The 60,948-nt window shown below is 41.2% G+C and overlaps 3 protein-coding genes across 3 annotated transcripts; all 3 read left to right on the forward strand.

Moving 5' to 3' along the window:
* The first annotated feature begins 12,475 nt into the window (after nucleotides 1-12,475).
* Nucleotides 12,476-22,633, forward strand: GDF10 (growth differentiation factor 10). Its single transcript, XM_082765283.1, has 3 exons — nucleotides 12,476-13,162; nucleotides 17,163-18,070; nucleotides 21,646-22,633. The coding sequence occupies exons 1-3, from the start codon at nucleotides 12,895-12,897 to the stop codon at nucleotides 21,835-21,837; spliced, it is 1,368 nt and encodes a 455-aa protein (XP_082621409.1). The 5' UTR covers nucleotides 12,476-12,894; the 3' UTR covers nucleotides 21,838-22,633.
* Nucleotides 22,634-27,641: 5,008 nt separating this feature from the next.
* On the forward strand, nucleotides 27,642-30,983 carry GDF2 (growth differentiation factor 2). Its single transcript, XM_082765418.1, has 2 exons — nucleotides 27,642-28,084; nucleotides 29,823-30,983. The coding sequence occupies exons 1-2, from the start codon at nucleotides 27,739-27,741 to the stop codon at nucleotides 30,761-30,763; spliced, it is 1,287 nt and encodes a 428-aa protein (XP_082621544.1). The 5' UTR covers nucleotides 27,642-27,738; the 3' UTR covers nucleotides 30,764-30,983.
* A 10,991-nt stretch (nucleotides 30,984-41,974) lies between these two features.
* Nucleotides 41,975-58,075, forward strand: RBP3 (retinol binding protein 3; the record flags this gene model as incomplete). The annotated part of the gene is made up of 4 exons (XM_082765271.1): nucleotides 41,975-45,022; nucleotides 52,601-52,791; nucleotides 55,785-55,927; nucleotides 57,747-58,075. 4 exons carry the CDS (start codon nucleotides 41,975-41,977, stop codon nucleotides 58,073-58,075), a joined length of 3,711 nt encoding a protein of 1,236 aa, XP_082621397.1.
* Between the last annotated feature and the right edge of the window lie 2,873 nt (nucleotides 58,076-60,948).

The raw sequence follows: 60,948 nt of genomic DNA on the forward strand, positions 1-60,948 counted from the left end.
TGGGCTACCCATATTTTGCAGCATGACTGCAGTTTGATTTATGGAGCCAAAGTAAATGATATGCTTCGCCAATAAAAATTCCTTGCAAAGGCAGCTTTTTCCATTTCATTTTAAAGTGAATATGAAAAGAAACACAGACTTTTTAACAAACATTGCTACATGAAATGTATGATACAGGTATGAAAGTATGTTTGTATATGTATACAGAGGCATTTTCTGTACTGAGACTATTTTTGATACAGGAAAGATGGCAAATCATTTTGTCTCTATCCAGACAGCACCAACAGAACTTCCTGTCTGAGGGGTGGAAACAGTCAACGAATAATTCACTGGATTGTCTCACAAGTAAATGAAGTCTCCTTAGTAATTGTGTTATGCTTTGTGTTAGCAGAGGGCGCAGTTAGATGGAGGTACCGATGTGCTAGCTGCTTGGCAAATGATAGGAGAGCGTAGGCAGCTGATGGATGTAATACACAACAAACCACACATTACGTATTATGGGAAGACTACAGTACCCAACGCATTGGTGGTACTGGCTTTGTTAGTATACAAATTTCATCATGTTTAGCCTCTGTTTCACTTTCAGTGCTGCCATTCATCTGATGAAGACAGAAGTGGAACAGTCACTAACCCATTAAGTGCAGGCAGCTAAACTCCCCCACCCCACAGGGTGATTCACAGGATCCAGTTTTATTCACCTCTCCCTGTACTGCACTTATCTTATTGCATCATTCTATTGTCTTTCAGTCCCGTAGCACTCTGTCCACTTGTTCCTACCTCTCTTATTGTTCATGGAACATACCTGCACTGACAAATCCACTTCTGGTGACATTAGAAAGGCCAAAATCACATTTTTCCTATTCACACCTCACCTACTGCCACATAAAGGCTCCCCATATAAAGAAACAGTCAAATTGGAATTACTTTCTACATTTCTTAATAAAACAGTTGATATTGACAGCAGCCAACAACACTTTCTATCTACAAAGGGGAGAAAAGACTGTGCTATTCAGGTACAATGAATGAGCTAAGCGAACAGACAACGTTTACATAAGATTTTCCTTTATCTTGTGTTACGTATTCAGTTTCGCCACTTGACCTACAGGCAGAATTAAGCATACCATAACTCCTACAATGGATAATAAAGTATTACAGTTGCTCTGGCGTGAGATCTCAGAATCAATCTTTAATTTGCTGTCAAAAGAATGAGCAACTTTCTACTCCTTCCCATCAAAGAGGGACACCTTTCTTTAAGAAAACCATTTTCTAGCAAACTGTTTCACAATAGGTCCCTCTTCTGCTTTCCCATGCTAGAAGCTTCTTAAAATCTGTCAGCTGGGATCCCTGTCACCTGTGCTTATTTGTCTTCCCCAAGAAGTCTAGCTACCATTCCAGAACCCTAAAAAGGCATATGCCCTGCTATTAGGAGGATTTTCTTCCCTGTTCATCATTCTACTGTTGAATCACTTCACTGTAATAAAGCAGGGATTATTTTACAGTGATCTGTAATATGTTTTCAGTGACATTTGTTATAACTACCTTCTGCTATAAAAGATCCTGTAACATGTGGGTCATGATGCAGAATCCCTAAGTTTAGCAGTTCCCTTTCAAGTAGCTTGCTAGAATCCTGATTTCTTGGAAATAAGAAATCAGAAAAAAAAAGACTGAGTGAAGTCTTTTTGGCAATAGCAAATAACCCCATGATGAACTTGTGTTCTGAGTCATGAGCGGGACTGGTATTAAATGCAGACTGCTAGCAGGAAGATGAATGTAGTAACAAACCATCTTTGGGGATCAAGCACTACTGACAAGCACTGGAATGCACTGTGGTAAATACATCCCTTCTGAATGCATCATCCATGGGTTTATTCCATGTCTGGATCATGTTGCCATAACTCCGCAATGGCTTTCAAGAGCTTATAAAACATATGAGCAAATTAAGTAAAGGCAGTAAATAATAAAATACTTTACATTTCCAAAGGACTTTGATCCCAAAGCTCACAGGGAACCCAATTATAATCATATTTAGGCATGAAACAATGTCAATTAGCACCTAGTAACATTTTCTAAAATTCCCAATATAAATACCAGCTTTCTTCTGAAAATGTCATTAGGTGCATGTACATCTGCATCTTTAGACACCTAGATAACTTCTTAAAAAAATGAATACAAGTACATAAGTGCTCCACTACATTTAAGTTGCCTTATAGGCTTCAGTTTAACAGTAACTTTAAGATTTTATTTTGCAAAGATCCTATTGAAATAGCAAACCAAAAAATCAAACAAAGCTTTAAGTACTCTGTTCATTCATTTCATGAAACTGCTGGTTGGAATTAAGACTTAAAGTTCTCCCTTGTACAAGATTTTTCAGTGAATTATCATACTTTCTACACTGCAAATGCAGAAAAAGACAAAGAAATCTAACCCCAAGGCACTTGTTACATTCACAAGCATCAGAAGGTTAATGCTCTCTCACCCACTCTAAAGAACTGCTCCTCATTCTGCATCATTCCCCATCCTTGTTTCCCTGTGGAGCTCCAGTAATGGAGTACCTGGCAGTCAGAGTACCTCAGTGCCTGCCCACGTTCTCTGCAACACTGACATCCATGGGAGCAGTGTCCAGTCTCAATTTAATAGCATTTAGCATCTACAGATCTCTCTTCTGCTAGAGTGAATTCTGAATTGCTGCTACACCGCTTGCCTTGGATTACAACCTGGCTCTACGTCTGTGTTCCTGTAGCTGAAGATGACAGCATCATTGTTGAAAACACATCCTTCTCCGTTCTGTCAAACTTCCAGGTGTTGGCAATTAGTCGTAGTTCTTTTCTTTACTTCTTTATGGAAGCTCATCACCCTATTTGTCAATTCAGGGCTCTTTAGTTTCTAAGGAAGTGTCTCTTAAAACACATTTCTAGTTATCTCCAGCTCATCTGGGGTCTTTATGCAAACTACCGTTGCTTTAGAAACAAGTCAACTGATAGGTGTGAATTCCAGACCAGCCACTGTGCAGAGCACTTTGAAGCTGAGTAAAACACATCCCAAATCAACACCATTTTTAAATAGAAAGGGACCAAAATGATTAAAGTGGGTAAGGAAGATGTGAAAAGCACTGTATTAAGCTGGCCTTTGTTATTTAGTATTTCCTAGGGACCCTCACTGCACGTAGCAAGGAGTTGCTACTGAGTGCGGAAATGAGCCATGGCAAGTTTTTAACGTGCTTTGTTATGCTTTAATAGTCAAAGCCATTAAACTATAAAAACATAACGATGCTCATAAAAACTTGACACTCCTCACTAAAGACAGGGCCATTGGAAGCTGCCTCTGCTCCAGCACAGCCCTGCTGAGCCACTTTACTAGCTGTCTGACTCCCAGCTCTGGGACTCGGCGGCACCGCGGCTGCTTTCAGCTCCTATGGAAGGAGTCTGACCCACCAAAAACAAAGTAGAGGCTTAGAGCTTTGTTTGGCTACAAACTTTTACTGCCTGCTGCAGCCCTTTTCAATTTCAGAACACATTGCTTCATGACTTCACAGCTGCCTCACTGAGCAGAACCAAGGAGGTTAGACGTTGGTGGAGCCAGTAGTCTCCTAAGTGACCTTTGCTCACCTGACTTGGACTACTTCATTGGAGCACACCTACTTCTCTACCTGGGTTCTGGGAGACACTAAGATGCTGGCAACAAAGGTTAGCATGTTTGTCCTAACACATGCAAGTTGTTCTACATCCGAGCATCAGAATGCCATCCAAAGATTTCTGAGTGTGGAAGTTTCTTATTTGCCTGTAGCTTATAAACAAACACAACAAGCCAATACCTGTGGTCTTTTATGAAAAAAATACACTATGTCTTGGAAATGCACCTTGAACGTAGAGGAAAACCAGGTACGGGTTTCAGTAGCCCTTAGTTACTCAGAAAGGGTTTCTACTGTTTCAAAGAGAGTCTTCAAGAAGCTTCCATCTCCTGAAATCCCCAGAAGATTATGTGCTACCAAAGAACTGCAGCAGCTGAATACTTCATTAACCAGGCAAGTCAGATAACCACCTGCTGGGAAGGTGTGAAGGACATGTCTGTAAGACTATCACTAACAATCAGCAATTACCAATTTACTTGGGAATTCACTTAATTTACCATTACTTCTCCAATATGTGAAGCAAATTACTAATTTACCTTACAGTTTTGAGATCCCTCCTTTCCACGCAAGCCACAGCCGACTTGTTCTGCACCCCAGAACCTTTCTAAGGAAGGTCATGATGACAGATCAAGCTAGTTGAGGAACTGCAATCAGATTTAACATTTTTATTGGATCTGCACAGATGCTGAGATATTTCTTAAACTAAGATGCTGCTAACGCTTCAATTCAAAGTAGAGATCTTCCTGAAGATGTGGATTTCACAAAGAATTTAATGCAGCTCTTTAGGAGATCTGTAGGACAAAACTACATCACACATTTAGGGTCTCCACTTGCTACTGCAACCATCTTATATTAAGAAATGATGAAATAAGAATTGAGTTTGCAAATTTACAACTTTTGTGCACAGCTTTTTCAAGTTCACTACCCAGATTGCTCTATTCCTTTATAAATGCAGGCTGGATTAGACTCATTTTTTCCATCTGCAAAACGATGCATAGGAAATCAGGCTGGGAAGAACATCAGAAGGTCACTCATTCCATTCTCCTGTCCCATGGCAGGTTCAATTCCACCTAACCATTCATCACAGATGTTTGTCTTTCACATCTATAAAAAGCTCCAGCCTCTAAGAGTTCACATTTATTCTAGTGCTTCAGGGTCTTTCAGTAAAAAAAGTTCTGTTAGCCTTTTCAATGACAGGAAATCTAGCAAATTTAACACAGCCCTTCCTTGCTGCTTCTGCAAATGGTATATTTATGAAATCACACGTGCATTCTTTTGAACATAAGACTTTTAATATTGGACAAGAAGAAATAAAAATAATGCTGATTATTAATGCATGCAAGTAGTCTCAACCTAGCTTTCCATTCCAAGAAGCAGAGATTTAAAGTAATATCATTTGTTCCCTGCATTTCTGCTTTTCTTATGTTAGGGATGAAGAAATGTTTTCATGTCTGCATGCCATTGGAATGTAAATTTTACACCTGATGGTCAGTGTGATAATTTACTGCATTCTAATTACAAGTTGATTACCCATATTTCTGAACTTCCATGTCCTACCCATCCCCACCAGAAATGTGAAACAGCTGGGCCAAGGGAGTCAAGTTGGCTTGCAGACCCTTACCAGTGCTGTGCAAAAAGGGGAGACAGCTATTTGCAGAAATCACTAGTATATAAAAATACAAATGTACAATGCCATGATTAGTGCATAAACAGACTGCCATGACATTAGATCAATGGTCCTTTTAATACAATACCAACTAATCCATGAGTTAATGATAGATTTTTTTAGTATCTGTTCCTTTTGTCCACTGACTTATTGATAGTCTGAAAAATTACATTGGAAGAACAGACTTTCAGAATAGAACTTTAAGACGCATGCAATTCTGCCTCTAACTATTGGAAAAAACTAGTGTTAACTCCAGAATTCATAATATTTATCTACCATCTTTTTTTCATTCATTTGCTATAAAGCAATTCCAAGTAAACCTTATGGAATTTCTAGGGGGGTTTGTTGTGGAAAAAAGTTCCTTTGCAGAGAGTTTGGGAAGAAGAGCTGGAAAAGCGTTGGTTATGCATCATTCCTACACATGAAAGATGTTTTTGAATTCATAGCATATCCATGAACAGGCCTTATTTTACTTAAGTGTACATCTGATTAATGGGGACAGGGCAACCTGAAATTTATAACTGAAAATATCAGAGATAAGATACCAAGACCTAGTGTCATATCTCACTTGGAATCATGTTTCCCTTTCTCCGCTCACACTTCAACCCATTCCGTGCTGCAGCTGAAATACCTACATTCCAACTGGAATCCCCCTAACAGCCTCAGTTATATAACATTAATGAAAAGGTAATGCAAGATTGCAAAATAAAGCATGCTATTTCAAAGCTTAATTTTTAATATACACGGAATGAGAACTTCGGTGGCGTTTCAGCTGATGATTTCTGTGGTTGCTGTTCTGGCACAAGCCCTTTCTGAGATCATAGCAAGAATTTCATAATGACAAGACCAAATTCATCTTGGGTGCAACTCTGAAGTTGATGTAGTGACATTACATTTTGGCCTACAACTCAGTGTGACAGAAAAACAGAATATCCCCTTTTATGCTTTCTTTTACAAGAAGCAAAACACCCACATGAAGCCAAGCTACACACCAGTGATCCGTAAAGTCAGTTCATACATGTGTGAATCCTGCTTACTACCTGGAATTCTGTTTATAGAAATCAGAAACAAACTCCACTTTGATATTTCATTGCTTCTTTTTTTTTAAAAAAAGAAATCAGTATTGAATTTGCAGTAGGAATGATAACCTGAATGACTTTCAAATGGACTAGCTGAATGGTGAATGCCTCAAATTTCCTCAGAGAGGAGAGATAGGTTGGCACCTCCCTGCAGGAGTGTTGGATCTGAGAAGATGAAAAACATATGGATTGAGGAAATATGGAAAAAAGAATAGCTAGATAAATAAAGTCTGCCTAATCATTTAAATGCCTGAATAGAATTCCTCCTCTAGGGGAGGAAATGCCCTAGTATATCTGCCATACCTGGTATGGATAAGTCATAAGGCAGGCTTTAGTACATCCCTAACTGCCTGCATTCGTTTCTGCAATTCTGCCCCTGCTGGAAGGGCACAAGAACCACTCATTCTTGCAGTGACTCGATACTGCAGCTCTGAATCTCTAGAGGAAAAAACACCCAGGAAGTCTGAAATATAAACATGTAAATTTCAAACGTTAATGATAATATAATTCTTGTTGCAAGTTCTCTACCACTTGCAATAAAGATTGCATGGATCCTTAACACAGCTGTTACAGCTCAAGGGAGATCCAGGAGCACCAGGCGTACCTCACTGAGCCAGGGTCACCCAAAAGCTGAGATCAGCCAAAGCTATTACAATGGCCCTCTCTGGTCTTAGAAAGCAATGAACAGGCAGGCTGGAAACACTGAGGCTACCTGACACAGTGCTACTCACTAAAAAAATGCTACAGGATCTTAAGTCATCTTAACTGTCATCCTAAGGACACAGCCGTGTCCCATGCACAGGAGAGCAATGGGTGAGCCTTGACTTAGGGGCACGCTTGCCATCTACTGGTCAGGAGCCGCTCCTCGTACTTCTAAGATACTTCCCCAGAATTTGTCTTCTACCATGTGCAGAAACCCTTCTGCACTATCAATTCAGTACATCTTCTCATCTGCAGCATTACCCAGACTAAGAACATCCTGCAGAGATCCCAACCCAATTTGCAAGATCTGTGCAAAAACAGCTGTGGCCACAGGTTGTTCCCAACCACTGCTGCCTCTTCCCACCCCTACCTCCCCACTCCCCCCGGCATTTCCACACATTTCTTCAAGTTGCACTCACAAACAGGAGCCTGGAGATGCGCATTACCGCTGGCCACATGAGCACTGAAGCAGTGTGTAAGGGCACGCCGCAGCCTCACCAAGCCTACCCAGCCCATCTCCCGTTCCCCTAGCTCTGCTGGAAAGCCCTGCTGTTTACTCTGGCAGCTGCAGCCCAGCAGGTATCGATCTTGCCTGTTAAGCACACCAGGCTGAGCTCTGAACTTGGACTGAACACTGACCTCAGCGAGAGTCTTTGCTGCCTAGGAAACAATCTGAGTAAAAGGACAGGGAATTCAGAGCCCTATAGGTTGCTGGCTGGAACATGAAGACTGCTGCCTTGGGCTGCTTGAAATATTTCCTTAAAATTGCTTTTTGAACAGGAAATTGGATTTAAGCCCCCCCCCTTCCCTCCCTAAAGCTGTATTTTTGCTACAGCCACAGTCTGAGTGTTTGGATTGCCTTGTGCTCTCCTCCTGCTTGGTCTGTGGCTTTCCATCCCACAGAAGGAGAGGGTACATACCGCAGAAAGTACAGGAGCCAACACAGCATCTCACAATAAGATGCCTCTCAGACAATGACAGGAGCTACTGCAGTTTGCACAAGTCCCAAGGCAGCATTACCAACCTGCTCTGCAACTCATATGAGTTACCACTGGAATTTCCACTGGGAAAGTTCATTTCCCTTTCTTAATGGAAAGAAACATCTATCCTTTTTCTCCCTAAATGACTCTATGTGGCGGTGAACGGGTCACTGAAAAGTTGAAAGTGCCTGCCATAAAATAAAATAAAACATCACCTATATTTCAGGCCAGCGCCTACTAACATCACAGAATTTCTACTTTTGCTGATACCTGCTGACATCTCTGCTAGATTAAACTGCCAAGATGAAAGGATTGCATTTAGTAACCTAAAAATGGAGAAAATTCTCCAACAGAGCCTGGCAGATTGGGGATAGCAACAAAATGAGAGGTGTTTGTCTAATGATTGCCTAGGCTATCCTAATTAGGGGCACAAACAGCAAACCTCAAGGCAGAAACACAACTCTGTGACTCCAGATAGACAGCCTCATTGTAAACAAAGCAGTTTCTGAAATCCTTCAAATATGGAAAAATATATCCCAACCTCCCAGTGGGACAGCGTTGGAAAAGAGAAACCTGGGACACCTTCATTACTCATGGGGTAAGACATGAGTATGCCAATACCCGTTAAATGCAAATTACGTGATGAGAAACTGCAGTTAAATCCAGTTGTACAAAATGTTAATCCTGAGGCTAAGGTGCCACTTGCTATCATACTCTAGTGAAACTAATGAAAGAGGAAGGTGCTCTCCACCTCACGCAGCCAGTCCTGTACAGTGAAATTCATGTCCCATACATCTTAGCTAGATGACTTCTTTTATAACCAAGGAGGAGCTACAGGCACTCCAAGAGAACAGACCTTATGTACATACACCTTTGGACACCTACTATAGGATGCAACAAATTACACTGAATCCATCATTGTTTCTCCCCCACTGACTACAAAGGCAGCCCAACACAAGCAGTTCAGATATGCTGCCTGGAACATAGACATTGTAATGAAAATGTATGAATGCTGCTTCTTGTGACTAAGTATAAGCTCCCTGGTATATGGACTTTTCCAGGTTTCTCTCAGTTTACAGGGTCTGCAAGTAGCACTGTTAGTGTTTTAGGACAATATAGGGATTGTTAGGAGCACAGTGGGGTTGCAGAGGTACAGGTTAACTACTCAGGGACTAGAGAAAGCCCCCCTTCCCCAAGAAAAAGCAAGCCTAGAGGAGGCAGGCAGGAGCCTCCCCACCAAACACAGCCCCACAGTACCTGAGCTGGGTACTGATGAGACAGTAAAAGCAGTAAGTCCACAGATTACCCAAGAAATCCAAACCCAAACAGCATCTCATGAGCAAGACTAGAAATAGACACACTCAGGAACACCTCATAAACAGGGGGTAAAGCCTTCAGTCTGGGCTTAAATAGTGCTCCAGGGCCATAAGCTCAGGTGAGGCTGCTCAGGACAGTTAGGGCTTATTGGTGCTCTCCAGGCCTGATAAAACTAACTACAGAGCTGATCATTACTGCTGTTAATGATCATTCATCTTGTTTAGTGTATGTATGAACATCTAGCATTTAGGAAAACACTCAGAAACTACACTACGATGACAATCCTTAGGTATATACCTGACTAGAGCCATCAGTACCTCTTACACTTCATGCATCTGTCCTCACATCACATATCTGAGATAAAGTTTACCATTTCACAGATGTGAAGGCACAGCATATTTTCTTTCATCTCCCAAAGGGACCACTGTAAAACTTGTTCTGATGTCCTAGCAGCAATTAAAGAGTGTCAGCAAATGATGGGAACTGAGTCTATGCCTCTTGGTTCCTAGTTCCTTACTTTTTGTAGTTATACACTGTAGACAGTGTGGTAGCAGGTGAAGAGAGGCAATTCTTGTTTCTCAACAAGACAAACAAAATAAACTGTTGTCACTAAGATGAAGGATGGAAAGCCTAGCAGGGGTTGTGCTTGCAACAGTTTGGAAGATGAAAGTGTAGATCCAGAGTGGAAATCCAAGGTGGGAGCTTGTTCTTGAGCTGATGGGATGGACTGTGACAGTGAGTGCTGCTCCTTGAGAGGCAAAGCTTTCCCTGCCCACAATGGGCACTGCCTGATATGTCCAAACTTCTCCTCTCAACATTGGGAGCCTTCCAGGGCTTTGGATCAGCTCTGACCATTCCACCTGCTGGAACACCTAAACAGCACTGTGCTGCTTTGTTTCTGTTTTGGGCATGAAGAGAATTTCACTACTGTTCAGAAAAACTGAACACACGGAAGCGTTTTTTTTACTGACCATATATCATTCTTGCCACACCGTGTGATTTTGGAAGGTATGTGATGAGATTTTTAGAATTCTGCCACCAGTTTCCAGGAGAACCTGCAGCCCACTGCATTCCATCCAGTTTATTTCCAATTAACATGTAATATATTTAAGGAACGGTACTGTACGGTCCTAGCAAATTGCACAGCATTATACGTAGCATGGTATTTTTGTGAGTGAAAACTGAATGAGACGTCCTACCATAAGTAATAACCAGAAATTTGGACTGAAGCCCAAATTCGGTAATAATTTGTTTCATCAACTTCCCTGGAGTTTTAACCATCATTATCCCTGCCACTGACTTTACAATTAAAAGGGTCAGGCAAAACTATTTTAATACAGATTTGAAAGTTTTAACATTAAAGGGAGTTAGTAAGCAATTTTACCATAGAACAAAGGGAATAGATTCTCTTCCTAGTGATGTATCTCCCCTCCTATATAATTTGTATATATTTCCTACATCTGTGTTCTACAACAAAAGAGGCACGGATCGCAACAATTCCTTTGGATAGATGTCTCTAATTCTAATGAAAGAAAATGTTATTTGGGTTGTTTTTGTTTTTGTATATAAGATGTTATTAACTGTGTGTAATGCTATTTATATCTTGATGGTTTTAGCAGGAAGCTTAGATCTGCAATTTAAAATCTTGAATGCATTGCTCTAACTACAGGGAAACTTTCTCCAAGTCCTGGCTTGCAAAGCTTTGACTTGAGCTATTTAAGAAGAAAAAAAAAAAAAAAAAAAAGAAAGAAAGAAAAAAAGAAAAAAAGAAAAAGACTCTACTTGGCAAGAGCTTTAATTAGCAGAAATTTCCACGCTAGGAATATTATTCTGCATGAGCAGAAATTGCATAGCTCTTGCCTCTAGATGCCTTAGAGATGCCATTGATTGGCCATATTCAGAACAGGGGAATTATGTGACCCAGTGCTAATTTGAATTCCTTTACCAAACACATTTTTATTTCATCATCCCAGCTGCATAAAAGAGTCAAAGTACCAGAGCTTTAAAGACTTAGAATTCCTGCTGTTCTGCAATAAAATAAGGCAAGAAATATTAGCCATCCCTGGTTGATTCTTTAATTCTTTCCCAACAATGTCAAAGTATCAGTGTCCTACAGGTTTTAGTGCAGGTTAAAGACTGATACAAAGTGTATGCCTGAATAGGAGTTTGGAGTGAGTTAAGGAGAGAGAGAACGTTTTAATGGGACATTGGTCCAAAATAGCCCAGCTTGTTCCTACCTCCTGCTGCCTCTTCCTCCTTTTCACAGGACCTTGATTGTATAGAAACAGTACAGACAAAAACTACAAACAACAAAAGGTTCGCTCACACCCCCAGTGGAGGTCATGAGCATGCTACCATGGAGAAAAAAAAGAAAAAAAAAAAAAAAAAAAGGCATCAAAGGATGGTTTGGCTTATTTATAAGCAAAGAGTAATTAATGGGAAGTTTGATATTTTAGCAACGTACATTTGGACAAATTTGTATTTGCAAATTGGTCATTTCAGACGTTCAAGGGGCACAGAGAGATGTGGCCTGGTGCTAATTTTAAAAATGAATCGAACCTTTCTTTGCAATGATCCAAAAGCTACAAACTTGTGGTTCAGAGGCTTTCAATAGTATCTGCTCAGATTTGACACTCCAAGGTTAAAAAAAAAAAATCACAAAAGAGTTGTGTTATACACAGCAACAGTAGCTTTTTCCAACAATTTTTCAATTATTGCATTGTATACTCTCCAAGAAAAGTAACTGTCTTGGCTACCGGAGGACAAGACTTAAAAAGAGGCGGAATGAACGAACTCCCTAGGAATACAGCCCTCTCCCTCGGAGGCTGCCTGCCCGAGGACGGCTGCTGCGCCCGCTGGGTGACTCTAAGCCTGGCTCCGAGCTGCTGTCACCTGATGGATGAGCACACCGCGCACCATCCACTCCTGAATCGCCGCCCTCCGACCTAAGCCGTGGCAGCCCTACAGAACTTCGCCCGGGTGCTCTCCTCCTTCACATCCCCCGTGGAAACGGCCCAGCGAGGAAAGTTTGCCCAGGCACAGCCCCCTGCGCCCAACTGCGTGAGCGCCCGCCCGGAGCGAGCAGTACCCCGCTGCGCTCCGGCTGCTTCGCGCTGGCTCTTGCTGGGGATTTGCCTTTTTCCCCGGCCCCCGGGAAGCGATCGCGGTTCCAGCGGGGCCCTTCCTCCCTTCTCCTCTTCTCCCTTCCTCCTTTCCACCCACCGCCGCCCGCTCTCCGCCTCGGGGCGCGATTTCCCCGCCGCTCGCCGTGCCCCCGGCGGGCCGCGCGTCTCCAATCAGCGCCCGGCCGCTAATTGCGGGGGGCCTCGCCCCGCTCCGCTTAAAAGAGCGGGGCCGAGCCGCTCGCCAGGATCGCGGCGGCCCCTCCCGAGGGCTCCCCGGCCCCCCCCCAGCCCCAAGCCCCGGGGATTGGCCCGGCAGCGGCTTTAACAGCGGGGGGCCGCCCCCCCCGCCCCGGGACACAGCGGCTCGGTCCCCGCCGGCCCGCAGCAGCAGCCCCCGATGGCCGGCCGCCTGACCTGCTGCTGCCTCCTGCTCTGGGCCCTGCGCCTTCCCCCCGCCGCCGGGGGAAGCGCCGCCGGCCGGCCCCCCGCCTGCCCCGCCGGCAGAGCCCCCCGCGGGGGCTCCCCGCCGCCGCCGCCCCCCGCGCTGGGCGGCCTCGCCCAGGACATGGTCGCTGTCCACATGCTTAAGCTCTACGAGAAGTACAACCGGCACAGGAGCCGGCCCGGGGACGGCAACACGGTGCGCAGCTTCAAAGCCAAGCCAGGTAAGAGGGGCTTGGTGGGAGCCTGCCCGGGGGCTGCCGGGGGCTTCACGGGGCCGCCTGCACGAGTCCCGGGGTCCCTCGGTGCCCCCCAGCCGGGTGTCGCCGCTCCCTGCCCTCCACCGAAAGCATCTGCCCCGAGGGGGTCGCCCCGGCGAGCCCCCGCTGCTAGGGGCGAGCACACCGCTGGTGCCCGGGGCACCGCGGGGAGGACCTGCGCTAACCCCGGGGGGGACAAAACCTCTCCCGGGGCCCAAAACCTTCCCCGCGGCTCCTGTGCAGGAGCGGTGCCGCCCGCGGGACCTCTGGCAGCTGGGGCACTGAGCTCGCTGCGCTGCCGGGCCCCGAGAAACCGAGGAGCTCTCTCCCGTTTTGCCTCCCGCTCCCCAGCTCTGCTCGGCTTCGTTACGAGGGCGCAGCAGCGCGTACCGGGGTGGAACTATGCTTACGGTGTCACTGTCTCTCTTTAAAATCAGTTGTTTGCTCAGTTAATGCTCTTTACGTTTGTTATCCTTTGCCAAGGATACTTAAAATAACGTTTCTGGAAAATGTCTCTTCCTTCTTTGGTTAGCTCTAACAGGTTATAGCTAGCATTGTACTTCTGAAACAAGAATTAGACCAGCTTCCAGAACAGCACTTGTTACGCTTAAGTGCTGATTTTATAGGCACCTCTGAATTATTAGTGAGCAATTACTAGAATATCGCACAGTAACTCTTATCTGTAATGCACAAATTAAATCTTTCCTATGTCAGATGCAACATTACAAGTCCTCCTGCTAGGAAGAGATCCCACAGAGGGCTGTGGCTGTTAAAACACACAGCCCCCTAGGAGTTAGGATGTAAGCAACTGCAGCCATTTGGGAGGGAAATCTCTGTGCACTAGACCAGTAGGAAGCCACTAACTAATGGGGTTAGGAAGGAGCTGCCTTGTGGATGGTTGCTCTGTGACTGCCTACTACTGCTCTTCCTTCTCAGTGAACTGAGCAGCTGATGCTGCCTGCTACCCAAATAAGGCCCTGGGCCACAAGCCCCATTTGGTGGCACAACTCTTGCACTTCCATGTTCTTCTTATTTAGCTATTCTGCTCAACAAGCAAGTTGCATCCAAGTGGTTAAATTCAGTTTTAAAACACCAGAATAGCGTCCTACTTATACTGCACACTAGTATTTTGCTCATCTGTCAGATCACAAAACTAAGGCAGAGAGAGATGCTTGCATGGTAACTTGCCCAGGGTCATGCACAACTGTATCCAAACCTCCCGTCTCCTGTAGTCCATCCGTATCCCTTCTCTGTGGGATCTCCTCTCTCCCCAGTAATGTGCCATGAAAGCCAAAGCTCCCCTGCAACGCTTTTCATGACAATAAATGTTATTTCTTTGTGATTCATCAACCTAGTGATGAGCAGTCTGAAATCAACCATGGAATGACACAAGACCAAGGGTGGGGAGAAGCTCACTTTGCAGAGTGTTTTCTTTATCTCCTCAAAGAAATTCTAGTATTCTTCTGAGAGAAGAAATCAGCAGTCTTCTAATGTGATATGGGGGACATCTGTTCTCTATGAAATACAGATGACACTTCTGATCTTATCTAGACAAGCAAAAGACTACACCTACAATAACTTTCCTCTTGTTATCCCAAGCAATAGATTTACTTCATTTGAAAAAGGAACCCTTCAGAAAACCTGTAACCCTCTATTCCTGCACTGCAGCTTAAAGCTTGTTGGGCACATTCTAGCATCAGTGTTCAAGATAGGGTTGTCAAGACAGCTCTCACTGGATTTTGGGTTGACATTGCTCCTTTATCAGATGTGCTACTGCAGTCTCCTCAATTACACAGTTGTATTACCACAGCCCTGAGAAACCACACATCTCTTACAGGGTATGGGTGATGTTGACTGGGGTTGCTGAATATGGAAAAGCATTAGATATTAATGTGAAGTAATTGCTATATAGCATACGAATTTTGCATGTGTTCCAAATATAACTTAATGTTTCTCTAGCAGTACCAATAACTCCAGGAAGAATGCTTCCCAAACATCTGATTGCCTCTCACCTCCACCTGTTTTCCAAGGAGCTGGTTATTCCTCTGGGAAGGAGCTGAGAGATGGGCACACAGTTCAAGTTTTCCCTTAGTTCAATGCAAATTAGTTCATAGACTTTTTCTTGTTTTCAGGGAACTTTGTAGCTTTAGAAAATGGCAGCAATTGACCAAAGCTAGCTGCACAGTCAAGTCATAAGTGGTTTTGGAGTGCAGTTTGTGACCAAATGTGAAGTAACAAGTTATTGTCCAACTTCATCTAGATACCTGAGATAAGGGAATTGGTCTTCATGGCAGCAAGCAGCTTTCTAAGCCATGAAACCCTCCTGCAAAAACTGCCTCTTACAGCTCAGGCTCTTTCACTGAATGCCACCCATCCTCCAAATGAAGCCCAGGCCTCAGTGAAGAGTGGAAAATAGCAGCGGTTTAATTAAGACAGTATCATAATGCTTATGGGCAAGAAAAGCGAATTAAGATTTCTCAGGAACTGTAATTCTGGCCTCTAGAGGCTTTCAGTTGTTTTAACATAATTTCATAGCTTAAAATATTTTAAACTAGGTTTTTTGCATATTGGTATTCACACAAGTGTGTTATCAGTAAATCTGCATTGCTAATCTTCACTTACTGCAATCAATATTCTCCTAGTAGGTGGCTTGCCTACTAACAGCAAATGTTCTTTCTTTGGCCACTTGTCTGTTTTTTCTATACCCATCTCTTGCATGCACCCTCCATACATCTTGCCTGTACTCTGAACTTGAAGCTGCCTAGAGTGATCAGAGGTAGATACAGTCAGTAAAATATTCATAGCTTTAATGCATGCAGCTAGTACAGCTCAATTCAGAGTAGGCCTGGAAAACATAACAATTCTTGGCTGACAGGTTGGTAAAAGCATGAGCAATCTGTTGAATTAAAATAAATATGGCTGCGCTCCATCCAAAACTCAAGCTTCCTCAAATCCTAAAAAGCCCACACTTCCAGGGTTCTGGATCTTCAGTAGCTATTGATTCACTCTTTCTACAAAGAATGTTGACTTTGAAGGATTTCTTTCACTTTGGAATGCAAAAATTAGCAATTCAGAAAAACTAAAATTCCCTTTCTTTGAGGTCTCATTCCAAATTCGCTTCTCATCAGAAACCCTGGGACCTCTGGTGTTTGAAACACTTCTATCCAAGTGATGCATACATTCAAGTTCTCAGTATAGAACTGATAGTGCTGGCAGTGTACTACTCCAAAGATTTTAGTAGAATTTGAACTCAACTTTTTTTGTAGTCTGAGCACCTGTGAATCCAACTACCATTGACTGAAAAGTTTACTGATAGGAATCCTGTCCTGAACTGACTGAAACAAACAGGCTGTCATCACAGAACATTGTCAGCTGCTCTGCCACCTATGGAAATGTTACAGGGGTATCAATACAGACTTCTCCACTCCTCTGCGTGAGGAGAAGAAATACAGATGGTGTGGATGGAAGTTGCCTATTTGAATATCAGTACTTCAGACTATATCTGTGGTCCTGGTATTGATGAACATCCTAACATGCTGTGGTTTCATCCAAATGATGGCTCTAGCTAGCATATCTCTGAACTGGAAGGCAGCAAGCAGCAATGTAGTGGTTACCCATTCTAGTCCCTTAAAGCATTGTTAGTACCAGTCTGAGCTTAAAGAGAGCAATACGTTCTTCAGACGGTTGTATTTTTTTTCCTTGAGATCTTATTGTTCAGTGAATAATGGTATAAATAGTGCTTCTCTTCACCTCTGAAATCTAATATTGCTGTTAAATATTGCTAGGGTTTTTTCCTCTTCTCATTCACTACAGTTTTAAGCTGAAGTGATTCCAACAAGCTCCCTATACTACCTGGTTTGAAATGAGTAACCAAAAAACAAACTTTGGTAATCTGCTTTCAGAAATAAGTGGTTTGACTACCATTTTTCTCATATTTATCCATGTTTTCCTTGTTCCCTTGCAGAATTCTTGGCCCAGAAGCCACTGTATTGCTTCAACCTGACATCCATGCAGGATTCGGAGATGATCCTTGCTGCCACATTTCACTTCTATGCTGACAAACGCCCTCGGCACCGGGAATTGTTTTGTAAGCGGTCCAAGAACTCATCCTGCCGACTCCTTCACCTGCCTCCCATCCTGCGTCTCAACCTCATTTTCCAAACCATCCCCCAGAATTCTGCCTATAGACTAGTGAAAGGGAACATCACCGTGTTTATTCAAAGGCGAGGTGCTTGGCATGCAAAGGACATTTCACACATCATAAAAGAATCGAAACAGGCTGCAGAGCTCATCCTCTGCGCTGAGCTTGATTCTGGGGAGAAGCATCAAGGCTTCCCCGAACAGGTCACCAGCCATTTGCCTTATATTCTGGTTTATGCCAATGACCTTGCAATCTCTGAACCCAACAGCGTGGCAGTCACCCTACAGCGTTATGACCCATTCCCCTCCAGTGATGGGGACCAAAATCTTTCGCCTAATGCTTCTACTGATACCCGAGTGAGAAGGGACACATACCTCTCTAGCTCTATTCAGAACAATGAGTTGCCAGAGGTAGAGTATAACAACAACAAATACAACAAACATGACATATGGGAGAATGCCTACAAGTCCTTGAAACCAAAAGGCTCACGCAAAGACCGAAGGAGAAAAGGGCAAGAAAACACAGAAACACTTGCAAAGTCTCAGGTGCTAAATTTTGATGAGAAAACAATGAAAAAGGCAAGGCGAAAACAATGGAATGAGCCACGGATTTGTTCAAGAAGATATATGAAAGTTGACTTTGCTGACATTGGCTGGAATGAATGGATCATATCTCCCAAATCATTTGATGCCTACTACTGTGCAGGGACATGTGAATTTCCAATGCCTAAGGTAGTACACCTTTTCACTCTTGTTAGCTTGCAAATAGTACTACTCTGCCTTTCCAACTACTTCATTAGCTAGATTTTTACCTTTAGACTTCTACCATCTCACCATACTTTGTTTAGATGGGAAAAATAAGCAGTATTGTTTTTAACAACTTTATAAGAAAAATGTCTCAGGTAAAATAACTTCTAGAAATTCTTATTTTATATCTTGAAACCACAACAGACTTGCACAGTTTATTAAAATACGGTTATGCACCCTAAAGAATCAAACTACTCCTGTGTGGCAGCAGAAGTAGTCAGTATTTAAACTAATAAAACAAGTTACTCTATCAGAGTATTTCTGAATTCTACTGGTAATACCTTAGGAAAAAAATGCAGACTAGTGACACATACTTTAAGAAACTGCCTGTCGCCTTGAGAATAGGAATGCTATTTACACTTACATTTGTCTCAAAGTTCTCTGGTGCTTCTTTAATTTGTCAAAGTCTTAAAATTGAGAAAACTCTGCTCAAACTAGAAAAAAGTTTCTTTTCCATATGTAGCTGAAAATGCCAAATAGCTGTCTGTAACACTCTGACTTTGGTGTTTTGAATTCCTCCTCAAGAAGCAGTGTGAAATTTCCTAATAAAGAGGCAAAGAGTTCTTGAATTCTAGTGGAATTCTGATTTGGCCTACTCCCAACTCACTTGCCCTTTGGCAAAAAGTAGAGATTTTGGCAATTCTATAAAACACAAAAGTTCTCTCATTTTACAGGGCTTTCAGATAAAGGGGGAAGGAGGTTCAAAGCACTGCATAATGTGCATGTTCAAAAACTAATAATTTTACGTTTCTACCTACAAATGGTCTGATTATTCATTTAACTGCCAATTTTGCACGTGGTCAATCTGCCCATGAATAATTGACAGTGGTTTACAACAAAGAATATCAAAGATCTGAGACAGGAATCTGCCCTACAGGGAGTCTGGTGTGTTTGCGTTGAAATCAGTAGTATGACTGCAGGAAGAGAGAATATGCAGGCTAGTTTAAGTCCAGGAACAGCAGAAATGTGGATTTCGGGGTGGGGTGCGGAAATCTGCCCAGACCCTATGTTCTTGTGTTGCTGGCCAATGCTGAACCAGGTACACAAACTCATACATGATCTGGTAAAAATTAAAGCTTGCAGAGGCTCACATACAATTTCACTTCTCTGTTGTAGTATAGGATATTATGCAGCACCATGACCATTTAACTTACCCAATGCAAAACCCAGCCTGGGAATATGGGTCCTCAGCCATAATCTGATGCATGGTTCATATGTATTAAATAAATAAATAAATAAAAAACACACCATACTAGAGCAAACTAGTATGACAGAAGATGAAACAGAACCAAAACACAATGGATATGTTTCTAGCTGGAGCAGTGTAATAAGTTTATTTTGGTGACATTTAATATCAGAAACCAGTGTTTGTCCAAACCTTCTCCCTGATCTACAGTAATCAGAATACTCTATTTTTAATCCTTGTAAGAGAATCAATTTATGAGTTTCAGGTTTGAATTCCATTCTTGAAATGAAAACAAAGCTTTCCTGAAGCTAAGAAGTACTGCTTATTAAGATGTCACAGGGTGTTTTCTAATGGGCAAATTCATGATAAAGCAGACTTTAGAAGGGGTACAAACCAGGAAGAAGGTGAGCTGAAGTATTTCAGACTTGTTTTTCAACTACATCACCACCCTCCTGTTTTCTGAGGTTCAGAATTTCCCCCAGCTAGGACTGTCCTAGAGGTTAAGAAAGAGCAGAACCTAGCCTGCTTTATTTAACTTGTAGCCAGCATTTAAGTCATCAAGTGCTTGCCCACTACCATCACTACCGGGCATTCATCTTGGTCTTTCAAGCTTTCCACTCTAGCACATCGGTACAAGAGCCAATGTGAAGCCTAACCCAAGATCACTAAGCACTTGGGCCAGATTTCCAGAAGGGCTGGAACATTTGGAGCTTGGCTGGATGTGGGATGGGTGTGCTGCTTGGCTCCACTGTAGATGTAGGGCTCAGGCAGCCAGATTTTCTACCAAGTAATAGTCCATAATAAGCAGCTTTCTCTTTAAGCATTGTTGCTCATAATGTGTACGCTTGCAGGCATTAGAAACCTAATTAGTGCTGTCGTCTTGGTAGCTTGATTTACTCAAGCTGAATTGTTCCTAACTGGTTTCAGGGGTGACAGCTGCTCTCACTAGACTTGGTCCGCATCTGTTTGTTCCCTGCAGATCCTAGAGACTGTATGGCTGGAGAAGGTCCTCGTAGGATCTTCTGCAGGTTCATTAAAAGGAGTTCTACAAGACAGCTACTGGCACTGAGGGCAGTGGTGGTTATTTGTTGCGTGCGGTCAACAAATTCTTTCACTAGCCCATTAAGATCTGTGACTTTCAAGTAACACTATAATAAAGGAGCTAGGGCTCCTTGAGGACCTTTTTGTAAAGGTTAATGCAAGAGTTACATTCTAGAAGCTCCAGTTCTTTGAATTTCTAAACTCTGCAGTTGTTTATATACATGAAGGCTACTTCTGTCTCTCTTGCTGTCCAGATTGGCAGCCATGGCCAATGTGGATAGAAGCTTATTTCTACTTCGTGCCACAGCTGCAAGGCTAATTCGCTGCTGTTTGGTTTGGGACAGCTTTGAAATCTAAGAGAGCAAACTGTTGCTAATTAGGTAAACACATGCTAATTACAGAAGGGCTCTTTCCAAGACCAGTTACTTCTTGGGACTGTCTTGATATGGATGCTGTCTTGAAACAACAAAGCAGAAAGGTGATTTCACAGTCCATCCTTGTAATGACTCAAATGATGTCACTTAAATTAAAGCTTTCAACTGCTCCTTAACTTAATCTAATTCTTTTCACTTAAAGTATCTGCTTCCATGTTGAGATTTGCAAAGTCCTTGTTTGTTGTCCCCCAGATGCCATGTACAACAAATCTGTTGAAAACTACCAAAACTGTAGGTAACAGTACTAGTTTGCAAGGGTTTATGATCTGAAAAGGCTCTGTGAGCTTGTTTGTTTATTCTAGAGCAACTTCCCTTTGTTGAGGCTGTTTCTGGAGCACTCTTTTAAACCAGAGTAATTAGTATAGGGAAAAAGTAACTAGTTCCAGGTTAGTGTATGTGAAGAGCAACAGTACTGGAACGTATTTACTTTGGAAATACAGGAGCCAATTTTCTCAGTCAGATAAGAGGTTAAGAACACAAGAGAACATCTTGCAACTGAAAAGTCTGCCCCACCTTAGCCCTTTTCCCTGCATGCCTGTCTCCAGCACTTAATAGGTGCAGCCATGGACATTTCTCTTTTTCTAAGCTATTGACTGTTGGCTGTGCCACCAGTGCCCTCCTCTGGTATTTATGAAGGCAGCATATGGAGTACAAACTCAGATACATCCTCTGCAGAAAAGCTGAAAATATGAGCACATGGCTATGTTGCGTGGCCCTGTGACTCAATCGCATATATTAAATTATTCAAGACAAATAACAGAATTGTATCAGGTTCCAAGCTGCTTTGGAAAAGCAGCTTCTCATCAGTGAAGCAATAACCATTTCCTTCTCTGTTCCAGGTTGTCCGACCATCAAACCATGCTACAATCCAGAGCATCGTAAAAGCAGTGGGAATCATTCCCGGCATCCCAGAGCCCTGCTGCGTTCCTGACAAAATGAGCTCCCTCAGTGTCCTGTTCTTAGATGAGAACAAAAACGTTGTTTTGAAGGTATATCCCAATATGTCGGTGGAAACCTGTGCCTGCCGATAAGTTCATACAAACACATCTCTAACAAGACCTACCTACCCGTCCTGCCTGACCACACTGGGAAAGTTGTGAATGGGAGATGAATCCACTTGTGTTGATGCCTACAATTCCTCTACGATCCCTGCAATTCCTCCACAAAAAGCATGCGGAGAGGTTAAAACGATACCCGTGCTCACCTGGAAGGATATGTCTTACGATTGTCATCTGTCTAGTATATTTACCTTCCAGGAGTTCAGTACTTTTGCAAGTATCTTCCTAACCCACCTAGCCAAGAAACATGGTATTTAGTGAGAAATTTAAATGTAAAGTTTTCCATAATCAATGGACTAAAATATGTTTTTATACACTATTCTTACTGAATATTTTATCTCTTCAGTTAACCAAGGAGATGGGAAGTGAATTTGCAAAGGCAGGCTTGTTTTAGAATATCACTTTTGTAAACAGATCGAAACTTTTTGCCTAAAACACTCATTCTCTTAATCTGCATATTTATAATGAAAAATGCTGTAATAAAGGGCTTAATATGTATATTTTCTTCAGGATGCAAGTATAGTGCACTGTATAAGCTTTCATATATACAGTATGATAATACAGCCATTTTTGGTTACCCTTCCCTAATATATAATTTGTTCTACGAAAGACATATATAGTATCCCACAATTTTGGTTTGCTGGATATAATTTCAGGTTGTTAAACATATGCTCTGAGTAACACCTTCTTTATAGTAATATGTTGAAATACTAAAAATAAAATAACCAAGATTTATATTTTTGTAAATTATACTTTATATCCTCTAGATTGTTACATGCTTTTAACAAAAGCTAATAAATTAAAGGTACAGTAGTATCTAAAAATAGTTGAATTGTCTTTCTATAAATCCACTCTGCTACATTCTGGTAATTAGATGGAAACATGTAAATGCACGTTAAGCTTGTCATAATGTGCTTCAACAGATTATAGCATGAATGGAATACCCTGATCATCTGTACTGACCTCCTGCACAGCACAGTTCAAAGAGTTTTGCTCAGTAGTTTCTGTATCATGTATTATGGATCTTCTGTTTTGAGCTTGGAAATACCTTTGAAAAAACTGCATAAATTTGGCTTTAACAATTTCAAGTAATGGACTATCTCTACTGGACTATGAGTAGTTGTTCCAAAAGTTAGTGCTCTTTGTTCAAATGCAGTGGCTTAATCCTAGTCTGAATTTATTAAGCTTTAGCTTCAATTCACTGGATTTTACTGTAACCTATTTTTATTAGATCCCTTTTGTCTATTATCCAAAATACTTTCACTGTGTATTTTTAGTATATAGAGCAGGGTCGAATTACATTTTGGCTAAGATTTAAATAGGTACTTTGATTTCTTATTATTCCAAGTCTCAAAACAATTTCTCATGGCTCTTTTCTGAAGTCTTTCCAGAACTTTCATTAAATTCTCTTTCCAACAGAGAACTTCAAAATGGGACACAATCTTTGGCAGTTGTTCCATTAAAAGTCTTAACAGAAATAACTCTGCTTCCCTCTAACTCCTGCATAATCCTCTGCTGATGCATCTGTCGTAGCCCCTATAACTGCAGCACTCCTCTAAGAGCTGCTGTTCCATTACTGAGCCAGTCAATTCTCTTCCTCTGCATCCCTGAGTGCCAGGATACACTGATGATGTGCTCCACTTTCACCCACCTGCTGTATGACCACCTGAGCGGAGCAGGAGCAGAACAACCTTCTGAGGTCTGTGAGGTAGTACAGAGAGCGAGCTGTGGAGCCTTTCTCACTCAAGTGACAGTCCAGCCTTCTGTACCAGCTTATCTTATTAGAGCTGTATTGCTCACGGAAAGGACAAAACACACACTACCCTCAGATGAATGACCTGACCTGGAAGGCTCCTCTCCTGCTAAGGCACTAGGTAATTTCTACCATAAATATTCCATATTCATGGGGTGCAGATTCCCAGACAACAGGGGTTGTGTAAATGTGGCCCTTCCTGCTAACCTACACCAAACCAAGATTCTGCGTACATGGGAGTGTCGGCAAGGTTACTCTATCAACAGTTCTTCCCAGTTCCTCCCAACAGTTCTCATTAAGAAGTAGTTATCTCTAAGACCTTGTAGCAATTGCCCAAAGGTCATGGATCCTGCTAGGCATTTCTTCTCTAAAAGCATTACAGGGATTTACATGGGTACTACCAGGACAAACCTTTGCATACTATTGCTGTTAAAGACCTCCCTTAAAAATGTAGGGTCTTGTGTTTTTATAAATCAAGAGACACTCAACTCATGTTGACAGAGTAATGCTGATGCATAAAGAAAAATGAGAAACTTCTCAGAAATCCATCATTTGTTCCAACAGAACAGCCGTTAAGCGTAACGCTTTCCAAAGTACGTTAAGCCATTGCCATTTCTGTTCTTCATGAAGATTTATCCTTTTTTGTAGGTCATCTTGATCCCATTTAGCATCAACTGTGAACAGAATGACGTATTAGTGTAGTGTATTTATGATATGGTCTTTTGCATTTTGTTCTCCTCTGGGAATCTTTTCTGTATCTTGAGTTAGTCACTGAGTACAAATTTGCTTTCCAAGACGTGCCATGCAAGCAATTACAAAAGAGAGATACCATCCTACAATCTATTGTAAGGTCTATAGGATATAAGGTAAAACACTACTCCTACTACTCTTTAGGATACCTAGAAAACCTTGAAAGATCAAGTATGCATTTAAAAGTTTGTTGGCATAACTATGCAATTTACCACAGGCAAACCAAAATTACTATACAAACAAAACAATTCTCATATTAGTAAAATTTGTTTCATTTAGGGGAATAGTGTAACTTCGAGTAGAAACCCATGTTTTCACAAGGCATTTTCTAGTTTAGCTGTATTGGTCAATTCTCAAATGTGCCCAAGGCCTTAACCACTATTTGTATAGAAGTGGCTATTACTTTCTGTGTCTTTGGTATTAGACATCTAAACTTCCTTCAGAAAAGGAAGCTTTGCATTAAACACTTTAAATTATTTTTAAAATGGCACAAATGCAGTCAGCTGCTGTTGGAAAAAACCACCATCACTGCTCTCTTGGTTCTTCTCTTCCAACAGCCCTTTTGGTCTCTATGACCATCCTATAAACCATTCCACTCAGTGTTAAAATTTCTTGAGAAAGTTTTATTGACAAACACTTAAAATAGCAGGTCAAGATAATCCCACAATTAATCCTGACAGAATTGAGGATATAGTAATATTGCATGATTAAAGACAGATAAGCCAGGAAAACAGCTGATACTAGTCAGCGAAGTTTAAAGGACATTTTTTTCTAAACCAAAATTCATCTCATTCTTTGAGATCACAATTTAATTGTCAGAGGTAAAAGCAACAGATAGAATGCACTTAGGTTTTTGTGGACTGTTTCACTTCACTTTCACAAGGCAGCACAATTAGAAGAAACCACTGGACAATATAAATGTATTTGTTTATCAAATGAATTAACAACTGTCTCACTGCCAAACCTCAAAGAGCAGCTTTCAAAAGCAATTGTCACTGAATGAAACTGTTCGTTGTAAAGTTTCTGCAAAGATGACACTTGGCCTGACACTATGTGACATCTTCGTATATGAACTGGAAGTCTTTATATGACAACATCCACAGCATCTGCATAGGAGTGTTTAGGAGAGGAGTATTTGTATAGACGTCTTGATTTAGCCACACTCTATATAATCAAAACTCATTTCAAGGTAGACAGATGCAGAACTTTGTACCTAGGCACAAGAAATGGAGGTTGTTCCTCCTGAGCAGAAGATTGCACCCTTGAAAATCATGACTTTTCAAACAGTTTTGGTGGTTGTCATGGTCTTATAGCATTATATGAGCATCCACAGTGATGCTACTACGTAAAAAGAGGTACATGAAAGCCTTAAAAGATGCACAGTGGAGCAAACCCCAGAAGAAAATGAGATTTTATTTTTGCATGTGGTACTGGTGGACTAGAAAAAACATGTGTAGCCTCACATGGTTCACCTTTTCAAAAAGGCACTGAAATTCTGACACAGGGAAAACAAGAAGAGTCGGTGCATTTTTAGACACGTTCTGGAAAATATATTCTGGAACGGTTTATTTTATAAGACAGCAAACTGAGAAGTAACTTGATTACACTGTGCAAGTACTTTGATGGGGGGGAAATGCCTGCACTGTGGGGCTCCTTAAGCCAGCAGGAAAGAACGAGTGTCTAGAAGGTGAAGGCAGACACAATGAAACAATAAATGAAGTACCAGAAATTTTTTAAGTGTGAGTGATGGTCTTCTGGAAAAAAGTGCTACAAAAAACAAACAAACAAACAAACAAACAAAAAACAACAACAACAACAACAAAAAACTCCAGTTTTTGATATCTTCAGATATTCTGGAGACCCTTGAAAAGTTATGCTTTAGCCAAACACAAGCCATCAGGCTCTTGCACACAGGTAGAAGATACCTGATACATAACAATCTTGCTAATTCAGGAGAACAGGATCAGTGCAAAGCAATCCTTTCTCACTTTCCAGGTTAGGAACATAGTTTACCAGACTGTCGGATCCCAGTTGTCAACTGAACAGATACAAAAGTGAGCATTTGAGAATCACAGAATCACAGAATTTCTAGGTTGGAAGAGACCTCAAGGTCATCAGTCTGGGCTCACTTTAAACACTGTGTATGCCCTGCTACAAATCTAGAGAAGAAAGGACAAAATCTTGTCTGTATCTTTGTGATTTTTTTTTTTAATGTAAGAGCTCCTAGTGCTATTCAGACTTTGTGGCACCTGTGCAGTGTGGATTAAGCTGTGCTTATTAAAAATGATGCATTAATAATATTGACAGAACATGATTAGATAATGAGATTCATTCAGATAAATAACAAGTGCCATTTTTGCTTATAAATACACTTTTTATTTTCCTCTGTATCATGAGAAATGATATCATCAAACTTGTATTTTTCTCTTGGCCACTTCTTTTCATGGGTAACATTATCTGCATAGATAATCTTCACAGAGACCTCTTACTTTCCACCTAGCCTTGAAGGCCTAGTTCTGTCTTTATTCTGAGGTCACCAAAATAATGACTGGTTGCTCTGGGACTGGAATGACCATCAAGAATCTAAGAAATATATTACGTAAGATACTATAAAAACAATAATTAATTCCCATCTACCAAAGGAATCAAACTGCAAATGGACAAGCCTGCAAACAGCACGAAGCAAACTTGACACAAAACAGATATTTCACTATGTACAAATAATAGCTCTTAGCTGATAAACGAATTAAGTTTTAAGGTTGTTTGCAATGGCATGAGATCATGTCTTGCAGAATCGCAGGTCTCCATCAAATTACTGGAGATTTTCTGATGGCAGGTTAAGGGACCATGACAGAGATTTGTGAGATGTTATTTACTAACAGCCAATAGAGTAATTTTGTTCTAGATCTCTGTTTTCTAGTCTTGATGAAAACTGTGTAATCCTCCACGTCCCTAAGAAAGCTTCTGTCTGTGTTGGAAAGGAAATGATAAAAAGAGTGTAATTAAGCAATGATGACCTTTAAGTGAAATGTGGATTCTTTACAATATACAATGTCCTTCCCAACAGCCATATGTGTTTGTCAGATGTTTACAGAATCTTCATTAACTAAGAGCTTTGCTAGATAACAGAAGCTGAAGCATGGCATCAATGACTCAGATAAGGGCAAGTGTACAACCAATCTGCTTGACAACTGACAAGAGGCTGGGGTTTGAAGCAGACTGCGAAAAGAACACAAGAAAGTTATTTGCAAAGGGCATTCCAGTTGTTTGCCTTCCATCTCCTTTCCTCTGTCTGTAATAGTACAACATTTTTAATCAGCTAAAATACCCCTGTCCTCTCGTCTCTCCATCAGAAAGTAAATATATAAGAAATGCATTATTTTGGAGTATTAGCTGCACTGTCTGTTTTCAATATCATTGCCTGTCTGACACGAGGCAAGCCTTTGGAAAACTGGGACAAGTTATCAGCTATGGGAAAGTCTGATGCACCCTTTCACGATCCTGGGGAAGTGGAAGAGGAGACCCATTTTGACTTTAAATCTTTCCTGGAGAATATGAAGATGGATTTACTAAGGAGTTTGAATTTATCAAGGGTCCCCTCACAAGTGAAGACCAAGGAAGAACCACCACAATTCATGATTGATTTATACAACAGATATACTGCGGACAAGTCCTCCATCCCCGCATCCAACATTGTGAGGAGCTTCAGTACTGAAGGTAGGAGAAGTCCTGCATATGTGGACTAGAATTTTTGAAGAATTATATGGACAGCAGTTACTCAGATTATTTTGAATTTCTGAGGAAACTGAGTGTCCACAGATTATTTAGAAACTAAGCAGGTTAAAATTTTGGACTGTAGTCTTGCTCCATCATTTCATTCATCTTTAAAAAATACCATTACCTTAAGTTTTCTTCTTTGATGTACAATATTCTCTTCTCAAATGCATCAACTGAGTCAATGCCCTGAATACAGCATTTACATGAACCATGTTTCTCCGAGCTAGAGATTTGTCACTGAGCTTCTGTGTTAGAATACTTTTGATCATCTATAACTGAGATATCCATGCAATAAAGCTCTGGTAGCTTTTTACCTTTCTGGTAGGCTCCTGTCATCCTTAAAAACACAGTAGCCAGCTGAGAAATTTGCTATGGATCCAAGCAAGGAACAGCACTGCTCCCCACAGATTCTGGATTAGGCAGGCAGATTTACAGGGAAAGTGGAAGTCAAGCTTGTCTCAACAACAATAAAAGATCAAGATCTGTGTAAAAATAAATAGATTTTTAAAAGCTCTACATAAAGAAGTAGTAAAAAATAGTTATAAGTAAATGCAATTCTTGGGATAGAAATGAGACAGGGAGAATCTGTTTATATACAAAATAGACATATGCAGGTAACAGCACTATAGGGATCTCCAAATCCTCAAATCAGTGACCCTAGTCCTGAAATGGAAAGAAACCTTAACAGTATGACAGCTAGATTACAGCTAGACAGTATAACAGCTAGATTACAGTTCCCACATCTCACTCTCCTCTCAGACTTCTTTAGAGGGTGAACACTGAAAAAGTGTAAAAAGTAGCCAAGTGTCAAAAGTAGCCAATTAAAATTGCCCTAAAACTCAATGACGCTTGAGTAATTATCTTACATTGACCATTAAACAGACATCAGTCGGTGATCACTTTAAAACATTACCAGTATGATCTTCCAGCCAAATATCTGCCCCTCCCAAGGCAGACTGCTGGTACTGCACATACACTTGCAGGAAAAAAAATAATATATATATATATCGCACAAGCACACAAGCTCAGTGAGTCCAGCCTGGAACAGACCCAGACATGAAAGGCTGTTTATCACCAAGTGCCAAATTAGACAGACCCTCAAGCTTCGATTCAGGTTTTTCAAATGCTTTTCTATTTCCCCTAACTCTCAGTAACCCAAGCTGCTTTCAAAGCTATCTGAAGACAGCTGAGGCAAAAGCCTCAGCACAATTAATTCTTAGAAAGAGACAAGTACGTACTATACTTCACCATACTAGGGGAGAAGCTCATCCCATTGCATGATGATCAGTGGTAAATTCCCACTGTTTTTTTGAGAATCCTTTCTGTAAAAATCTCTTCAGGAAAATGCTAAATCGGGACGCTTTAGATGCTTTATTTACTCACCTACTATTGACCAGCATCACCCACACCTTCTTCTAGGCAGACTCTTGATACTATCCCTCCACTCCTCCCTGTACTCACCTGACCAATCTTAGTGAAAATACCACCACCATCAGGGACCTCCATTTTGGCTTTTCGCTCCCTGCTCCTGAAACCTGGCCAGAAGACAGGATTATTTTTTTATTACTAGGTAACCATGTTCTTATTTCACTCCCAAAATATATCCTGCATCTTTGAAAAGCAAGTTATTTGGACAGTCAGAAGCACTGTAACCATGTGTTTTAATTTCCTATTGCAGATGTTGTTTCTTTAGCTTCAGCAGAAGAAAATCCATTTCAGAAACACATCTTGCTCTTCAACATCTCTATTCCACGATATGAGGAAATCACCAGAGCTGAACTGAGAATTTTTATCTCCTGTCACAGGGAAGTTGGGTCTCTGTCTAGACTGGAAGGCAACATGGTCATTTATGATGTTCTAGATGGAGACCACTGGGAAAACCCAGAAAGCACAAAATCTTTCCTCGTTTCCCACAATATCCAGGACTGTGGCTGGGAGATGTTTGAAGTATCCAGCGCTGTGAAAAGATGGGTCAGGGCAGACAAACTGAAGACTAAAAACAAGCTAGAGGTTGTTATTGAGAGTAAGGCTCTGGGTGGTTTCACTTGTGGGAAGCTGGATATCAGTGTTACTCCTGACAATAAAAATCTGCCCCTGTTAATAGTGTTCTCCAATGACCGCACCAATGGGACAAAAGAGACCAGAGTGGAGCTCCGGGAAATGATTGTTCATGAACAAGAAAGTGTACTAAATAAATTAGGAAAGAACAACACTTCATCTGAAGAAGAAGAACCGCGAGAGGGAAAGGCTGTCACTGGACCCCGCCGGCATTCCTCCAGAAGCAAGAGAAGCATCGGAGCCAACCACTGCCGGAGAACTTCCCTCCATGTGAACTTCGAGGAGATTGGCTGGGATTCCTGGATCATCGCTCCCAAAGACTACGAGGCTTTTGAGTGCAAAGGAGGTTGCTTCTTCCCTCTGACAGATAACGTTACCCCAACAAAACACGCTATTGTCCAAACTCTGGTGCACCTCCAAAACCCGAAGAAAGCTTCTAAGGCCTGCTGTGTTCCAACCAAATTGGATTCCATCTCCATTCTCTATAAGGATGATGCTGGGGTGCCCACGTTGATATATAACTACGAAGGGATGAAAGTGGCGGAATGTGGCTGCAGGTAGTATACAAGGCAGGAGCGCTGAGAATAAGAATACACCTCCTTCTGCTCTCTGTAAATCTGTACATTAGTAATGCAAATGAAAATCCTTGCAAACAAGGTTTGGAGCACAGCATTGGGCTGGCTGTTTGGTGCCGCTTCTTTTGAAGGAAAGCTGGCATTTAAAAAATCGCAATTGCTGTAAATAGTCTGCATTATGTATCATGAATTAAAGTTTTGTGAGATTGAAAGAACCATGCATTATTTCTAACAGTGATGTAATCTGAATACCTTATTTGAACTTTTCTCTTAAATCAGTTCAGGTCACAAACCAAAGCATCTTCAAAGCAGCCTATGGGATTGAGGATGTCCTGTACATGTTTAATAGACAGAGAAATACAATTCTTTCATCCAACTCTGATATTTTCAACTTTTGTAAAACTCAGTGAACTGAATTTGGTCTTCATGGTAAAGTCAGGAGTCTGAATTCTGCAAGCCTTTTCTCATGTCAGTAATCTCAGCGGCTTTTACAGATCATTTTAAGACAAATTATTTACTCCTCTAAGTGAAGTTTTGCAATTTCCAAAGCAGACGAGACTCTCCATCTTGTTTCATTCCCAAGTTTCCTTCTGTGGGTAGCAGGTGCCTCGGTTTCATCTTTCTTATCCTCAATGTCCCTATTTTTACCCCTTTATGGCACATACTTGAATGATAAGAAGCACAGCCTTCCGCTTCTAAGACACTATTTCCTAGGAGGAACAGCAGCCCTTATCTCTGGACAAAGATAAAGAGCCACTTTGACCTACTGCATATTCTTAGTATTTCTTTGCAAGAACATGCAGTCAAACAATGTCCAGTCTTAGGAGCTGTATCCCAACAACAGTGGGGGTTGGCAGTGCTCAGCACTTGTGAAAAGAACTCATTTTTAGGGGTCTAAATAATTTTTTTGGAGTCTTCCACCAGGGTGTTTTTCTTTTTCTTTATTTTTTCTTGCGAGAAACTCTATTTTACATACAAAATTCTTTCATGCCTTAGAAATGGGATTAATTGAAAATTCCTGTCTATGTTTTGGGACACATGCTATTGCATGAGATAAATACACTATCATACAATGATCCTCCTGACTTCACTTGTATTTTCACTAAACAAGAATCCCATCTTTCCTGCATTTAAAGAAAACTTTCTTTGATTTTAGTGAAGGTTTTGCCCATGCAAGAAAATACAGTGTCTTGTGTTGTTTTCAGGTGCTAGTTTTAAGTGCTGTACAAAGCTCTCATGGGCCACCTCATTTCTACCACTCCACCTTCCACAAAAAAAAAAAAAAAAAAAAAAAAAAAAAAAAAAAAAAATTAAAAAAATCTATCAGAGAACACTTTTGATTCAAACTCATACCAAACTATATGTCTGTACAAAATATTGAATATTGTCTGAACAGAAGCTTAATGTATGGAAGCAACATGATTTAAATGAATACATATGTTTTAAATTAAGGCAGCCTGTGGGCAAGACGAATTCATTCGGCACGAACAGCTCAGCTTGAAATCTAATATGCAGTTTATTTACTATTGTTAACTTAATACAGAGAAAATAGCAGGTGAGTGTGAGCAGGATGGTTGTAATTCCATCGAGAACTGATGGTTATATCACAGACCATGAGCACAAAGCACGATTCATCAGAATCCTGGGACTGATTTATAGCCTTTTTCATTAGAACTGAGCTGCAATTGGATCAGATCTGAGGTCTGGGTCCATGCAAACTCCATCCATCCATAGATGCATGTCATTAAACTCTTAGGTTTCCAGTGACATCCTCTCATTTTACCACTCCCCACTGGCTTCTGTCATCTTACAGTTGTTATGTCTTATTCCTTTCAGACCCCCCCCGTATTCTCTCCTTGTTTTTTTGATGTCTCCTAAGCTCATGAAAGTTTGTACAACTTGTCCTCTTAAAGTAAAACAAACCACCAAACAAGTATGTGGTGTGAACACATTAGAAAACTTATTCACCCATGTGTTAAGGTAATTGCAACTGTGTGCTGCTCTTAAGTCATCTAAACACAAGGTCCTTGTTATAATTCCAAGTTCACCGAACACAGGACTTCATCCATAATCAAATGAAAAAATGAAATAGTAGGGAAGAAGAAAGACCAGTCCCCACAGAGAGAAATTCTCTACAGTCAGTTTTTCTTTTTGTCACACTCAGAAGTCAAATATTAATCTTTGTTTTCCAAACTTACTTGAATAAAAAATAAACATAAAAATATCTAACGCCATTTTTTTTTGGCTCAAAATTTCAGATCCTAGCTATGCTATCAGAATTCCAGTGAAGCTCTATAGACTTTTTCCCAAAAACTGTAGTACAAGTCTCTTTTGTATTTCAACAACAACAACAACAAAAATTCCTCCTCCAGCCAGCTCTAATGATCACGTTCCCAAAGGCTTAACATTTTGGTTGGTATAGCAGTAAATTGAAACATGAATCTTTCCACAGGGTGATGATCAGGGTCAAGAAGGAATGAGAACCCAGTCGTGACTACAGATGCTACCTACAGCATGGCTGAAGTATGTGTCAAATTGGTGTTTGGTTTTACATTGTAAATTTAGCAGCCCAATTTATGTAGTTTTGAACATTTGATTTTAAACAATTGCCCAAGTTCACTTTTCAGTTTCCTTGGGGTGCAAAGAATCAGTCAGGTGGCCAAAAAGCACTAGAAAATATACAGGTTACATGAGCAGGCAAAGCACCCAGCCACCTGCATCAAGCCAGGCCCCATCAGACACTGAGAAAAGCCCCCCTCGCCACCAAACAGTGGATACTGACCAGCAGCTTGCTGCTACTGAGGAGCAGGTTGGGGCTTGTGCAATGTCCAGCACACGAACAGTTAAAAACAAATCATACTTGCTTAACATAAACACGTGGCTGAAGTACCTCCTCTTATTCAGACCCATTAGCTGTGTAACAACGGCCATTTTAACATCAGAATCACCAGCTGATGGCCACAGACAATTTTAAGGCTGCACAGCAGCACTCCATTCTTAATAGATACAATGATGAGCTGGTGGAAGCTGTTCAGGAGATAAAACTGTTGCTATTTTTACACATCTTCCCACATTTTCTGTGTACGCAGTAGGCAAAATATCCTCTGTGTCATGTCTCAACACGAAAGAACAGCAGATGCAATTTATCACGTAACAACAACACAGCACCAGTGATCACTAAAAGCCAAAAAGATCTCCATTTTCATGATTACCGATTAAGAGACAATAGCCTCATAGGAATCTGGAGGTGGTCAGCTCGCATCTGCTCAGATACCTTTATGCTGGAAATATCCTTGACCATACAGAAATGTTAACCCAGAACTGGCAACTCCTGAAATTCAGATTAACAGGTTTTAGACTCTCTCTCAAGGAGGCTTATAATTTCAGACACAATTGTGCTCTAACACATCTCCCAGACCACAGCTGAGTCTCCTCCAGCCTCCCTCTGTGCCTGGTCACAGTAATCACGCACACGCAGGTCCACATAGCGCACTCTAGGAGGTATTAACACCTCACTGTAGCTGCCCATATGCAGCACTGAATTGATGTTTGTTACTGCAGGGAAGACTGGAAAGGTACAGAAGGGCATACAGAACAATCTGGCAAAGACAACATGTAGTAAATGAGCAATCTGTGTGAGGAAGGTCCCGTCCTCAAACACTAACAGAAGCTCTGCTTCCCCTCTAGCTGCCATCTTGGAGCTAACCACCTCCTTCTACCCATTTGAACTCCCCAACTTACCATTTGTCGTGTTTAGCACAGGGCAGGTCCTTCTTCAGTCTCTGGCGAGCAAGGTGGTGAAAGAGCTCTTCTTGCTTATCTGCAGGGCAGGAGAGTGGAGCTGGATGTGCTTGAGACGCAAATCTCCTCTGCGGCCCCGGCACTGATTGAGGCCTACAAAATGCCTTGAGCCATTTTTGTGCCCTCTTCAGCATTCCTCACGTTTTCTAATTTCTGTCCCATCCCCACATAGTCTCAGTGCCAGAGCTGTGAAGGGCCCATGTGCTGTCTCAGTGCCATCTCTGGGCTGTGAGGGGCTCACATGTTGTCTCAGTGCCATGTTTAGGCTGTGAGAGGTCCACACGCTGCCTCAGCACCAGCTCTGGGCTGCCACGGCCTTTCATTATTCCCCATGTCGTGGTGCATTAAAATCTAATGTCTTTGTGGAAGTCTGTCTCCCTTTGGGCTGGACACAGCCTTTTCTGCTATTTTCACATCTCTCAACTGCCCTGCTGCCATTTGTGCACTGACTGTTGCCACCAGGCTGCCTCAGCACCGTATCATCCTGCAAACCTGCCTCAGAGCCGTTGTGTGGCCTGTTGATGCCAAGCTGGCCCTGTTTCTCTTTTGTACCTGATCACAAACCTTATGCTGGATAGTCAGTCATAAGTCAGCTGAAAGCCTCGCAGGAGAAGGGCCTCAGTGTAGCCCTGGAAAATGGGACGCCATGAGTCTGTCCCCTCATCAGGACATAAGCTTTGGCCAGAGCCGTGCCGTGCTGCTGTTAGCACTCACACGTCCTGACACAGGCCCAGTGTACCAGAAGAGCTGAGCAAGCAATGACCTGGCGGTCTGGGGCTTGGGAACCAAAACTTCTGGTGGAGTTCTGGTGGAGTGGTGGAGAAAATACTTCTTTATGGCAAACGCTATGGCTTAAGACAGCAATGGCTCATCTGCCTGGACATACCGAGCACATTCATTTTAGGCCAGTGAAGTAGACACCTGCAGCAGGGTGGCTTTCATCTGGCCTCAGAGCTGGAGAGGCATCAGCAGCACAGTCTCTAGGAATGAGTTTGGTGGAAGCTGTTTGCAGTACCTGGTAGTTAAATAAAGGCCTTACTGGAGTTCTCGCTTTTTCAAATATTAAGGATAGGAGGGCTCCTGATGATATATTTAATATTTACTACTTAGTATCAGTTAACTCTGTTTTGGTTCATCATGCTGGACAAACAAATCCATTAGAAGTGTAGGATCTACAGGATACAGATAGTATAGTGCAAACACACAATACACCAGTTCTCCAAGGACTGCACATCTATTTCCTATTTTTGTTGACAAATTACTTCTCAAAAATGCAAAACTGTGTGCTTAAATTAGCTCAGGCTGGATAGCTGCAATATATTTATCTGAAACCCTCCTGAATTTTCTGCTTATCTAGAATACGGCAGTTCAGCAGAGTTGTCAATGTGAGCTTATTACAACTGTGCCATGACTCTCCACCTGTTCCTGATCATACAATGAATCCTGGCTGAAATTAGGGATGTTTCAAAATGGGAATATACATTCTCTACCCTTCCCCAATCTTTTAGTAAAAAATGTAAGTTGTCTTCTCATTCTTTTATTCCTTTGCTTTTCTCTTTCTTGGACATTAAAGAAGGGAAGGGAAGGGAAGGGAAGGGAAGGGAAGGGAAGGGAAGGGAAGGGAAGGGAAGGGAAGGGAAGGGAAGGGAAGGGAAGGGAAGGGAAGGGAAGGGAAGGGAAGGGAAGGGAAGGGAAGGGAAGGGAAGGGAAGGGAAGGGAAGGGAAGGGAAGGGAATGGGTTGGCAGAAGAATAATATCCAACATAATTTGGATTTAAGGTATTATTGTTACAAATGTAATCATTATTAATTTTAAGAGTTATTTTCATAAAATGGAAAGTTTTCAACATTAAGAAAGAAAGAAAGAAAAGCCTTCCACCAGCTTCAATTTTAATCTCTACAGGTTTGTACAGCATAAAAGCTGCAAGACTTAGGAACAAAAACCTAACATTACTTTTTTTTAGCTTAGAAGTTATAAAAGAATCTTAGGGTGATATTATTTGTTATTTGTACTACCAAGCAACTTAGAAAGCCTTCTCAGGTACAAGGTTCTCTTTGTACCAGACATTGCAAGAACAGAAGAGAAAAGAAAGCCATAGACCATACCTATGCAATTCAGTTATGCCCGACACAGACAGCCATGAAGTAGTACTGACCCAGACTTGTACATCTATAAAAGACAGGGGAGGTTTGTCTAGAAAGACTTACCAAAGTCCTGGAAACATTAACATTCTCATTACCATAGTCCCATGATTGAGCTAATAAACCGTACCTCTCAGTATTTAGGAGCCCAATATCACCTTTAAATTAATTCTAATTCTTACATATAATTTAAAATATGTCTATATTAGGAGGCTCTATTAAAATGAAAAGTAGTTTGTGTCCAAATTTCACCATTACCCTATTGGCATAGCTTCTAGGTTCAAAAATTTATTTCTCCCAGAGAGAAAGCAGCTCTTGCTGCCACCTTCAGATGAGCTTCCTGCTACTGCAGCTTGTCAGTGACCAAATGATCTATAGTGGTCCTGTAAAGGAATGGTGAGCTGCAGATGACAAACAGGGAGTATCGGACAAGTACCAAAATATTTACTCTGTCCAGGCAGACTAATCTAAAAAAAAAAAAAAAAAAGACTTTTTTCTGAGCATGTGGGAAGTTCATAGCTACAGGAAGTCAGAAAATGAAATACTCATGGACAGATTTTAAAGGGTCATGAAAGTTTATGAGATATAAAAGCAAGAACTAGGCCTGAGCTGTTGAGTTCAGATCAAAACTAAGATCAAAATAGGAATTTGATTTGCTTTCGGTTATATTATAAATTAGACTTCATGATAGAATTACATGCTAGATACTGAGAATTCAATGAACAGAATAACATTGCACAACATATTTGATAAAAATTTAAGTTCTATGAAGGAAGAAAGGAATAAGTAAATTGTTCTTCTCCAAAGCCTGAAGTATCCACACCACATAAGGAAGGATTCTCACCTTCTAACACTATTTATGAAAAATTACAAAGGTAGAAATGAGTGATACATATCACATTGAATTCAGGGCACAAGAAATCAGAGATCACTGAAAAGATCCAGTGTGAAACTTTTCCACTGTCCTAGCTTTTAATTCATACATGTTGAGAAAGCATTTATTTTACATTTATAATGTGAAACGAGGTTTGTTTCAGTGTGCTAGAGATAAAGGGCAATAGCAAAAAACATGAGGACGAACATGTATCTGAACTTGAGGAATATATTGCAGTATGGAGTGTTTCCATATCTTGGATTTTACTGGGTGAAACTAATCATAATCTTATGCATATTTCTCAAAATCCTAGCTTTGTATAAACCTCAGCTACCTTTTCCAGTCTTCCTGATATGAAAATCTTTAGAACACAATAAAATGCACAATATATATGTGAAAAACAGAAAAGAGTTCCTGTTTTAATCTTATGATTCCACAAAAATCACAGGGAGGAAATGGTTATTTCAAGATTTTTAGCCTCTTAATATGCCTAAAGTAGAGAAGAATATTGTAAATCTGTGAAACTAATTCCTTAAATGCTAAGTAAAAAATCATATAATGAATTTAATGTAGGATATATAGAACCTATTTAGCTAGGGAAGATAACTATCTGGCACGTATCTTGATCAAAAATGATCAGTGTTTATTGCTATCTTCTTTCTGAGTATGGTTCTTACGGCTATTCATCTATGTCTGTTATATTCAGATTAAGATGAGGTGACTATTAACACCTCATATAAAACACTCATAACATTCTATGCTACCCTTTGCACAGAAGGTTGAAAATGAGATAATTTGAGTAAACCTTTGTCCTTTCAAGTTATGTCTATTCTAAAAGTAGAAAGTCACAGAGAAGAATACAGTGTAAAAGAAGGCCCTTCTAGAAAAAAAAAAAAATAAGGTTTTTGAAGATTTACTGTGATTTACTTAGCAGAATGAAGTTACATGAAATCCAGAAACTTTGAGTTTCTCCAGTTTTGATAGCAAATACTTTAAATTTTTGCACCATTAATTCATACTTGGTAAATATTTTCATATAATTATAGGTGGCCATTATGTACTATGTACTGAAGGATTGAAAAGGAAAGTACTATGTACACTCTCTAAACATGCAATGTCATTCTCTTTTTTTTGTGGGATAGAAAGTTGTATGCTCAGAGCTACTGCACAGACAGACAGAAATAGAGATCCATCTTGACATATTCTTAGGGACATGGATTATTGTACTTTTTTTCCCAATTCCTGTCACAATGGATCCATTTTGCAACCCTGCTCCTTGGCTTCTGGGCATGCCCTCCTCCAGCACCCAGTGGGAGTAAAGGAAGAAAGAAGAAAGAAGAAAAGGGGACCCACAAAACAACCCAACCCCCTAGCCCAGCAGGCAGAATCTCTCTTTCATGTTTACACATTTTTATGTCATTGTTTTAGATCTCACTTTTTTTTTCTTCTTAATTGTTATGCTTTGTTCTCCATCAAAACAAAATTAGTTAATCTATATCTTCACTTTCAAGTTAATTGAAAGATGGTGGAATGCAGAAAAAAATGCTAATAGTGAATTACGGTTAAAGAGTTAAGCACTCCAACGTGAAGTGTCAGAATTAAGATCACATGTGATACAACTATGTACCACAGCTCCTAGTGGTTTTATTTTGAAAGTCCCCTGCTTTAGACAGTGTACAGAGTGCATGGTGCTTAAGAATTACGTTGGGGATTTATGAAGTACAATATTTTGCCTGTTGAACTAATTGTCTTAGCATACGCTGCAGTGTGCACAATTATTCCTGTGTTAACAGCCTTTAGAGGCACAGTCTGACATTGGAAGTAAGTGCAGCGTATGTGGTAGACATTAGTGTAGCAAGAGAGATCCCTTGCCCCCCAGACTTTACAAACTAAACAGACAGAAGAGTCTTGGATTAGAAAAGCAATAGAAATCAATTTGCCCAAAGTCGTTTCAGTAGGGTAGTGGCAGAGCTAGAAACAGAAGCCCATTTTTTGAAGCCCTGTCCACTGTATTGTCCACATGAGAAATTAATTCAGCTCTGGCAATAAATCCTTGAGCTCAAATGTCAATTTCTGGACAAAGTGTGGTTTTGCTGGAGCATTTTTATCCCAGCTACTTTTGCCCTGGAATACTGGATTATCCTTTGCGAGAAGAAAGCAAGAAGAGCAATTCAAGCTGGTGATAATGTCCTGGAGTCAGCTCTGTGGTGGGTATCACACATTGTCACAACACAGAGCAGCCAACACACACACGTATGCACACACCAGACTACAAAGATGCGACAAGTCTGAATCTCACTGTTTCACTACCAATCAGGCACGCAAAATGTTGTGGCAAACTTGGAGCTTAATTACTTATTTCTACATTACCAGCAAAAATTCCAGCTATATCCCAGTCCTCTCCTTTGACAAAGTAATTGGCTACATTTTTTAAACTAGGATTTAATTTTTGAAAATGAGAGCACAGCCTGGTTATCGCAGATACCTGTGATTATAGCATCATGTTTTATAGCTTTTGCCATAGAGCAGTCCTATCTTTAATGGACTCTTAGAACAATTTAATTGTTCCTTTTGTTGGATATATATATTTTTTAATCTTTAGTATAATGCCAACAAAGGCAGTGCACACAGATAAGGAAATCTTCATAACATTTAAATGTCATACTTTCTTATTCCTCATATATGAATATAGAATTTCCAGTCAGTTTTGACAAACACCACAGGCCTTGAAATTTTAAGTAGACTCAAAGAGGCACAACAGGCTAAACTGCTTAAACTGTTTCTCAGGTTTCCAACACTTTTATTCACCACTTTACAGATCATCTATGGTTAAGGTTTTAAATAAATAAATAAATAAATAAATATTTTTCATACCCAGAAAGTTTATATAGTGCTTGACATTTTCTGAAAACTCATTATATGGGTAGAAAAAGGTCACACGAATATGTTTAACTTTCCATCATTTGTACACTTACATACACACAGGCACAAATCAAGCATGGGATGAAATAGAACCTGCGTATATAGACTAGGCTATCCCTATACAAACATGTTAAAGGAAGGAGCTTCCCAAAATTCTTTCATTCCTACTACTAAATGACCCAGAAAGAGGACTGCACTAAACTTTGTTCATGTGAGTGGCTGATTTTTGTTTCAGGCAGGCATTGCTCAAGACACCAACAAAGTGTGCCCAGCTGGGGCAGGCCATCTCTAAACTGTCCCCTCCACATGTATTCATATGTAGCAGCAAGTGACATTTTGAAAGCAATGCAAAACCGTGCCCTTCCCACATGCCCTTGTCTATTCCTACAGCCACCTCCAGCAACCAGAATGGCTGGGGTAGCAGCTCTTTTGAGACTTAAAGCCAAGAATCTGTTCTTGTATGCCTTTGGCATGTAATACTGGAGCTCAGAGTGTTGACAATTCACATGGGTACAGCCTGCAGCTGCATCCCGCATATTCTGATCCTCTTTCAAACTCTTAGTACAATAGGGTCTCAAATACATTGTGAGCAGAAGAAAACAACCCCCCACGTTCTATTTTAGTATGTTGAGCCTAAAGTCCATTGGCTGGGAGCTGTCATCAGACATGACCATATGTTACTCAATGGTATTACAAGTAAATCCTAATTGAGTGCAAATTATGAAGATTAAAGTCACCTCACATTTAGCTGCATTATGTTGAAGCAAATGTATTTCAAAGTCCTGTTTAAAATGCTGGCAATTCTCAGCACAGAAATTAACAGGCTGTCATTACCTTGGATTTTATGAGCTGTTCCAAATGTCTGGAGTTCCTTATTTGGAGACTTTAGTGAGAATGAAAAAACAGTTCTTTGCAGCACAGACTGGAAAACACCAAAGACAATGTATTGTCAACAACTTTTGAAAAATATTAAATATTGATACAACTAAGTCACTGAAAAAATCTTCTGGTATAAGCTTTTCATAAATAATTCTAAAAGACTGGATGACTGCTGTTCTAATTGTGGTTAAAATCAAAGTTTTGGATTTAAGCAATTCACTGTCAGGATAAGCCAGGTCCAGTTTATAACAGGCAATGCATTATTTTTTGAAAACAATTAACTGCCAGAAAAATGTTCCTTGATGACTGAAGTTTGTTGCTGTTTCATAAGAGGTCTGTAAAGTAGCAAGAAGCTGAACTTCATCTATTGGTGCACTTTGGATGATGCACTCCATTTTAATGAGATTAAAGGTTTAATGCAGATAAAAGATTTTTATCTGTTCAGTGCACCTGGAATCATCACAGGGAATTCAGTGTGATTCACAGAGGGTCAGCGGAGAGCTATGCTCATCCTGACAGATAAGAGCTTCTGACTTCTTTCCTAAATACAATTTTATTTTTTATTCCATACAAGTACAAAATGTTCAGAACACATTTTTTCCTATTTTATTCTCTGATTATGTGCAGCATATCAGCTGAGGAAATTTTTCAGCCAACTCTAGTGCTGGACATGGCTAAAGTTCTACTAGATAACTACTGCTATCCTGAAAACCTAGTGGGAATGCAAGAAGCCATCGAACAAGCCATCAAGAGTGGGGAGATCCTGGACATCTCAGATCCAAAACTGCTGGCCAGCGTCTTGACAGCTGGAGTGCAAGGTGCTCTGAATGACCCAAGACTGGTGATTTCCTACGAGCCATCACCACATGCCTCTCCTGAAAAAGAAACTGAGGCTTCCCCCACTCGTGAACAACTCCTGAGTCTTATTGAGCATGTGATTGTATATGACAAGCTGGAGGGCAATGTTGGCTACCTGAGGATTGATTATATCATAGGACAGGATGTTGTGCAGAAAGTTGGAGCTTTTCTTGTGGACAAGGTGTGGAAGACGCTAATAAATACATCTGCCCTGGTGATAGATCTTCGTCACAGTACTGGAGGACAGATCTCCGGACTTCCTTTCATCATCTCATACTTGCATGAAGCAGACAAGATGCTGCATGTTGAGACTGTATACAATCGGCACTCCAACACCACCACAGAGATATGGACATTGCCAAAAGTGTTGGGAGAGAGGTACAGCAAAGAAAAGGATGTCATTGTTTTGATCAGCCGCCACACCACAGGAGTGGCTGAAGATGTGGCTTACATCCTCAAGCACATGAACAGAGCTATCACTGTTGGGGAGAAGACAGCTGGGGGATCACTGGACATCCAGAAACTGCGTATTGGCCTATCTAATTTTTATCTAATGGTTCCTGTGTCACGGTCTGTGAGCCCCTTGAGTGGGGGTGGGCAGAGCTGGGAGGTTAATGGGGTGATGCCATGTGTGGCTACTGAGGCAGAGCAAGCCTTGCAGAAATCCTTGGACATCCTGGCAGTGCGCAGAGCAGTGCCTGGCACCCTAACCCGCCTCATAGACATATTAAAGGACTATTACAGCTTAGTGGAGCGGGTGCCAGTGCTTCTGCGGCACCTCACCACTTCTGACTTCTCTTCTGTGCAGTCAGCAGAGGACCTGGCCACCAAGCTCAACACTGAGATGCAGACCTTATCCGAGGACCCTCGCCTGTTGGTCCGAGTCATGATGCCAGGTGAAACTGCTGCCCCCCCTGCTGAGACACCAATTGCAGTGGCAGCCAACTTGCCTGACAATGAGCAACTGCTGCATGCTTTGGTGGATACTGTCTTCAAGGTGTCAGTGTTGCCAGGCAATGTGGGCTACATGCGCTTCGATGAGTTTGCTGATGCCTCTGTGCTTGCTAAACTGGGACCTTACATCGTAAAAAAAGTGTGGGAGCCCCTCCAAAATACAGAGAACCTGATTGTGGACCTACGCTACAACCCTGGAGGCCCTTCCTCCTCTGCTGTGCCTGTGCTACTTTCCTATTTCCAAGACCCTGCTGTAGGCCCTGTCCATCTCTTCACAACCTACGACAGGCGCACCAACCACACACAGGAGCACAACAGCCGGGCAGAACTGCTGGCCCAGCCCTACGGAGCTCGGCGGGGCGTCTACCTGCTCACCAGCCACCACACTGCTACAGCTGCTGAGGAGTTTGCTTACCTCATGCAGTCCCTGGGCCGCGCCACACTGATTGGGGAGATCACAGCAGGCAGCCTCTCACACACCTCTACGTTCCCTCTGCTGCAGCCTGAGCAGGGAATAACCCGTGGCCTAACTATCACAGTACCAGTTATCACCTTCATTGACAACCATGGAGAACGCTGGATGGGCGGAGGAGTTGTGCCTGATGCCATAGTGCTGGCTGAGGACGCGCTGGAGAAGGCTGAAGAGGTGCTAGCTTTTCACAGGAAGATGGGGGTGCTTTTGGAAAGTACTGGGCAACTCCTAGAAGCTCATTATGCCATCCCAGAAGTGGCTGGGAAGGCCAGTGCTATGCTCAGCACCAAACGGGCCCAAGGAGGTTATCGATCAGCTGTAGACTTTGAGACATTGGCTTCCCAGCTTACCAGTGACTTGCAGGAGGCCTCAGGAGACCATCGGCTTCATGTTTTCCACAGCCATGTGGAACCAACACCAGAAGAACAGCTTCCCAACATGATTCCCAGCCCTGAGGAGCTCAGCTATATCATTGAGGCGCTATTCAAAATTGAGGTACTGCCAGGCAACCTGGGCTACCTTCGCTTTGATATGATGGCTGAGGCAGAAACAGTGAAGGCCATTGGGCCTCAGCTCGTGCAGATGGTGTGGAACAAACTGGTTGACACAGATGCCATGATTATTGACATGAGGTACAACACAGGTGGCTACTCCACTGCTGTCCCAATACTTTGTTCCTACTTCTTTGAGCCTGAGCCTCGGCAACACCTCTACACTGTCTTCGATCGTAGTACCTCCCGCAGCACTGAGGTATGGACTCTTCCTCAGGTGACTGGCAAGAGATATGGCTCCCTCAAGGATGTCTACATCCTCACAAGCCATATGAGTGGCTCAGCAGCTGAAGCCTTCACTCGCTCTATGAAGGATCTACACCGGGCCACAGTTATCGGTGAGCCCACAGTAGGAGGTTCCCTCTCAGTGGGCATTTATCGTGTTGGTAATAGCTCCCTGTATGCCTCCATCCCCAGCCAAGTGGTGCTCAGCCCAGTCACTGGCAAAGTGTGGAGTGTGTCTGGGGTGGAGCCACACATCACCATCCAAGCCAGTGAAGCCATGGCTGTAGCCCAGCACATTGCCAACTTGCGTGCCCAGGTGCCACAGACACTTCAAACTGTAGGTAAACTTGTGGCAGAAAATTATGCTTTTGTGGACATTGGGGCCATTATAGCATCCAATCTCACCAAGAATATCAACAAAGGAAATTATAAAAGGATTAATTCAGAAGAGGAGTTGGCCAGGAAGGTGACTGCCAACCTGCAAGCTCTTTCTGATGATGAACACCTCAAAATACTCTACATCCCTGAACATGCCAAGGACAACATCCCAGGAATCATGCCAAAACAGGTACAGTTCTCCTGTAACCAGCTATACTGATGCCAGTTATAATGGGAGCACTGAGTCAGATATCTTACCTTGTTTCTAAACCGTATCATCAACCCATCAGGATTTACCTGTATCCATTAAAGAAGCCTGTGCCTCAGTGGGTTTTGGAGACAGAATTCTCTCTGACACTAAGGCAAACCAGGGTAGTAGCTTGTGTTAGTAGGTGGTAGTTCTGGATGCATACTTTCTGGGGACAATGGCCTTCAGGCTGTGGATCTCTTTCTGTGGCTACCACAAGAAAAGATACTGATGCAGGGCTTCCCTGTTACAGTGAAAATATCTCATCTCCGTGATCATAGAAGAGTAGTACGGCTTTTCAAGCTGTAATAAATTAATGCAGAAACCCACTGGTTACAAACTGAGTTTGTAATCTGAGAAAAATGTGGTTGGTCCAGAGTAAATGCATAGACCTGCAAAACACACTGCCCCATACTTTGCAATGGATTTTTATATATAAGATTGCCATACCTGATTTCTAATTCTATTACACTAGAACAACAAGCAACTCCTTTTGTAGTGACAGTGGAAAGTTGTTCTGATTGTATCTCATGCTCAACATCAGACAGTTTCCCAGTGACCTAGAAATACTTTGGAAGAAGTATCTGGGTGGAAGTTAGGTGGCCCCAGGGAGAAATTGATTTTTAATAATCTACTTTTGCCTTTGCTGCATGGTTTGCATAACAGTCTGCGCTTTGTTCTGAGCCTGGCTATTTATACATTGGTCTGTCTTGGCAATCTTTCTTGTTCATTGTTGTGCTGGAGGGAGCTCCCAGGAGCACTTGTTAAAATTCCACATTCAAATTAAAAGGAGGGTTAGGATAACCTGATCCCTTTCTTGGATGGAGTTAGCTCCTTTCTGACTACTGCTCCAGCGTGGCTATCAGAGACTTTTCCCAAGGGACTCATAAAATTACTTTTTGAAGAGAATGCATTTGCCTTTGCAATGAACCAGAGTATACCAAGTGTCAGGTAACTATTAAATGTTTCCTGGGGGAGGAAATTTGCAGGCTTCCACCCTCTGAAGTCTTTGGCATGCATGAATTAAGGTGGGCAAGAGCTTTGTGGTATTATCTCCAACAATAATGTCAAGGACAAAGTCTAAGTATTTCCAGGGGAGGACATTTTTTCAATTCAAGTTTGATAACCAAGAGATGCTGGCTCCATTCATGCCTCTAAGCAAAAATAAATAAATAAATAAATAAATAAATAAATTTTTCTTTTTTAAATTCCATTACTCTCCCCCTCCTATTAAATTATTAGCAGCATATTAGCACTGATATAAATTTCTCTTCATCCTACAAAGTGGACCTATCCTGCAACTTAGTCACCATATTTGCTGAAGGCTGTTAATGGATATTGCTGTGTATTTTTACTTATTCAGACCTTACTTACTTTATTCAGACCTTGAAAGTTGAGAACAGAATGTACAGGACAAGTCTTATTTTTTACATGGTATGAAATTCTGATCCTGATAGAGCTAATGAGCTAATGAGCAAATGTCATTATGCTAATTAATGCCACTTTTTATCTGAACTCTTTGTAAAGAAAAATTACTAGAAAATTATTATTATATATTATTATTATTATAAAATTATATTATTATCCACCAGAAAGAAATCACAGCAGTGTGAATGAAAATTAGGACTAAACTAAGATTTCTTTATGGAGGAATAATAAATAAACAGCGGAGGAAAAGCATGGGTCTCTTATGGAACTAGAATAGCTACCAAGGAGGTATGCATCCTTTCACATTGCTTGAGGAAACTGGGATGGAGAGAGACAAGAAAGTGGTGTTAAAATATTTTAAGGCAGAAGACGGTGAGTGAACTAAGACTTGACATAAAGGTTTTTCCCTGTGATAGAAGAAAATTCACCTATTCCACAGAGCATTGGGCAGCAAAAGTACTTTCATTTCCTCTTTTTTTTTTTTTTTTTTTTTTCCCTACAGTGTCCCTGGTGTCCCTGTATCTTCTTGACTCGCCTTACAGGATAATTGTTTCTGCCTTGCTTTTGCAGAGCCAAGAGGAATGTTTTCTATGAATCAGTTCAGAAAATGCCCCATACCAATACTGCAGAAAGCACATGCCGTAAGATTGCAGTGAAGCTTAGAACATGGCACTAAATGCATTTATAAATTCTTTTTTTTTTATTATTTTTTTTTCTTTTTTTTTGGCAGTCTCAAACAGGACACGGTGGCTATTTAATCTGTACTATGCTTACACCTTAATGATCTAAGAGGTATTTTTTCTCTTGTGCTGCCAACCTTCCAAACCAACCTTTCCCTTGACAGTTGGATTTTAACACAATTAACTGAAAGCGAAGATGAGTAACTGCAGGAGGGATGGAATGGGACATAAGAGACAGACAAGTGAAATGCAGACCTTTGCATCTACTGTAGTAGAACAGCTGCTGAAGCATAATACTGGGTAGTGAATATGTCTCCTCTGTGACAGCAGCAAGGTCGATGCTAGCCGGAGCACTCTGCTGCATAAATGCCACTTTCTGAAGTCAGACTTCCCAGAGGCACATGTTGCATATACTGCTTGTGAAACAGAAAATTGCCTTTTGCTTGTAAGGCAGAATTCTGTAAACACGGTGATGAACACTTCTGTAATCCTCGCTTCTTATTCCTCTGTTTGTCTATCTCTCCCATCACACCTTCCTTTCCATGTACTCATGAATATCTGAGTATTGTAGATTACCTGTAGAGGAATTGCTGCCTGATTTTGGCAAATATGTTATGTCAGCTTCAAGTGACAAGCCCCTCCCTGAGTGACTCTTGCGGCCCCTTGATGATGCCCAAATCTTTTTAATGTAGTCTTCACACCTAAGGGAATTTCTGTGCTAATGTTTTAGAAATGCAGATGAAATTGATGAAGAAAGTCTCCCCACTGCACTGTACCTCCCTAGTAAAAGATAAAAAGGAATCTTTTATAAGGAAAAGCTGTTCCTTCATTTGAAGAATCAATTTTCATGGATAAATAATACCTATAGCAGAGATTCTGCTGTGCTGATGGAGGTAATAGTTACAGGCATCCCCCCAGAAATGAGTATGCTTGCTTTTATGCCTCCATTAACAACTAAAACAAAATACTCAGCCTCAGAGTGTCAAGATGGGTAAACAAATTGCTACATCTGTCACTAACAGGTAGAAAAAATGTTGTGGGCCTTTCTGATGCTGATTTATAACATAACCACAGTAGTCAGCGGAACTAACTTTGACTTTTCACCTTTTGCTTGCCTCTTATATTTGTTGCAGAGAAGAAAATGGCATTTTGTTAATCAGTTTTGTTATTTTGCTAGCACCTTTCATCTTTTGACCCTGATAATGAAGCTCAATACACCTACATTTGCAGTTACAACAATCCCACCAAAGAGATCTGTTTATGCTCATTTTTTTGCCATTGCCATCAGTGTTACAGTAGATTTGCCCATTAGTTTTATGGAATTTCAATGCGCTTTAGATGAAAAATCAAAACTTATCCATGAGTCATGTTTTCCAATGTAATCTTCCAGGTTATTCCAGGCAAGAAAACAACAATGCTTTAAACTCTTGCTCATTGACTTGCAGTGAGTGTGTTTGGAGCCGTATGTCGTCAGAGCAGGCTGACAGGTCGCTGTGCAGCGCCATCTGCTGTGAGAGCTTCTCCCTCTGCCCTGAGCTCCTCAGTGTGGACTGAAAGCCTTAAATAACCTCATTTAATCCTTTCCAGAGCATTTCAGCTTTTGCTTATGGTAACCTCTCCATCCTGGCTGTCCGGGTGCAACAGAGGACAGAATAAGAATTCAAAGCTATGGTTTTGGAAAAACTGGATAAATTATCTGTGAAAAGTGGGATGAGGTTAAGTAAGAGCACAAGCAAGGTTTTTGCACAGATTCTAGAGTGGGAATAATCAGCTGCACAATGCTGGGAGGAAAATGGCTTGTTTAGAAGGAGTCCTGCACAGAAGTATATCAGTCCTTCAGAGTCCACAATGTGAGCACAAGTTCACAGAATCAAGTTGTCACAGTAAAAAATAATCATCATCAAAATGGGTTGGATAAGCAGGAAAATAATCAGTGAAATGCATGAAGTCTTCTGCTATATTCGGCTCTACAGAAGCCTCGGCTGGAATGCACTGTGCCCAATCTTGGGCAATGCTTTTTTGGAAAGTTGTGTCTCTGATGGGGAAGGCCCAGGGAAGAGGAAAATGAATAAAGAGAAGAGTTGAGTAAGAGTTATCTTGAAAAAGATTAAAGGATTTGAGTTGTTTATTCAGGAGAAAATAAAACTGAGGGGATATACGAAAACAGTCTTCAGGTACATAAGAAGCTGTTTCAAATATGAAAAGAATAATCTGTTTCCTTACCCATGTTGAATAGGCCAAGAAGTAATGCACTTAAACTGTAGAAAGTAGCAGACTTAGACTGTTTACACAAGATGTTAGGAACATCCTTATAATAGTGAGGCTAGTGACGTGCTAGACCGGATTGCCTGGAGAAGAACACGTAATCTCAATCACTGGTTGTTTTTAAGAGCAACTGAGAGGCAGCTGTCAGGGATATTGCTGGTCCTGCTCAGTCCTTTTGCTAGGGAACCTACTAAAATGGATGGTACCCTTTCAGCCTGTGGGGGTGAACAAAGATACCCATTGCTATTCTGAGAAAGAAAGGAGCAACAACCCCTACTTCCCCAAAATCTCATGGTTCTTAAACCAGCCTCCAGATTTGCAATGGCCCAGGTATGTTGGCTTATAGCATTTTAACCCGGAGGCTGACAGCACTAGCAACCTTAATGGAGAAGAGTTACAGTACAGTGGTCAGTATATAATTAGCTATGAAAATACAGTTTCCATCAAGATAAACAAAACAATTTAGGGGAGATGTGAAAGGGAAGAATAGAGGGAAGAGAGGTGCGGCTGGAAAAGTAGTTTGCCCATGGCTGGGGTATGTGTCTGTAGTAGAGCCAGTGATAAAACCCCATGCATGAGTCGCAGGGCAGCAATCTAAATCCTATTCTGTGTCACACTGTCTGTTCCAGTTAGGCCACACACATGTGGAAGGCAATTGCAGAACAGAGCTGGAGACTCTATATAGTTAACCAAAAGAAATTCTTCTTGGCTTAAGTGGCGTTAGCTTGGAGGTCCTTTAGTCTAGCCACATTGCTTATAGTGTTCTTACTAAGGCACCTGAGGGTTTATATTTAACCAGCAAGTCATTTGTAAACACTGCCTAACTGACCAGCAGGATCTTAGTCTCAGCTGCATCCTGTCCCAGCTTGTTCTTGACCTGCAAGCAGAGCCTTGCCTTTCAAAGGCGAGTACGCGGTTGGTCTCTGAAGCTAGACTCACCTCTGTAAGTACCAGCAGCACGTGGCCCATCAGCCAGTGTCATGAACCTGGGTTTTTCCAGGACCATTACCCTCTACTGTCAGTCTCAGCCTCCTCCCCTCTTTTACTTAAAATGGTTGTTGTTGTGGTGGTGGTGGTTGTTTGGTTGTTTTTGTTGTTTTGTGTTTTTTATTTTTTAAGAAAATTGCTTACTGAGTGATTCTTGTCTGACTTTCAATCAGAGCCTTTGGAATAGATGTATTTTCATACTTTCTCTTTTTTTTTTTTTTTTTTTTTTTTTTTTAGCTCATTGTGTATTCATTTTAGCCCAAGAGATGTGCTCTAAGGGAAACTTACCTTGAAATCTGTAATGAATTTGTGAGAGATAGCAACACAAGATGTGATACAGCGCATAAAAAAAAAAAAAAAAAAAAAAAAAGTAGTAGAAAAAAATTACCAGGCATAGACTGAGAGGTTATTCCTAATCAACATGCTTCTGGGTGTGCATCTAGCAATTATTGTATGAGAAAGAGGAAAGAAATGTGCGTGTTTCATTAAAATATCATTGGTAAGTGGCTGAAAGTACCACATCAGTTTTATTTGTATGTTACCAATGAGTGATGAGTTTTTCTCCTGGGGGGACCAGTACCTCTGAACTAGAAATAAGCTCTGTCAGAACAACGCAGTGCATGCTGGATGTATTCTTCAAAACTGCGATTTGTTAATCAAAGTACAGCGAGCAGATCAAGTAGCATTGCTGTCACTGGGAAGTGGATTGGAAATGACAAACTCAGCAGCTTGGACTGATATGTTTACAGTCCAGATGCAGTGGTTATTTTCACAAGGTACAGTGAGAAAGAAAGTAAAGGAAAGGGCTCAGTCAAGTTTGCTCTCACCACTAGATCAACAACTACTGGCCAACAGAACTTTTGAAGTAATTCTTGAAATTCTGGCATACAGAAGGCACTGAATGATGAAGAAGCCCAGGGCAGCCAGAAGTGTGATATGGTAGCTAACATTCCCTCAGGTAAAGGGAATGTGTTTGAGCTATGTCAAGTACAGTTGCATCCACACAGCTTGGAAACCCTCTGCCTGCAGCGGCAGAGGTGCTTTTGGCACAGACCCCAGGCCAGGGCACTGCACGAAGGGCAGGAGGTTGCCTGACTTCCTTCAGTTGCAGAAGACACAGATGTCTCCCAAGTTCTGGGTCATACTGTGGATTGAGAGAGCACCTTTTAGCACATGACACACTGCAAATTCTTTGTTCTCTTCACTATTAAACCATGGATTGTCTGGGGCTGAGATATAGCAGAGGGGAATTGATTAAAAAGCAAGTATAAAATCAGTTTCACAGCAACCCTGAGGAGAAAAGCCCATGCTGCAGAAGGTCACCCTTCTAGGTCACCCCTATATCTGAAAACCTTATCTCCTTAAGCTGCAAGGTCTTCCATTTTCAGACATATGCATGCAAAACATAAGTTTGGCAAAGAGAGCAGATTCTGTCTCCAAAGCATATAGGGGTTATTAGGACAACTTTATTATTTGGCTACACATTGCTATGAAAAAAATGTCTGCTAACATCCAGATAAACAAAATGAAATTAATCACAGCTTAACACATGAAATTCTAGGCACATAGCCACCATTTAAGAGATTTAACACATGGCTACTTCATGAGTATCCCAGCACATACCCAACACAGGAGATTCCTCCTTGTCACAGGGACTGGTTCATTAACAGGGGCTGGGGCCAGCCTCACCTGTAGCCAGCAGCTGTTTGTCAGCTAAGCCCAATCAATGAGACTATAAAAGCCTCAAGTGCCTTCTTGAGAAAGGAAGCAAGCAATTTTTAGGTGGCAGATCTGGAATAATGATTTGTGCTACAGGCCTGGGCTTGTTCTTGTAGCCTTCTTAGTTTCCCTGGCACAAGGATTTCCCTTGTATATTTGAAAAATAAGCTAAGCCTTGACAAATGGGGGCCTGATCTGGATTCTGTGTATGCTGTTAAGGCATCCAATACTGGGCAAACAGTACTGGTTGGCAGCCCATGCTAACCTAAGCTTAATATGCAGAAGTCTTAATATTGTTACATTATTGTACTTCAGACTTGGTCATATTTCTCACATATGTCCCACCTGAACTAAACTTGACCCACGTAATTCCTTTTAAAACTTATGCCAAGCTATTGGTGCCAGCAAATGATTTGTTCTGTTTTTTTCCAAACTCTTTCAGATCCCTTCCCCAGAAGTATTTGAAGATCTGATTAAATTTTCATTCCACACAAACGTATTTGAAAACAACATCGGCCATCTGAGATTTGATATGTTTGGAGACTACGAACTTCTAACCCAGGTGTCTGACCTACTGGTAGAGCATGTTTGGAAGAAAATTGTTCATACAGATGCTTTAATCATAGACATGAGGTAAACCTTTGAATGGCAAATAACCAAACCTCTTTCAAAACAGCATTTTATTTGTAACAGTGAATTATCTTTACATGGCTTGCTATCCTGTTTACAGCCTAACATTGCTGGGATTAAATGAGAAAAGGAAAACAGCCAAGGAAAACAATAACAGTCGGGAAATATATCTCAAGAGAAATTGTACCATCACTTGACATGTTTAAAACTAAATAAGCAAATTTAGGGTTTATGCTGCAGGATGCAATCCTGGACGTCACATCTGTTTTCTTTTTCTGATTTCTTTCTAATCTGACTCTGCATGTGTCTTGTATTAATTATATATGTTTGTTTTAATTAAATCCTTCACTGCTGGCAGTGGTCAAGTGATTGAATGGTCCAAAAAACAGCCCATGCATAAGTCTGTGTTACAGCATCTAGTCTGCCATATCCTCAGTGCCAAATTATGCTGGGCAATCGGCCCTGTACAGAATGGTCCTTGTGCAGAGCACGAAGGTGGCTTAAAGGCACTATTGCCTCAAGATACTGTGGCACTCTTGCTGCAGCAAGCTACAGCACCATATGCCTGCTCTTAATACTGCCATCTTCCAATAGACTTGAGATGGCACCAGCACTTTCCTCTTTCTTGCCCCAGTTTTCTCTCAGATCAGAACTCAAACCAGGGCCGGGGTAACAAAGCAGCAAAGGTAACATCATGCCCTAGGTACCAAATGGTGTCATTATAGTCCTTTCCTTGGTGTTTTTTTCTTTTTTCTTAAAAAAAAAAAAAAAAGAAAAAAAAAGAAAAAAAAAGAAAAAAAGAAAACAAACAAACAAACAAACAACTTTTTCTTATTTCTAGCCCTTTGAGAAAGCAGAGTTGAGAGCATTTAAAAGACTCAGTCTCTGAAGTCATGTAAAAAGAACCATAAGCATTTTATGTTTTCAAATTCTACCTAAACCAATCCAATGATTTTAAGGGGAGGCTGATAATTTCCATTTTGCATTTCCATAATGAATGATGTCTCTCACCTTATAAGTTCCCTTCCCTGGCCAATCACAAGCTTCTTATTTTTAAATATCACAGCTTAGAGAAGAGACTCATTGGTAAACTAAACCATTTCCCTAATGTCACACAAGAAGTCTGTAGTGAATGAAGAACTTGCCTCCAAGAGTTAAGCTAAAATTCTAACAATTGCTCCGTTGTTATTACTGAATAAAGTTTCTCCAGTTTCCCTGCCCTAGAGAGTCACAGGAAGAGCTCTCCAGCATTGCTCTATTTCTATTGTCTTGTCAAAATGTTTCTTGTCTTTGTCATCCACCCTGTCTCTTTCTCTTGACAAGAAGTTTGATAATCAGAGAAGCCTCTAAACTGATGTTCAATATTCACAGAGGAGGGAGATATTTGACATTTGCTTTTCCCTCAAAATCTTGTAGACTTCTTCAGCTCAAGTCTGTGTGAGACGCGCACTGTAGGGCAGGCAGCAGCTCTGCCATTTTGCTGCCTGGCTTCACACTGCCTGCATACTTTTGCCTCTCTGCTGCTCAGCCAGCTGTCCGAGATTGGCACTGCAGCATAACTGAGGCTAGATGGGGTCCCAGAAATGTACCTTAAAGACCTCCTTCCTTCCTTCCAAGTGCATGAGGAGATAATGTGTTCTAGGCTACATCTAGCAGACAAATAAATCCTCCTGGAGATGGGTGACTGCACCAAGAACACAACCAATTTCAGTGCTCATCCACCTTGCCCTGTCCGATGCCACCAACAGAGGTGGAAGGACTCAGCTTTTTTGGCAATAACTCAGCAGATCACTGCCTCTTAACCTTGTGCAGAGACAGCTGCTTTGTCCTCAGCCATGCAGCTAGCTAGCTGGCTGCTTGCCACTCTCTTCAGCTGGGATGGCAGCTGCAGGAACTGGGCTCTGCTGGCTCCAGCTGCCTCCTGGGCCGTGTAGCAGCAGCACCTCATGGCAGCACAGCGCTCCCCAGGACACACTAAAGAGGCTCATTCCAGCTCTGGGCAGTCACAGTGTGAGCCCAGCACACAGCTTCCAAATGCTGCAGAAAAATGAGGAATCTTCACTGTTTGGGACAGAGATCTCCTGGGTTGTCTAATCCTTTCCCAGAGATGAGAAGAACTTAGTTATGGACTGGACTGGACAAAACACCCCTTTCTAGTAGGTCTGTGCTGGAATGTCTGTGCCAGGCACTCCTAACATCAACAACAGGAGATCACTGCATGCTATCTCCCAATAGTCAACAAAGTGCAAATACTTCAGTGTCATATGTGCTCTATTATCAGGGAGAAGTGACAGCCAAAAAATAATTTGGTACTCTGCTGTGTGTATACATAGCAGGGGTTCTCCACTGACATTTAGGCACTTCTGTGACTTTAATCTTCAGACGTGGATATGAAATGAAATTAGAACCAAGTTTTCAAACATGATGGCTGTAAATTTAGCAGCTAAAAAAGTCTTTAGGCACAAAAACAAATGCCTGCTCTTATGAGGTACCAAATACCAGTAGTTTTTATTGCGTACAGCAGGAAATAAGAACCCATGTCAGCTGGATGTTGCTTAAACTGGGGTCTACCTTTAAATATCACTAATGACATGGGAAGTATGAGTACATATGTAACCCTAATATTCAAATATATAACAATATTCAAATCAGAAGAAGAAAAAGAATCTGATGTTTCTCTACAAATAAAAGCTTTTGTGTACTTTCTGTTATTTTTTTTTTTCTCAGGTTGAATCAAGAGAAAAACATTCCGTTCAGAGTTCTGTTTGCTTTTGTAGCCAACTGTGGGCAATAACAGTCCCAGTCTATTAGATGGGATTTTGTTTCTCTGATAGATGTGCCAACGTTGATAGGGGAGAATTAATGTAAATGCATCAAAATGTAGCTTTAAGCCCTTTCAGCAGTGATGTTAAGAAAAAAAAAAAAAATTGGAAGGAAGATTTGTCATCTGCCACAAATTTTTACTTGTTTTATTAATATCTTAAATTTCTGAAAAGGTACAATATTGGAGGTGACACCACTTCAATACCAATCCTATGCTCATACTTCTTTGATGAAGGACAACATATTCTCCTGGACAAAGTTTATGACAGACCCAGTGACTCAGTAAAGGAAATATGGACCCAGCCCCAGCTCAAAGGTAAAACGACAATTTATTTTGAGAATAGTTTTTCATTTCAGAGGTTCCTCTTTGTGTATTTTAAAGTGAACCATTAGACACCATAACTCATTTGGTGAAAGCGCCTGCTGCAATTAGCTCAAGCTGTGCAGAGAATGTAAAAACAAAAATGTGCATCTCAGCCCTGTCCTTAATGCAATTTATAAATAACTCCTAGGAATGGGGTAGACTGGACACATAGGTTTGTAAACTGGTTCTCAGAAGCTTAGCTGAATAGAGTACACAGCAGTTATGACTGCTTATAGAAGTTGCTAAGATTAGAAATAAATCCCATGCTGCTTAAAACTCTGGTAACACCTCTTCCAAAACTCACTTATAGTTTTACATGTAGCACTTCACTTCCTACCTGTGCGATCTATCAGATGCTATTTCAATAAATGAAAACACCCTCAATAGCCCAGTTTGTCCAGAGAATGCAAAAGCAAAGAGAAGCACTAACTTCTGCACATCTGAGTAAGTGTGGAGCACTTGACAGTGTGTCGCTCCCCACCTTGCTGTCCATGGAAGTTGAAGAAACGCTGCTATATGCAGAAACAAAGCTCTTTGTTGCTCATAAAGTGCAGTAGGAGTACTAAACAGCCTTAAACAATGGTTTTAATTCTTTTCCCCTTTCAAGCTACTGAAAGAGGTGCCACCATGGTGTCTGCAGTTATTGGTTTGGAGCATGCTGAAAAGGTTAAACTCAGTAGCAGGCTGCAGTGTCCATCTTTTTTTTCCAGGCAGTTAGAGATGGGCTGTGTTAAGGGAGTATGATTACTATGGACACATTCCAGTTCCCATCAAAGAGAACAGGCAGACACATACTAACTTCAAAGGAGCTGGATCTGGTCCTGTATTATATATATCTACCGTGAAAAGGGTCTTCTAATGGGTATTACATCTACAGTGAAATGAGAAGACCAAAGATGGTGTGAAAATTAATTACCATGCTATTGGCCCCTCTCTTATGATTTAGTATGAGAATTAGATGTCATACTGCAACTTACTTAAAGAATGGCATTTTTGAAGCAGTTTAGATTATCTTTCAAGTTATCAGGTCCCAGTTATGACACACTGGCTTCATTTTCAAGGGAACTAAGCCCTTGAAAAGTATCCAGTGTGTTCAGATATACTGAAAATAGGGTGCAAGAAAACTCCTCCTGTCAGCTGGCTTATGTAAGAGAATGAGATAACTTGGATGTCATCCCAAAAATATGAGGGTATTTGTTGAAGGGCTTGGGACAAAGGCCATGCAACATCTTCCATTTATAGACTACAAAAAGCCTGTGGGAAACCACTATAATTATAATTTCATAATATGCCGCCTGCGTAGTCTGCAGGCCAAGCACTATGACAGCCATGTTCCTAGAGCAGGGATGAGAATGAAACTGAAGATGCTGCTGGCTGAGCTTTGAGTAACCCTGCAGGAGCAAAGGAAAAGATTGCTTTCCTTGCCTGACTATCCTACAGCTCCAGGAGCTGCTGTAGAAGTAAAAGCCACAGAGATCCAGCAGTAGTAACCATCGGCTGTTGGAACTCATATCCAGAAACTGATGGCTCAGGAGTACCGCATAGGGTGACAGTCTTTTTTACAGTACAAAGGCTGGGCTACAGAGAAAAAAGAAAAAAGGAAAAAGAAAAAAAAAAAAAGTGCTCTAATAACATCATAGTTGAAAAGTATATTTTAAAATTTCTTTGGTTGTTAATAGCAAGTAAGGAAAGAAGTGTATCTTGGCTTAGTTATGGTAACGAATCTCTGAAAATGGACACATTTTGTGATGCTTTTTGTCCTTTCCGGCAGGGGAGAGGTACGGGTCTCAGAAAGGTCTGGTAATCCTCACCAGTGCTGTGACATCTGGAGCTGCTGAGGAGTTTGTATCCATAATGAAGAGGCTGGGCAGAGCTCTCATCATTGGGGAACAGACAAGTGGTGGCTCCCATTCCCCACAGACATACCAAGTAGATGATACCAATTTCTACATCATTATCCCCACCTCCAGATCAGTCATCTCTGCAGAGAGCACTTCTTGGGAAGGGAAAGGGGTGCCTCCTCACATGGAAACACCGGCTGCAACAGCACTTATCAAAGCAAAGGAGATGCTCAGTGCTCACCTGCACAGCTCTAGATAGCCCAGCAGGGGCACGTGCTCCTAGAAAAAAAGGTAGGCTGTAATTTTCAAAGAAGCCTGAGGGGACTTACAGTCTCAGGAGCTGAACCAATAACGGTTTGGGGAGCCCAGAACAGTATTTAGCCATAATTTAGGTAACTGATGCAAAAATGATACCCCCAAAATCTCACTCTGTGTGTGTGTGTGCATTTGCATGTAAGGGAATGTGCAGGGCACAGGTGTTTTTCTATGCATTATCTGTCTGGCTTGATGGGTTGTTTACTGCACAAGAGCTCAGTTCCCACAGGAGAAATTATTTTAAGGCCTTTCTGCTATACAGAATAATTCACAAGCCTCAGGAATGGTACTCTTCTGGATAGCAGAAGTGGATTTCAGTTCTTAGAATGGAGGCTTCACACCAAAGTCTCATTTTTTTGTGTTAATTTTCTAGTAACCTAGTGTCTTGGAGAAGAAAGCCACCTCCACAGACAAAAAGGAGTAGGAACTTGGGTTCAATCTCTATAGTCATCATTTCCCTGTACATAGCTCTAAGTGACTCCCTTTTCAACATGTGGCATTTTCACCCTGTTCTGAGGAATCCAACTCTTTCTCAGCATGGTTGAGATACTTGGATAATTCAGCGGGGTTTCTGGATTTCTCTCCTGGCTTGAAATGTAAATGTTAGTTGTTACACTGTCTGTCTTAGATTTAGCTCCAGATCACAGAGATTTCCTTTGGTTCCTTAGAAAATCCCAGCTCAGTATTGAAGACATGTGGGCCACCTCAAAGCATTCATGCAAAGATAGAAAATGCACATCTGCTCCTTTGGAAAATGTGCACATTCCCATTCACACATCTTAAAGCAGAATTAACAGTAGTTGTGAGTGTCTGTTTTCCAAACTGCAAGAGCTAAGTGTCTTCTCCGTTTCATCGTTAGTTGTACCAAAAATAATCTTTCCCAGTTTGTCAGGGTTGCCCAGATTCCTGGTGCATGTCTGCTTCTCCCCTAGTATCCGGCAGAGGGATGGGAAATGAGGAGGGAAAAGGCAGTACATTGACTAACCCAGTGCTCAGATCAACACTGAGGAAAAAGAATCATGCTTTTACTAAAGCCTAAAAACAGATGGTTGTGTGCCCTACTCCAAAGACCAGAGGAAAGCAAAGAAATATCCTTTGCACCATGATAACAAGCTAGTTATTAACTGATAGTGTATTTCAGGGCAAATAACAGGGTTGATAATGTGAACTAACAGCTCATATTATTCACATGAACCTAATCAATGCCCTACATTCCTTGTCATCATTACAATTCTTTCTAACTGTATGTCTCTGTAATGATTTAAAAATACATATAATTCTAATCTAGATCTCAACATTCTTTGTCTTAGAAAAATACCACCTGTAAGGCATTAAGCTTAGGAAAATGGTCCCCCCAAATTCTGTCAGTTAGAGACAGTAGTAGTCACACATTGCTGTTTGCTTGCTCATTTGTAAGTAACTGCCATTTTTTATGAATCATGTTTAAACATCTAGCTGCAGAGAATCTCTTTCAGTATTTACAGGAAATAATGTTAACAACAAAGTAGACTTTCCATCTTTTTTACTACTTGTTTATCTTCCCAGTTACATTTGGTGTGATCACTAACCTGGGCTCTTTTGAGTCATTTTCGTATTCTGATTTTTATGCAGTAGCCAGTTGTTGAATTTCTCAGTTTTGCAGAACCATTTAAATGGATTAAAACTCATACAGTATATTGTGTAAAGTGATATATGTATGAAGAATATTAAAGATACTTAATATGGAAAAGACTGGATTAGTCATGAATGAGTAAACAACACTGATGTATTTCTTCTAATGTCTCTTAAGTCTCTTTAATATCTAAATGATCCAAATATACTGCTTCCTTTTTCCTAAACACAATCTGTTGTGCTGTCATGTACAAACAATAGTGGTTGTCAAACCCAACATTTAAAAACTTCAGCCATCCATTCAAGGACCAAAAATTATACCAAATGGGCACAAATAATAAATAATTTCTTCGCCTGAGTAATATGATAAGTACTTATGAATAATAAATGTTTAACAGTTGGGATACAGTCAAAAAAAAAAAAAAAGAAAAAGAAAAAGAAAATGCATTTGCTGGTGAATCCATTTGATATCAATAATGCTGTAATGCTCTCTCAATAGAGAGTAATTGTTTAGAAAATTACACTGCAGTGAAAGACTAGAACATCACCAAATTACAAATGAAAATCAGTTATGGAAAATCCACGATTTGTGGTTTAAATGAGAAAGTTAGACAGATGTTGTCTTGGGGATGGACTTGGTAAATACTGAAGTGTCTTTCCAGCTCTTTAAACAACAGGAAACACATTGAAACCATCACACTTATCCCTTCTGGTTCCAGAGCTGACATGGACATTCAACAGTCTGTAGCACAATTTCCTTACCATCCAACCCAGAACAACTTTCTAATGGTTAATTCTAATAATGTTCCTTTTGAAGAAACGAAGACAGAAGTTGGTGTACCAGGCCTCCTAGCAGTATGATCCTTCTCCTTTTAGAGTTCACAGGACTCCAACCAAGAAACGGCAGCCAGCTTACTTGTGTTTTTGTTTGTTTGTTTGTTTGTTTGTTTGTTTTTGGTTTGTTTGTTTGTTTGTTTTGCTACAGAATGCTGCATTCTTGCTCTCTGGAGAGTGCTTCTAATGCAGTCTTCCTTGATCACACCACAAAAACTGCCCTAGACCAGTGATTTTCAAACTGTGGTCTGTAGGGAGCCCACAGATTCACTAAGGAATTAGTGAAAACTTACTCCTAAAAACAAGCACATGCGTACTCTTCAAAAATCTGAGTGTGGTTGTGATAAAGAAACACATTTCCATTTTTTTCCT

The sequence above is a fragment of the Aythya marila genome (genome assembly GCF_965140915.1).
Source record: "Aythya marila genome assembly, chromosome: 7".
NCBI classification, from domain to species: Eukaryota; Metazoa; Chordata; class Aves; order Anseriformes; family Anatidae; genus Aythya; species Aythya marila.

What these genes read in the sequence shown, in the direction of transcription:
- GDF2 (XM_082765418.1), top strand. Translation starts at nt 27,739, where the DNA reads ATGCATTATTTTGGAGTATTAGCTGCACTGTCTGTTTTCAATATCATT. An exon ending in GAGGAGCTTCAGTACTGAAG is followed by an intron (nt 28,085 to 29,822) that starts GTAGGAGAAGTC and finishes TTCCTATTGCAG; the next exon opens with ATGTTGTTTCTTTAGCTTCA.
- GDF10 (XM_082765283.1), top strand. Translation starts at nt 12,895, where the DNA reads ATGGCCGGCCGCCTGACCTGCTGCTGCCTCCTGCTCTGGGCCCTGCGC. An exon ending in CAGCTTCAAAGCCAAGCCAG is followed by an intron (nt 13,163 to 17,162) that starts GTAAGAGGGGCT and finishes GTTCCCTTGCAG; the next exon opens with AATTCTTGGCCCAGAAGCCA. An exon ending in GTGAATTTCCAATGCCTAAG is followed by an intron (nt 18,071 to 21,645) that starts GTAGTACACCTT and finishes TCTCTGTTCCAG; the next exon opens with GTTGTCCGACCATCAAACCA.